This window comes from Eutrema salsugineum, unplaced genomic scaffold (assembly GCF_000478725.1).
Source record: "Eutrema salsugineum unplaced genomic scaffold, Eutsalg1_0 scaffold_18, whole genome shotgun sequence".
NCBI classification, from domain to species: Eukaryota; Viridiplantae; Streptophyta; class Magnoliopsida; order Brassicales; family Brassicaceae; genus Eutrema; species Eutrema salsugineum.
The window spans coordinates 667,822-732,658 of NW_006256846.1; the positions used below are offsets into that span (position 1 = coordinate 667,822).

At 41.6% G+C, this 64,837-nt stretch overlaps 3 protein-coding genes, 1 long non-coding RNA gene, 1 other non-coding gene and 1 pseudogene across 5 annotated transcripts; 3 read left to right on the forward strand and 3 right to left on the reverse strand.

The window, feature by feature from the left end:
* Nucleotides 1-4,985: 4,985 nt before the first annotated feature.
* Nucleotides 4,986-6,848, reverse strand: LOC112087284. Its single transcript, XR_002899998.1, has 2 exons — nucleotides 6,641-6,848; nucleotides 4,986-6,552 (listed from the first exon to the last, which is right to left on the reverse strand). It is a non-coding gene; the product is annotated as an uncharacterized LOC112087284 (long non-coding RNA).
* A 1,285-nt stretch (nucleotides 6,849-8,133) lies between these two features.
* Nucleotides 8,134-10,888, forward strand: LOC112087310 (uncharacterized protein At3g60930, chloroplastic-like). Its single transcript, XM_024157332.1, has 7 exons — nucleotides 8,134-8,241; nucleotides 8,385-9,276; nucleotides 9,364-9,478; nucleotides 9,529-9,760; nucleotides 9,829-10,080; nucleotides 10,160-10,214; nucleotides 10,302-10,888. Exons 1-7 carry the CDS (start codon nucleotides 8,134-8,136, stop codon nucleotides 10,886-10,888), a joined length of 2,241 nt encoding a protein of 746 aa, XP_024013100.1.
* Nucleotides 10,889-12,994: 2,106 nt separating this feature from the next.
* Nucleotides 12,995-13,723, reverse strand: LOC112087312. Its single transcript, XM_024157333.1, has 2 exons — nucleotides 13,451-13,723; nucleotides 12,995-13,387 (listed from the first exon to the last, which is right to left on the reverse strand). Exons 1-2 carry the CDS (start codon nucleotides 13,721-13,723, stop codon nucleotides 12,995-12,997), a joined length of 666 nt encoding a protein of 221 aa, XP_024013101.1.
* A 6,290-nt stretch (nucleotides 13,724-20,013) lies between these two features.
* LOC112087313 lies at nucleotides 20,014-20,847 on the forward strand (annotated as a pseudogene).
* A 7,094-nt stretch (nucleotides 20,848-27,941) lies between these two features.
* LOC112087340 lies at nucleotides 27,942-28,048 on the forward strand. The gene has a single exon (XR_002900026.1). It is a non-coding gene; the product is annotated as a small nucleolar RNA R71 (small nucleolar RNA).
* Nucleotides 28,049-62,440: 34,392 nt separating this feature from the next.
* Nucleotides 62,441-63,787, reverse strand: LOC18020379. The gene is made up of 5 exons (XM_024157334.1): nucleotides 63,651-63,787; nucleotides 63,431-63,557; nucleotides 63,051-63,350; nucleotides 62,759-62,983; nucleotides 62,441-62,683 (listed from the first exon to the last, which is right to left on the reverse strand). Exons 1-5 carry the CDS (start codon nucleotides 63,785-63,787, stop codon nucleotides 62,441-62,443), a joined length of 1,032 nt encoding a protein of 343 aa, XP_024013102.1.
* Between the last annotated feature and the right edge of the window lie 1,050 nt (nucleotides 63,788-64,837).

Genomic DNA, 64,837 nt, shown 5'->3' on the forward strand with positions numbered 1-64,837 from the left:
AGCTAGTTGACTGTGTTAGGCAGCTTAAGAAGAAGGTTTAAAAAGCTCACAGCTCCAGCACCTCACCCAAACGAGATACAAGAGAAGAGGTGGGAGAAAGCTCAGCTGCTCACGACCTTGTGCTACCACCAGGGAAAGAAGACTGGGTGAACCCGGCCACAGCGTTCCAACCAGACTCACCTGAGAGCAGTCCACCTAGATACTCAACTCCATCATGTTCCACCTCCAACCCATCCCACTACTTGGGATCAGACCTCAGCGATTGAGGTAAACACTCAAAACCTTGTAAATAGCATGTAGACTTTCTTTTTCTTTCGCATTTTCCTTGTTTACTTTGTTTTAACTCCTTTCTCATGCTTTTATAACACAAGGGACTGTGTTATTTAAGTGTGGGGGAGGAGTTTCATCCTTTACTAATCATGTTTTCTCTTTTCTTATTTTACACTTTGAGTCTTGAGTCACATTCTAGTTGCATATTCATTTAGTCTCATCTAAGTGCATATAAAAACCAAAAAAATGGAAAAATCTAAAAAAAATTTACACAAAAAAAAAAATGATCATGTAGTTGCATTCTCATTTTTAGGATTGAGTCTAGATTGCATATGCATGTAGGTTGCATCTTGCAGGGAGTAATGATAGGTTTTCTAGAGAGTACATCACTTTGAGAACTTGAATTGAATATGCTTGTGAATCTTTTTCTGTGCTTGCAAAGTCTGAAATGATCTGAATCTGAGAAACAAGTTTGAATTGAACTCAACTCTAATTAAGAGAAAACCCTGAACTTGACTTGAAATTATCATTTGGTGCATTGTTTGAACAAGCTTGTGGATACCAATATACACATTTGAGCTAGAATCCTGTTTTTACCATCCTCTTCCTTAGCTCAAATAGCTGAATCTGCATAATAGATCAGTTTTCCTCACCCTGAACCCATCCTTCTTTCAAGCCAATTGTTTGTGTGTGATTGAGAGGCCACCTTGGACCAAACTTAGCAGAAAGTGTTAGGTTTAGGGCGACAAGGGCAAGTCTCATTGAGTGCTAAGTTCCATCATCAAGGAGCTGAGAGATTTGGCAAGAACTAAGTGTGGGGGAATACATGTTGGTGAGTGGAAAAAGGAGAGATGAGTGGAAATGAAAGGAGAATGGTGAGAACTAGGGGAATGGAAAAGAAAAGAAATCAGTCTTGGAGTTTTGAGTCAAAGAAAGTGAGCTCTAGTGTTTTGAAAAGAAAGAGTCTAGCCTCTAAGTGAAAAGAAAAGAAGCCAAAGAGCTCAAATGTTTTAAAAAAAGAAAGAAAAAAAAGAAGAGGTTAGAGGTTACAAAAGAAAGTGAAAAAGAACTATGTAAAGTTTGAACTCCAAGACTTGTGTATGAAAAAGAAAAGAGAGTCCCCTAGTGAGAGAAGAATGAGTGTGAAAAGTGAGCAAGTGAGGAAACTTTGAGTAGAGTGTGGGGTGGGATGAGTCTTTGCCCTTGTATGCATAGGTTGCCTTTTACCTTTAGCATTCTGCCAAAGTTTGGTCATTCATTGAGAGATCCTTTTGCTGCATTGAACCCACTCAAGCATTGATGAGATCATTTTAGTCTCATAACCTCACTCTAGCCAAACTATGTTTGTTTAAACAATGCACCATTTGATCCACTTGTTAAAAAGCTTAATGAATGTTAAAGAGTTGAGAGAGAGAAGAACTTGTGGAGATTCCTTGTTGAGTTGATATATATCTGAGTATGGCTTTGCATTGCATAATTGAGCATGAACTTGAATTCTCATTGTGATCACTTCTCTCAAAAAGGAAATGTGAACTCCCAATGCATCCAACCTCTTTCTCTCATTTGTTCTTGTTTGCTTGAGGACAAGCAAAGGACAAGTGTGGGGGAGTTGATATGTTCATAATTTGCATCATTTAGGTTGCATAATTCATTCTAAATCATGTTTTATTCCATGCATTTTAGGTCCTTAGGGTTTGTTTTAGAACTTAGGAGATGCATTAGGTCCCAATGAGTCTTTGCATGTTTTGAGTGTGCATCAGGTGCATTTGGAGCTGAAAAGATGAATCCAGGAGGTGGAATGGTGATCAAAGCTTGAAAAGTGGCAAAAATTGGGTCTATGGAGGTTATCGGCCATTCTCGCTGGCCAGGAAGGTTTTGTCGACCATTTTCACGTACCGCGGGTGGACTTTGTCGACCAAAACACGTACCGCGAGTGAAGTGTATCGGCCAAAATCTCCGGGTGCAAACATGTCTCAGAAATCGCCTGTCCGGGGAACCTTCCGATCCGATTTAGATGGCGGGTGCTTCATAGAGGTTGGAGAGCATTGGATCACGGTCTCATAGCAAGTGGAATCATGGAATTCGGACGCGTGAGCAGAGAGTTAAGCTCGTCAGAAGGAACCCCTATCTCGCAGGTATTCCGGACCGAGCAGATCAGTTCTGAAGGATGCGAAGGATGGTGCACTTCCAGGCCGATTCAGTTTCCGGGTCCTTCATGAGAATCAAGGACGCCTCTCTCTGGTCGTGTACATGCACTGCAAAGATGTGCCCTCCAGGAAGCCTTACACTTCCCAAGCACCGAAGCTTCCTTCACCAAAGTTGGGATAAATGAGTCCTCTGTCTTCTGCAACCGAAATCATTCAATTCGGACAAGTCTCCAGGAAGTTACACTCTCCGGAATGCGAGATGGTCCAGACATCCCGGAATGACTAAGTTAAACATGTCGCGATGGAATGCCACGGTCCACACTTGCCCGTGGCAACTTTTGTGCACCCTCGGCCAATGACACGATCTTCATGCCACGGTCTACACTTGACCGTGGCAAACATACACTTGGCTGAGAAGAACTTTGCAACCATTCGGCGATTGACACGGCCTAGATGCCACAGTCTGAGGCTTGACCGTGGCAACTCCTGCAAACCTTCGGCGATTGGCACGAGCTGAATGCCACGGTCTGGGACTTGACCGTGGCAAATGAACAATTGGCTGAAGACAACTTTTACACAGCTTCGGGTTTTGGCACGGTTTCAATGCCACGGTCTGAGACTTGACCGTGGCAAACAAATACTTGGCTGGGATGGATTTCACATACATGCGGGTTTTGACACGATCTGAATGCCACGGTCTAGGAGCTTGACCGTGGCAGCCTTTACACATCTTCGGCGTTTGACACGGTGACTTGCCACGGGTTCCAGACGAAGCTTGATCAGACCGTGGCATCAAAAGGAACCAAGAACACAAGTGAAGACTTTGACACGGTCAGGATTGCCACGGTCACACCAAGAACACACCAGACCGTGGCAAACCCATCTTTGCCCACCAAGGCCGGGTCAGTACCCGGTTTGTTCCGGGTTGACCCGGTTCGCCCAAGCCTCCTTTATAAGGTTTTTAGACCTAATTTGTAGAGAACCTTGAATCTACTTTTAGTCTTCTTTCCCCTTTTGTGAAAACCTAATTAATACACTTGTTTTAGAGAGCTTAATATCGATTTTGAAGTTTCTTTTTGTCCTGTTCCGTCATTTCTTATCATCAAATCAAACTTCTAATCATGATTAACAACACATCTTGCAAAGGATCTAGTGTGTTGATCATGATTAGTGAGTAGTCACCTTAATGAGGTTCTAGATGTGTAGGTTAGGGTGCTAAAGTGTTAGATTAGGAGTGCTTAGGGCTAGATTCATTGATTCATTTCTCTAAACAACTGTTCTCTATGCTAGATCCTTGATAATCACTTGAGATCTAGATTCTGGGAATTTCATGCACCAAAAGTGTTTGATGAAATTCCTGAAAGAGTTGTATTAGAGGTTTAAGCATTTTTCTGCATGATGATGTATTGTTATTTGCTTGAATGATCATTGAGAACTGTTTATTAATGCATATTGATTCATATTTCACAAATGGGAATTTGGTTTGAAAATGGATTAGTATAGGGGTTAATACCTTCATGAGAGGATTAACCTAGATTAGAGTTCTTAATCATTTGAATCATGTCTCATCATTGTCATTAGCATTTCTAGTTTAGCACCAAGCACTCTAACCAACTATCATGTCTAGAATCTCATGCCTTCATCATAGTATATTCACATCATTTGTCATTGCTTAGTTCTTGTTTTGTCATTGTCATTAGTCTTTAATCCAGTTTATGTTTGTAGTTGTCTCTAGATTAATCAAAACCCACTCTTGTTTGCTTGAATTAAGAACTTGATCACATAGTTTAGTGTCTAACACCACATCTGGATTGATTAACCTCTTTGTGCTACATTGACAAGGGGATTGATAGTCCTGAGACCCTAAAAAGTCTTGTTTATCAAAACGATCCATAAAAGTGGTCAAAATACGGTGTTATCAGACGGTGCGGTGGTGGTGGTGAACGGTGAGCTCCTCTCTCCCTTCCTCTTTTCCATTTTCCTTCTCTTCTCTCTATTTTCTTCTCTTTTTCTTCTTCTCTGGCTTTTCTCTTTAGGTGCTCTCTTTTCTATTAGTTTCTTTTTTGTTTCACTAGGGTTTGGTTTAGAAATTTTGGTTTAAAGACAAATTAAAATATGAATTTGAGCTTAATTAGGTGTTAAGAAGGAAATTGGGTTAAAGTTTACGAGTCCAACTAGTGACCATAATTGAAGAAATGAATGATAGGGAATATGGTATTCTTCTCCATTCCTAATTTTTTTACCATTTGATGGAATATTTGATACACATAATTCCTTTCTATTCCTTCTTATGCTGTATGAGGATTTATAGAACAAATATATACCTCATCAAATTCGATAGGGAATAGAAAGAAAATAATAAACATCGGTAAAAATACATTGTTTTGTAAATATTTTAAAGTAAATTTATAGAAAATTGATATTTGACGTGAATCTTCTTTCCACACCTTGTCTTCTTCTATATATGTGAGAGATATTTTTTTTCTTTCTCTAACCTAATATATCGATAAAGAAAGAAGAAAAGGTACATACAGAATCTTAAAATAAACTTAGAGCAAAGAGCATATGTGTGTTTAATGATGCTTTTTTTCCACTGAATTTTTTCTTATATAATACCAAGATGGAATACAAAGGTGAGATACAATTTTCGTACATAAAGCCGGCGGAAAATAGGAATTCCCCGGAAACTAAGCCCGATACACGAGAGACATATTATGGGATACTAAAGTCAAAAGTAAAATTCTCGAAACAAGGAGAAGTCGGAAGAGCACAATAGACACGAAACTACAGAACTCAAAAGGTCACTGACGAGGGGATCTACAACCACAAACAGAAGAGAACCAAGGATAGAGGAAACCGCGAAGAAATAAACCAACTAAACGATTAATCCGAACATAAAAAAGCAAAGGACGAGAATCTAAATCCTACACACCTAATCTTCTGCCGAAAGAGTCTAAATCTAGGACTTTGCATCCCCACAAGCCAATTGGATAGACAAGAGGTTAGCCTTACAAGAACAGATTATCGAAAAGACCACGGGAGAAAACTTTTTATTCTTCTAAACTAAAGGCGGTTGAAGGACATTAACTTTGGAGATTCAACGACCAAATAGAGAGGATAATCGCAATCTATCCTAAACCAGACAACAGGACCAAACCGTCAATTCTACGAGATTAAAGAACGAAACCAAGACCTTAAAACTCCCACAGACAAAAGCAACTAATCAGAAGATAATGGCACCAAGCAAATGAACAAAGCCAAAATCAACTATTAAACCCCATAAACAACAACTAAGACCTACAATAAGCACAACCGATTGAGAAACCAAACCAAAGGAGCAGAATAACAGACAAAAGAAGCAAAATCGAATCGGCCTGCACAACTTGCAATAGCCGAAACCTTTGGCGAGAACAGAGTCGAGAAACAAAATCCGCAACCTCAAAGATCTGAAATCCAGACCAAAGCCACCGAACCCTGCAAGATCAGCAAACGGAAACGCCTAACCCTCCAGAAATTTGCCGCTGCATCTCAGCAAAGACCCACGCCGTGAACCTCGCCGCTGCTCCAAAGATCTACTTCTACATCAACCGAGCCATCGAAGCAGGCGGAAGAAATATAAACAGAAGAAGAAATACAACTCTACATGACCTCTCACAACTCCGGCAAGGAACGCCGGAAGCCGGAGAGGCCAAACGGAAGACTCTTTCTTTTTTCCTGAGGAGGCTAAACCTAATCATCCACTCTCGCACAGAGGGTTTTTTGAAAAAAAGAAGATACCTTTGTGTGTTTAATGATGCTTGAAAGCGTTTTTTCTTCTCAGTTATTAAATATTGAATATTATTATTTTAAGATATTTATTCTTATTTTTGGTTACCATTTATTGTGATAATTTGTTTCATCCCTACTATGTATTGATTCTTTTTTTTCCATATAATTTCTTTTATATTTTTTCTTTCTCATTCATCTTATTTTTGATATTGTCACCAGTTAGACCCTACACTTAAAAAGAATTAAAAAAAATTTTGAATGAAAATCTAATGTTTGGGATGTCACATACTATCTATAAAAAATTTGTAGGAATAAACACATAAAACAAGGTAAAGCTCTTTGTAAACTTGGACATATGGATCTGGTTCTGGATCAAGAGAAGAAAGAAAAAAAAATGGATCAAGAGATGATTAAAAAAGAAGAAGACATGTGTGATAATAAAAACAAATACGTACAATATAGTCACAAACCCTAAGTGGTAGCCACAGATCGCTGGATCTTGGAGTCAAGCCGCTCTTGCATATCTCCACGGTCCTGGTTTGATGATGACTAGATCGTTGTCGGTTTTTTAGGTGAATTCGCTCATAAACCCAATGTTGAGTGAAGAAAAATTTAAAAAGTTGAAAAGAAGAAGAAGAAGATAAGAGAGAGAAATCGACGTCCAATGAAACTAAAAGAAATTTTATTCTAACATGTACCAAATTTAGAACATAAATAAAACTAAAAGATATTATTTATTGTTTGCAATAAAACTTATATGAGTAATCTATCATCGGACTCTTGTGTTTTTCTTGGTGATTTCTCCAATCTAGAAGTGTTTGTGCGGTGGTTTCAATCTCAGACTGTCTACTCAGGCAAGGTCAACCTTTTCAAGTTCCTTGGATTATTGTCGATGAAGAATGCCTCATGAGAAATTTTTCTGTGTCTGAGTAATAACATAGTCGAAGGGGAGTTGGTTTACCAGGTTCTTCTCTCTCGTCAGCAAATTGGTACTGCAATAATTATTTTCTTGTATGTTTGTTGTGTGAGCCAAAACTCGCACAACCAAAAATTTGTTAAAGAAAACTTAAGGGATCCGAAATTTTTAGGGTTTATCGCAAGAACAGTAATATCAAAAAAAGGTTTTTGCTGAAAAGTGTTTTAGTCTTATTGCTCTCGAGTTGTCAAAAGTTACATAATTCTCCAAACCGCCTAGCCGAGAATCTCGGGAGAGATTTTCGGAATATTTCCTTATCGCTTCATGCGGCCACCGCCTTTGTATTTCTCCTAGGTTTTTTCTGTGGGCTTCGTCCTCCTTGACCTTGATTCGGCCCATAGCGAATTAATCGGCTCGGCCCAATGCAAAGGAGATTGGCTTGGCCCAACACGGAGGGACGCAGCTCGGCCGCTTATTCTGTTCTATAGCTCGGCCCACTTGCCTTTCCTCTCGCAGCTCGGCCCAAACATCGCACAAGGCGGATCGGCCCATATTCTCCTTTCTTCTATGGATCCGGCTCACTTTCATATTCCTTTGCTATGGCTTACTTTCCTTTCCGTTATGAAGATGGTTTTATCCATTTGGGATGAAACTGACCCCAACAGTTAGCGCCCCAACTCGTCAGTTTCGGAGACAGGAGTGACGAGGTTCATCATTCCTGGCCATGGGGTAAACCATCGGGTCAAGCCACCGTGATTCCAGATGAGGCGTTTTGGGAACAAAGTGCCGAGCCGTTCTTTGACGAGCCGTAATAGCGAGCCGTTTTTTGGCAAGGCTTTTGAAGAAAAACGCTGAACCATTCAAAGAGTGAGACTATTTTGACAAAGATAGTGCCGAGCTGTTATTCAACGAGGCGTAATAGCGAGCTGTTTCTTTTTGGCGAGGGTGTTTGAGGGGAAATGCCGAGCTGACGCGTCATTTTCAAAGGATGCCAAGCCGTGTTGACGTTGATGACGAGGTATTTTTGAAAGGATGCCGAACCAAGTTGTCGTTAACGACATGGCAATTTATAACGCTGAGCTGTGCTTCGATGCGACAACGACACGATTTTGCTTGATAACGCCGAGCCCTGTATTAAAGGTATCGACAAGGCGATTTTGCTTGATAATGCCGAGCCCTGTTTGACGAGGCAATCTAGTTTAGTGATGCCGAGCCATGTTTCAAGATAATGGCGAGGCGACTTTTCATTTTATTTTTTTGTGACTTTGCCAAGCCGTGTTTAGGCGGATACCTTCGTTGATCGAGATGAAGAAACTGCCGAGCACGGTGACAGTGGTGCCGAGACGAGCACCTCTGTTGATCAAAGCGACGAGGTCACCGAGGTGGAGAGTCGAGACAAATCTGTCGAGGCCGAGGCGAGGTCTTGTGCGGCACATATTTTTACGAGATCTCATGATGGTGGGGCAGATATTTTGACGGACTCTTCCCATGGTTCGGCTCCTAAACGTGGTGATACCATCAATCTTTCCAAGGTGAAGGCCGAGGAAGAGATTTTTCCGTTCGATCCGGTCGAGGCGAAGCGAGAAATTGAACGCCTAATGTCGAGCCGAGCCGCCTCATCTTCCAGCCGAACTAGGGTTCGAAAGAAGAGGCTTCGACCAGATCCTCCCGGCTCGTCCTTATCTTCAGTCGAATCCCTAGAAGCCCTTCGGAATCGTTTCAGGATTTCTGAGGAGGTTGAGTTTGTTGTACCGAGGCCCAGCGATCGTGCTCATCTTTCGCCTCCTGATCACTTCACCATCTATGAAAGCTTCTTCGATCTCTGCTTTCTTTGGTTCCCTATTTCCGAAGTGATTCTTCGATACCTCTGGAAACACGGGATATCCATTGGTCAGATTATGCCGAGAGGATTATGGCATATGACTGGGATTTTGGTGCGGAGTTACGAATATCGCATAGACATCGAGCTCGACCATCTGTTGAATTTGTTGAAAATCCGTAAGGCTCCTGGGGGGAAGAAATTTTATATCTCGAGCAAGGCGCGCCGAAAGATTATCAGCGGTTTCCCGAGCAAGGACAGTTTTTGGGATGATTGTTTCTTCTTCGTCCGGGTCAATGGGGCATTAGTTGGTGACAGCTTCATCCGCAAGACCAAGACTGATTGGAGACCGCTTGGTATCCGATCGATGTCTTCCTTTGGCTCGGAAGACTTCGGATTTTGTATCTCGATTCTAATGTTTTCGTTGTTTCGTTGTTTTGCAGTTCGCGACTTTCTTCCCCTGTGCCCTGACAATCTGTTCGAAGTTCGGGATACGCTAGCTGCTAACCGAACCCACTGGAAACGCCATTTCTCGCTGGAAAGAGTCGAACGAGCCCGGTATATTGCTGCAGGTGTTTCAGTTAGCTCCGAACTATCCAACTCATCAGGCGATACTCGCGACAAGATGGTGATGGAGACTTTCCGGGAGAGGAAGAAGAGAGAAGCCGAGCCACAGAGGCTGCTAAAAGAGACGAGAACGAGCTGAAGGATGCACAGCAGGCTGGGAATGAGGCACCTGTGTTCGGCTCGGGGGACAAAGGTGACCAGAGCACTGGCTTGGGGGACAAAGGTGACCCGAGGCGACCTCTAATGTTCCCGACGAGCAGAGGTCGTCCGCTGGTGCGACCAAGTCGGCCATTCTCGCTCTCCCGCATTCTCCGAGGCCTCCGAACTCCAAATTCGTGAAGCACGAGGCGGCGAATCGCAAGCGCTCTGCTGCGAAGAAGGGCAAAGGCATTGTTCCCGACGAAGGCGAGCCGCTTAAGAAGAGACAGAAAGCGGCTGCTGGCGAGCTGAACCTGAAAAAGCTTGTCGTGGACGATGTTACTGCTTCTGCCCAATTGTTCTTCAGGGTTAATAACAACAAGGTTTCTTTGCCGCGCCCCGAAAAGCTTAAGCACCCGATGTCTTACGCCGCAATGGCTCAGCGTAGTACTAAGGTTGGTTCCCTCTCATTTTAACCTTTCTTATTCGAATTCGTCTGGTTCTAATTTTTTCTCCCTTCTTCTTTACCTTCAGTTTATCGCCGCGGTGAACGAGCTGTTGGCGGACTACGAATCCGATGCGCTCAAAGGCGAGCGTCGTTTTGTCGAGACGAAGCAGGAGGTCGCGCAGTCGAAGGCTGACTTGGACAAGGCGTTGGCTTGAATCACCGCGCTAGAGGAGGAGAAAGGGGCTATCAGAGCCGAGCTCGAGAAGACGACGACTCGATTCGAGGAATCTCATTGTCGGAAAAACAACGAGATTGCTTCTCTGAAGAGGCAAATCGCAGCGAAGGACGCATTGCTCGAGTCTCGAGTCAAAATTGCCCAGAAAGAAGCCAGACGCACTGCCACGGCTAAGTTTCAGGAAAGGCTTGCTGAGATTGAAGGGAGAATGGGTAATCTGGAGAGAGCCAAGAGGGACGAGAACAACCTTGGTCAAATTCGGAGTAACCTCGTGCTAATTGGCGATCTCCAAAAGCCAGATGCCAGTCTCGATGCCGAAGAGGAGAAGCTGAGGAATTGGGAGGCCGAGCTACTGGGAGCCGAGGAGACGTTCGAGCGTGCTGCAACAGACTTACGGGAGAAGCTGGTTGTTTCTTCGGTATCTCCAGATTCTGTTGATTCTCGCTTGGGGACCAAACTGCTAGAGGTCACTGCGGCTTTAGTTGGGGTTACGAATCCCACCGGTTCGAACATCGACACTCCGAGGGCTACTGATCTTGCCGCCGAGGGCGTTCCTGAGCTGCGTGCAGGAGATCAGTAGTACTTTCTCTTTTCGTATTAAGTTGTACTGTGTCGTGTGTGGATGGCTTTATCCATATCTTTTGACTTATTTGTTTTTTGTAAACATTGTGCCTGGATGGCTTTATCCGTATCGTTTGACTATTGATCTCCTTGTTGGATTTATTTGGTAGCAATCTTATCTATCTTTTCCCTTAGTCATTTTTTGGGAATTATTGCTTTCGCCTTTAGTAGGAGACTACCGTCAGACCGAGCCGTCACTAATTGGTTTGTCGAGCCGGACCAAGAGTGCTTTTGTTTTCTTTCCTGGCCGAGCTGTTCTAAACATTGATGGATTGTCTCGAATAAGCTGTTTTGATACTCTAAATATCAAATGGATCTTATAAAGTGTCAAATGAGTAGCGTTCCCAAACCGGGAGGTATGTCCTTTTTTTTAGACAATTTTTGCGAAAGGAATTGACATTCCTTTATGTTTCTGGATGTCAGTCCCAAGGTGTGAAGTTAGAAGATAGAAAACATATAACGAGGTAATTTAACTCGGATCTAATTTTATCCTTCTGAGGCGTTAAGTTTGAACTTCTCGTTGTCGAGGTTCATGTCTAAGTAGACGATATTTAGAATTTTGTCGTAGACCGGTGTTCCCGAGAGGGTGAATGTGTTGCCGGGTTTTAAGAGTTCGGCTCGGTTTTAGAGAAAGCGATGTAGTCTCGACTTATAATCTCGTGTGCGATGGCGAACTGTGGCGACCGATACGTTTTTGGTCTGAAATTTGTATAGCGCGCTTTATTTTAATCCGTAGAGGATGTAACTTGCACCCTCATCCTAGGAAAGGTGGTAAAAGTCCATTTGGAGAACTTTGTGATTGTTGTCTCGGTGTGGCCAGCAGCGAGACGAAGTGTTTGAAACGAGAAAATTTTGGCCGAAGCAAGTGCAAGGATATGTAAAGGTCTAGGCGAAGTGAAAAAAAAAATGGATAAGTGATTGAAAACGAGTTTCTCAAGAATTTCTAAAGTGATAGCGAGTGATAGTAAAAACCTTGCCGAGGTCAAAAATTAGTGAAAGAAAATCTAGAAAGAGTGAATGAAAAACTAGCCGAAGTGATGATAATCTTTGAGACAGTAGACTTGACGAGCTAAAAATCTTAAAATAGTGTAAGTGTAAGTGTATACGTACGCACTCCCCCGCCCCCCTTTTTTAGGAGGGGGGACAGCTGAACCCGTCCGAGGACGGGCTGCCTACGTACCCTTTGCAGGGATCAAGCCGTCCCGTAGTTCATGTTGACCGTGTTGTAGCCTTAGTGCTAATACTTCTTTAGATGCATTGCGTTCCACGATCTTGGATTTGCTTCGTCAGCTACCGTCGTAAGTTCATAGATTCCTGGCGAACTACTTTTGTAATCTTGTAAGGGCCTTCCCAATTTGCTCCGAGCTTTCCTGCATTCCTCTCGGCAGTGTTTTGGAACACTTTTCGAAGAACGAGCTCTCCTTATTTAAATCTTCGGCTTCTGACATTTTTGTTGTAGTATCTCGCCGTTGCTTGTTGGTAGTTATGGATTCGGATTAGAGCCTGGTCTCGCCTTTTGTTGACCAAGTCGAGTTCGTCCAGCATCTTTAAGTGATTCAAGCCTTCCTGTCCTGGCAGAAGCCTTCGTCGAACCCCTGGGAAATCCACCTCGGGGGGAGTTACACACTCCGTTCCATAGACGAGAGCGAATGGGGTTTCTCCAATGGCTCGGCGCGGGGCTGTCCAATGCGACCAAAGGACTCCTTCGAGTTCGCCTGCCCATCTTCCTTTCTTGACATCGAGCCTATTTTTTAGGCCGTTAGGATCGTCTTGCTGGCTGCTTCGGCTTGTCCATTCCCCTGGGATATCTCGGCGTAGACTTGCTCAGACGAATTTTCCATTTCTCGCAGAAGGCTTCGAAGCAGTATATCCTGCGATCGGTTATGAACGCCGTTTTTCCTCTGTCAACGGGATGCATTAGGATTTAGTTATAACCTGAAAACGCGTCCATGAACGTTAACAACCTATTTCCCGCAGTGGCTTCGACGAGCCGGTCGATGTGCGGTAGGGGGAAGCTGTCTTTTGGGCATGCCTTGTTGAGATCAGTGAAATCTACACAGACTCGCTATTTGCCGTTATTCTTCTTCGTGAGCCAGTCCGGGTATTTTGCCTCGGCGATTGATCCTACTTTGAGCAATCTTTCCACTTCGTCGTTAACTGCTTTAGCTCGTTCGGGTCGGAGCTTCCTCCTTTTTTGCTTGATTGGTTTGAAGATTGGATACACGTTCAGCTCGTGACAGGTCACGTCGATGCTTATGCCTGGCATGTCCTCCGCTCTCCAGGCAAAGGTGTTGATATTCTCCTTGATGAAGGAAAGGAGTTTGCTTTTCAGAGGTTCTTCCAGCTTAACTCCAATCTCGACGCGTCTCTCCGGATGCGCTTTGTCTATGCACACCGAGTCTACCGCATCACATTCCGGCTCGGTGTGCGTTTCGCAGCTCTCTGCGATCTTTAATTGCTATAAGAGTTTTGAGAGCTCGTTCGCGGGCTCTCGATCTGTCTTCAGCTTCTTGCGATCTACGTCTGCTCGCGCGTCGGTGACGGGATTCTTCAACTTGTGATCTGTCAAGAAACACATTCGCGACTCCTTCTGATTTCCCCAAATCGTTTTGATGCCTGATGGAGTTGGGAATTTGAGGCAGAGGTGATAGTTGGAAGGGACCGCCCTCATCGCGTTGATCCATGGAGTCCCCATAATCACATTGTAGATTGCTGGGTGGTTGGTGACAGAGAATTCGACGATCTTAGTGACTCCGCCGGCTACCACAGGGAGTCTAATTGTGCCCATAGTCATTGTTGTTTCTCCTGAAAATCCGGTTAGAGGTTTTGGGATTGCCGTCACCTCAGAGAGATTGATTCCCATCCTTCTGAGTGTCTCCCTGAAAATGACATCCACCGAGCTCCCAGTATCGATGAGTACTCTTGCTACATTGTGGTCTCTGATCGTTGTGTGGTCTATCTATCCCTGACGTTTCCTCTTCGGCGAAGGAGATCACCGTGTTCGGGATATCGGTCGGTTCTGTCCAATTCTCCTTTGCTTCGGCTCGGCGCTGATAGGCTTTGATGGAAGACACCGTGTCTTGGTAATATTGGGTTCCACCCATGATCATGTTTATTCTTTGTCTCGGCTCGGGTCGCTCTTCAGGTTCACCTCTTTTGTCGCACTTGGTGTTATCGCCTCGTCGGGGAGGATTTGCGAGTTCTGTCACGCCATTCGGCTCGGTTCCTTCTTTTGGGTCATTAGGGACGAGGTCTTTAAGATTCACCGCGCTCTGGAACTCTCCCACTGCCATTTTAGCCGCGAGTTTGGTTCCTAGAGTTCGGCATTGCGCCGTCGAGTGCCCGTAAGTTTGCTGATACTCGCAGAACGCCTTTTCATCGTAGTTAGTGGGTCTTCTTACCCAAGTGTTGCTACGCGGCTCTCCTCTTCCGCGTCCAGCGCCTACTTGGTAGTTGTGGGCGCCTCCGCTTCTTGGTTCGTCCGAGCTCTGCGTTGTTGCGTTGTTTGATGAGTTACCTTTCTTCGAGGGGCTCATCAAGATTGAGTTCTGGATCGCTGCTTTCGTCACTTCGTACTGTTCAGATTTTTTATCTCTTCCTCATTGACGACAAAATCTGACGACCGATGTAAGGCGTCTTGAATCGTTTGTGGCGTGTTAAGAGCCATTTCCCGTCGGAATTTTAGATTTGTACCACAAGGACCGCTTCAGAGCCTCGAGTTCTGCCTTGTCGCTTATTCCTTCTACTTTAGACACGACCGCCTTGAACCTTGCCATGTAGTCCCGAAGCGGTTCGCTCGGTCCTTGGGATAGCGTCAATAGGTCGGCATCGGAGGTTCCTCGATCCATGAACATCAAATACTGTTTGAGGAACAAAGCGGAGAGTTGTTGGAAACTGCTGATTGAATTGCGCTCTTATCTTGAAAACCATTCCAGCGCGGCTCCCTTGAGATGCTCTACGAAGAGCAGGCAATATCCGGCATCTACCTCTCGTTCGGTCAGTTAGGCAGTGTTCCTTGTGAAGGCTCGACCCATCGCTATCCGAAACGATGTGATGTGAGCCTTTGGGTCAGTTGTGCCTTCGTAAAAAGGGATTCTCACTTTCCCGGGCTCGGGAATCCTAGCCTCTGTGATTCTTGCCGTGAACGGTGTTCTCTGGGTCTCTTCGAGCATTCGATCGATCTCAGGTGCGGCACTTGTCGCGTTATGCACTTGAGATTTCATGGCGCGTATTTCGGCCACTGTCCGAGCCATTGAGGCTCGCAGCTCTTCGATTTCGAGGGTTTGTGCGCGAGTCATTCGCTTCGGTTGGCGAAGTCGCTCATGATCTTCTCTCCTCGGCTCGTCTTCGCGTTCTGCCTGCTCGACCCATTGGCGGTTTTCTTCTTCTTCAGTTGGGTTATCGTCGAGAGCCGGGTCGGTGACTTCATCACTCCGAATGCCGTCTAGTGCCGAGGCGAGCTCTTCTTGGCTTATTCGCCAAGCCGAGCCGTTTTATCGTGAATTCGTGGTTCCATCGTTTTATTGGGCGTCCACATCGATCGCATCGTTCTCCTCGTCGTCGGCTCGTCGCCTTAAGTTCTGACGGAGTGGAGGCGGCTCGGTCATGTTGATACGGGTTGCTGCAGGAGTCTGTTCGCCGAGGGGACAAAATATTGGTGGAGCCAAGGGGTTTCTTGCGCTGCTACCCGATGCTCCTTTTGTCCTGCTCGTCGATCTTCTTCATAAATGTAGCCATCATGTTTCGCATCTCCTCTTGGGTTTCAGTTGTCGCCGTCGTTATGCCCGATGGTGGAGCGTCCTTCTCTGCGCCGTTGTCATTGTTGTTGTTGTTATTATCGTCGAGGGTGTTGCTCGCCATGTTCTTCAGATCTTAAAGTCTTGTCGATTTAGAGTAAGAAATTTTCTCTTCCCCACAGACCGCGCCAAATTGTGTGAGCCAAAACTCGCACAACTAAAAATTTGTTAAGGAAAACTTAAGGGATCCGAAATTTCTAGGGTTTATCGCAAGAACAGTAAGATCAAAAGAAGGTTTTTGCTGAAAAGTGTTTTAGTCTTATTGCTCTCGAGTTGTCAAAAGTTACATAATAAATCGCATACATCATCTATTTATACTAATTCTCCAAACCACCTAGCCGAGAATCTCGGGAGAGATTTTTGGAGTATTTCCTTATCGCTTCGTGCCGCCACCGCCTTTGTATTTCGCCTAGGGTTTTTCTGTGGGACGCAGCTCAGCAGCTTATTCTGTTCCATAGCTCGGCCCACTTGCCTTTCCTCTCGCGGCTCGGCCCAAAAATCGCACGAGGCGGCTCGGCCCATATTCTCTTTTCTTCTATGGATCCGGCTCACTTTCATATTCCTTTGCTATGGCTCGGCTTTCCTGTACACTTAGACGTTATGAAGATGGTTTTATCAATTTCGGATGAAACTGACCCCACAATTTGTGTCCTGCTAGTTCCTCGGTGGCTCGACCTTTTGTGGTTGAGCAATATAAAGAGGTTTGGGATTCAAGCACTCGTTGTTTGTTTTTGGTGGTGAAACGGACACAACTCCTCGTTAAAGATTTGGTCTCATGTTAGGGTTTTGAGTAATTGTTAATCGTGTTGTGCTAATTTTGTAACAACCCGATCTTTGGTTCTCCAAATGTTGGTTTGTTTCCGAACCTTAATTCCGGTCTGATATAAGATCGAGGTGGTGGTTAGGATGGATCCAAGTGATTGGCCGAGAGGCTCTCTTCACTTAGAGAAGATATAGTCAAGTATGGAAAAGGGGAACCTAAGCAACTGGCTGAGGGGCTCTCTTTGCTTAGATTAATGTATAAACGGTGAACTAGAAACCAAGGGGGATCGATGTGACTCCACACAGCTGATGAGAGATGCTGTGATAAGTCAATGAACTCAAGAACAAAGGTGAATCCACTAAGTGTTCAAGAACTCGAAGAAGAGGCGGCTGCTCTTAAGAAAATACATTCTTTTATTGATTAGGGTAAAATTTGTTTAGTACACTGCCTTATAAACAGTCCTTCGGTCTTGACCTTCTAGGGTTGACTCTAGACTCGAAAAGGGAAAGAAACTTGCGAGAGACTCTTGTAAAAAGTAAATAAAACAAAATGGAAACAATACTAAAGTTCTCGGCTAAATTAAAAGGAAATATAACTAAAAGGACCTTAAGAAAAATTCTGCAAAACAAAGAGAGGGAAACTCGTTAGTTTAAAAATATAATTAAGCCAAACACTCACCTTGGTGTCTTTTTGACACTTAGTTGTTTGTAGCCTCACTGGTGAAGATCATGCGAGCTCCTTGAGTCCTTAGTAGTGGCCACTCCATTGTTGGTGTGGGCTTGATGCTTGTGTTGTCCTGATCTTCATGCCTCCGTCCTTCCTCGAGCTGATCCTCTTCTTGAATAAATATGATATATTCATAAATTGCATCATTTAGTGTACAAATTCAAATCATGTCTCATTTGCACACATTTTAGGTCTTTAGACATTGTTTTAGGAGTTAGGAGATTGCATTAGGTCCAAGAGGGTTTTGCATGGTTTGGAGTGTTAAACAGGTGTATTTGGAGTGGAGAATGTAAACCAGATGAAGAAATGGAGTTGAAATGATCAAAAATGGTGAAAAAGGGCATTACATAGCTTCTCGGCAAAAAGGCTATACTGCTGGTCGGAGATTCTTGGCTAAAATCCATACCGTGGGTAAGATTCTCGGCCAAAACACGTACTGGTCGCTTAAGCTTCTCGGCCAAAACTTTTGGGTGCAGATATATCTAAGAAATCCCATTATCGGAAGCTCTTTCCGGCCGATTTAGCTTCCGCGGTCTTCAGCAAAGATCAAGCTAATTGAGTCTACATTCCAGAAAAGTTGGAATCAAGGCATTTGGAGAACTGATCTGAAAGATATGGTCACCGGAAGACAGACCTGTCTCGCATCCATTCCGGAGCAATCCGATACGTCTGAAAGATTTCCTGTCCAGTTAGCCTTAACGTCCGATAAAGCTTACAGAGTCTTCATAAAAGTTAGATAAAATTGAGCTGTGGTTCCAGAACAGTCGAAATTAGAGGATTTGGAGTCATGAGCTGAGAGTTAAGCTCACCGGAAGACACACTTGTCTTGCTACAGTTTCAAGACCGATCCGATGACTCACAAAGATTGCATGAGATGATGCCTTTACAGTAAGATTCAGTTTCCGGGGGCTGCATCAATATTCAAGGTCTTTGCGTGATATTTTCAGAACATCTGAGATCATCCAGTTTGGAGCTATGTGGTGAAAGATACCGTCTCCGGAGTAAACACTGGCCTCTTCTTGATCGTTTCAATGCACTTCAGAGATGAGTCATCCTGGGAACCTTCCACTTCCCAAGCGCTAAATGTTTCTTCACCAATATTTGAGATATTTGAGTGCTCTTTCCACGGCAGTTGGAATCAAGCAATTTGGACCAGTATTCCAGGAGTTATGATGCATCAAACGCGGAGTGGTCCGAGAATATGAGAAATTATGCGACTTGGGTGTGCGACTTGATTAACTCCCACCCATGAATGTTCATGCTCTGGAAACAAGTTACGACTTTAGAGATGAGTGTAAGGAGACTCTGAGCAAGGTAGAGACTTCCAGAATCAAATTAGACTAAGTCAACAATGCTGTGCGAGATAGGCCTGCGAGTTGGACATGAAGTGGAACCATGTAGCACATGTGTTCGCAAATTACACCGACTTGGGCGTGCGACTTGGCCAAGGAAGTGACCATCCCGCACATATACATTCTGGAGTGTGCAACCTGGGCTTGCGAGTGTGGAAAGAGCTGAACTGAGACGCAAAATAACATGCAAGATGAAGTGCTAGATGGATGTGCAGCTGAGAAAGGAGTTGACCATCTAGGAGTCTTGAGCTCCTTTTGGTGCGTGATGGGTGTGCGGGTCAGCCATGGACGTGACCATCTCGCACACCAGCCACCAGACCCAACTGAGCCGGGTCAGTACCCAGTTTGTCCTGGGCTGACCCGGTCCAAGCCCCTTAGTATAAATAGTTTGTTTGGGAGAAAACCTCTAGATCTTATCTTTTATCTTTCATTCTCTCTTTGTTTTCTTTTGCGCTTTAGTCAAAAACGAGTTTGTTAAGAGATATCTAGAGGATTAAATCAATCTAAGGCTGCTTTTTATCATCTCATCTTCTTATCTTTGCTCCTAAGCGAGATAGAATCCATGTAAGCCCAGCCGCATCACTCTCTCAGTGTAAAACGCGAATATTCGTGCAGCTCAGTTCCCTTTGCTCCTTAACTCGCACGACCTTGTAGCAGGGGCTTTCAGAAATATGTTCGGGGTGGTCTTCGTCACTCCCAAGTCGCATGCTTAAGTCGGTGTAAATTGCGAGTCTTCATGCGGCTCAGTTTCAAGCTTGGCCAACTCGCATGCTCAAGTCGCACGCTTGTGGACTTAGTATTTTTCTTGCTCGGGAACCTTAGACCTTACCCAGTGTTACCTTACTCGCACATCTCAACACGCAGCTCAACCCCCAGACATCAATCTCCAGGCATTGCGTTTTAGCCAAGTCGCAAGACTATTTCGCAGGCTTCAGGTCTCCTCAGACCACTTCATATTCGTGGGAGAGTAACTCCCAGGATACTGGTCCAAATGGCGCGATTCCAACTTCAGTGGAAAGAACACTCAGATATAATCAACTTTGGTGAAGGAACCTTCGGCGCTTGGGAAGTGGAAGGTTCCCTGGAGGGCTTATCTTCGCAGTGCATTGACACGGTCAGAAAGAGGCTTCTAGACATGCGTCCATTCCAGAAACGTTATCTTCTTATTTCGCATCTGGTAGAAACGTTTCTTAGATGCCATGTGTCAGGTCATGATTGGATGATGAAATCGCGACCCAAATTTTTTTTTTTCCTTTCCCATTTCTCTTTCTTCCTCGACAAAATCTGTTTCGTCTCTTCCTTCTCTGAATCGCCTCACCGCCTTCACCGATTCTCGCTGTTTCCAATCAAAAAGACGTCTGCCAGAGCTATATTGGGGGTAAGCGATTTCATCTTTGACTCCTCTCTCGTCGATTTCTTCTGTTATCTCCATCTCCGAGAAATTTCGATGGTTGTGGGTGAGAGCGCTTCAAAGCTTAGGGATGAGTACATTCTTAAAGGAATTCAATCCGACAAGGCTTTACGAGTAGATGGTCATGGGAAAAAGGATTGGTTGAAAAAGGTGGTCCCAAATCGAGTCTTTATGCGTGGCTTGCTCGTGCTGATGATTACAACGGAAGTAACGTCATCGGAGACAACCTAAGGAAGATGAGTGACTTGAAAACTATAGAACAGGTTATGGAAGAGGAAGCGAGCAAACAACAGAAGCTTGGGCAGAACCTGATACAGCTTGTAGAAGTGAAAAAGAAAGACATGAAGCAGTTTGAGGAACTTTGTTTACTGAAGTCAAAGGAACTTAATGAGTCCAAAGAGTTCAGGAGGCTAGCGATTGTGGGGAAATACGGAGTTGGGAAAACGACATTTTGTCAATCTGTGTTCAACGACAAAAATGTAAAAGGAGCTTGTCTCCCGAGGATATGGGTGTCTATGTACAGCAAAGAAACAAAAGAAGATGAAGATCCAAATATAGCTGTGGTGAAGAAAATCCTGAGATCACTTTGAGTTGAAGATGAGATGTTTGAACACATCAAAACAGAAGTAGAAGAAGAGAAGAGAGGCAAAGATGAAGCTGGGGAGAAAGCGGAAGAGCTGGTTAAAGAGAAGGAGCTCTCTGGATTATTGCATGCTCTGAACTCGAATCTGATGTGGAAGAAGTATCTGATCTTGTTGGACGATGTTTTGTGAGGATAACGAGTGGAATCAGAGGCTCGATGGTGGGGAAACTGAACAGAAAAAATCGCATCTTTCTTGTGGGTTTCCGAAAGGGTTGGTGGGAGAGTGATTTTGTGGAGCTGAATGCTATACAAGAGAGAACATTGGACCACGTTAACTGCTGGAGTTGGAGAAGTAGAAACTTGAAATCAAAGGCAATGATTTGGCCAAGCGGGAAGCACATAATGCAACCAAGAGAAAGAAATTGGCTGAAGAACTTGCCATTATCAAGCTTATTTAAAAGTCTTTCTTTTTCCTTTCTTTTTTTCTTTCAGAATGCATCTAAGAATAGTGCTCTTGAACTAGCAACTATGGAACAACAAAAGGCAGACGAAGAAGTGAGAAAAACTAGCCGAGTCTCAGAGGGTTAGTGTCTTAGTCTTGAAAAGATTGGCTTTGTCTTATTCCTTTGTAAAAACTTGTGATATTGAGCTAGAGATGGAGCAGTTGAGAGGAGAGCTAAATGTGAAGTAGCACATGGGTGAAGACGCTAAAATGTTGGAAGCAGTGGCAAATATTTATAAATCCTTAGCTCAGAAGGAAGAAGAACTCGATGACCTCCAAAATTTTTGCCAAACTCTTCTCAATAGAAACCTCAATGCAACGATGAGGTTTTCAAATTAAAATTTTTTTTATATAAGTTTCTTTTTTAAAGAAACCCATTACGTTTCTATATTGTACCAACAAAAAAAAATAGGATTTCTTAATAAATCTTTTAACTTAACAATATTAGTTTAATAATCTCTAAGAAACCAACATGTGTTTCTCTAATAAACATGGTCTAAGAAAGGTTATCCAAGGATAACTGGATATGAGTCATTTTTTGGTCTTCACTATGTATAGATCGACAGGTGCTATGCAATCTCCAATCCTTAGAGGAATATCTCGGACTATCCCTCTTGGTGTTGCACTTGAATCATCTGCTAAGCTAATCTTTGTCCTGGTACTTGAAATATGCTTAATGTCAAGTCTCAAAGCAGTAGCTTTGGACATCATGTTAATGCAAGCTATAGAATCACAAAGAATATTGAGGAATCTTTCACCTCTAATGTCACAAGAGATAAGAAATTGTCATTTGTCTTTAACTTTGTGTGGCATGTGTGAACAAGTCTTTCAGCTCTTGGATAGATTATTTGCTGTCACAGAAGAAGTGGCCGATCATGTGGTCTCTAAATGCTTTGGCAAATGAAATTCCTTTAGGCAGAGTCTGAACTACTTGATCTAACTCTTCAAGTGATTCTTTGCTGATCCTGTTTGTGTAGTCAATGGCTTCTTAGGGATCTTTGAGATGGATACTGTAAACAACTGCATCAGGTGATGATCTAGGAAAAGATAGATACCTGGCTCTTCTGAAATAAGTGTAGATGTTATCCTTAGTCTCCTTGCTGTATCTGAAGAAAAATTGAAGGCAGCCTTGTTTCCAGATGTCATCGAAACCGAGATAGAGAGGATGGACTTCACAAACTGTTGAATTCGATTAGTCTCTCTCTAGATATGCTCTTGGTTATTGGTTATATGTAGTAATCAGATGATTCGTCCCCAGGGTGTGGATCTTTTACAAACAAACCATACTCTTCATCTTCTGAAAATTCCTCTTGAAGCTCATTGTCACAAGTGTAAACCATGTTGCAACATGCATAAGTGTTGGATTCCTCCTTTTCCTTTGATGCTTGTGCAGTGATTGAGAAGACAGCTTGATCAAACAACCTAGATCTGGTCACATGAGGTCGGTCTTCAGTTAAACAGGTTTCAGAAAGTGGTTGGAAGTTCTCCCAATCTGAGAAATCATGCTCCACCACGGGTGAGGATCTCGGAGCCGCGGTGGAAATGACTCTGGCCGCGGGTGAACTGCTCGCAGCCGCGGTCAGCTTCCTCCGGCTCTCCATCCTTGCTTCCTCTTCTTCTCCATTGTTGTTCTCTTGCTTCCAGTGGTTGTCAGACACGTCTTGGGTATCCAAATCATTGATTCCAGAGTTCAGATCATACTCCTTATGATCTTTAGAAAGTTTTTCAACTTTCTTTTCTACTTCATCTAAAGCATAGACAACTTTGTCTAAAGTAGCATCTAGCTCTTCTGTATTGTTTTCAACCTTAGCTACGTCTTGCCACAGCTCCAATGTGTAGTCGTAGGTCTGGTTTTTGCTCTCATTCAGCTCCTTATCCAAGTCATCGATCTTGAAGGTCAAGGTTTGCAGCTCCCTTTCATTTTGTCGAATGTTGAACTTCTTTTTGTCCTGCTCTTCCCTGACAGACTCCATTCTCTGATCCAACACGTCATTATCTTTGGTTCTCGTATCCTCCAGTGTCTTCACATGCTCTGAGAGGTCATCAAACCTTTTGTTAAAGTTGATGGTTATGTCGTCTATCCTTGTTCGCAGGGCAGCATCGATGAGGGCTTGGGAGGCAAGGAACTGATTCAGCTTGGCTTCCAATCGATTAATCAGGATGTTAGGTCGATTGTTCTCATAGTTCTGGTGCAGAATCTGATGAGATGATCAAAGATTCACCAAGTGTGGCGAATAGGGCTCATCTCGATGATGTGGAGTTCGCGAGTCTCCATGGTGGTGGTTCAGATTAGGGTTCCGAAGAAGATGATCAAAATCACGCCGGGATGGTGATTCATATGCGCAGGGAGCTTCACACAGGTCACAAGACCTTCGCTCGGGATTAGGGTTTCTTTCTTGGATTATCCATGCTTCAAAGGTTTCTGAAACTACGGCAAACAGAAGAATGAATAAGCAGAAAAAGAAAAAGTTAGGGTGTTTATGAATTTGGTTTACTTCCTATGTTGCTTTGGCAGAAACTCGACATATATATAGTCTTCTGCGGCTTCAACCTCCCAGGTTTAGACCTCCAGAGACTAAAATCCTCCCTGGCAACAGCGCCAAAAACTTTGATGGGCTTGCAGAACTAGGGTTGTTTTTTAACAAGCCCGTTGGTCCTCCTAAAGTTTTAAGTTTATAAAACCCTAGTGTCTGCAAGTGCACAGATGTACGTTGTAGGACTTAGGGTGTCGATCCACAGGAAGGATCTCTAATCTGCGAGAAACAACAAACTGGGATCTTAACTCATGGGGTTTTGGGGTTTTTGGTTAAGAGTCCTAAACTAAACCTAATCTATTCTTCACAAGAAACAACATGCAATGCAGGATGAATTGTTAAAAGAATATCTCAAGCATATCGACTCAAACTAAAGACTCTTAAACTCATAGGTGGCGACTTAGACTTCTCCGGTTTACTCTAATCGATGTATGATGGCATTTCCGATAACTTCCAGGCGATTTATCTTCATCTGTTTATGGGATCTGTATGTATGATTAACCAACTCTCGTCATCTTAATCAACTAATCACTTAGATCTAACAATTAACTCTCGTTCTCATGTCAGAAATAAGATCATGCATTAGACATTGAATTCATCTGCTCACATCTTCTCTATAGGTAGCTCTCGACTATAGCGACTATGTTCTTTTGAAGCTAGGTATGGATGATCTGATACAACAATCTGTTGTGGCTCTGATCGATCCTAGGCTCAGAGAATAGGTCATGAATCTACTCTCATGCAATATGAACAACTGAGAAGAGCTGAGATCCAGAATATGGTTTAGAACTATAGAGATACTTATCGATATATATGCTTGTCCATGACTCTTAAAACAACTTGACTCTCTGAGATATAAGACTCGGGTGAGACTTATAAGATTGCGGAATCGATGGCTTGGTGGGATCAACACGCTGGCTTTCACACTCTCTCGTGTGGATCTGTGGGTGAGAATGGTAAAACAAGGCTTGCTTTCACAAGGCTTGAATTCAAGGTGGGATCTGTCAAGCTGGCTTTAACGCTCTCTCTTGAGGGATCGGTTGATGGTTGTGAAGTGGAACAAAGGCACCACAGAGATGATGGAGGATCTCTGATACTGCGGCTTGTCTCTTGGTGAATCTCACACGCAAGAACACAAACAAGGTCTCTCAAGCACAAGCTAAGAGGAAAACGACGTTATTTTATTGATATCGGGTAAAATGTTAAAGTACAAGAGCTGCATGTGGGACTTTATAAACAGTCCGTCAGCTTTGAACCTTCTAGGGTTCGACTCAAGAAATAAAACGACAATAAGGACTCAAAACAACAGGACTTGTAAAAAGAAATAAAGCAAAATGGCAAAGCATCTCATTTGGACACAAAAATGGAAAGTTCACTTAAAAATAAAAAGGAAATGAAACTAAACGTGTGCAACCTTTTCTGGACTTGTTCCGTGCACCTCTGATGATCTCTAGTGTGATAGACACCACTAGGGTACTCCCATGTTACCTGCACAGATCGTATAAATGGAAAATACCTGGTTACGGCCGGTTGTGGGCTTGCTTATTACGTCGTTGATTAGCTCGTTAGCCTTGAGGTTTTCTTCGTTAGTCTTGATGTTTTCTTCGTCTAGGGTCCTGCCAACGTCGTGTCCTGCGAGTTCTTCAAGTATCTTCACGCGTCCCACTTCATGTTCCTCTTCTTGTCTCATTTGCTCGCTATCGGCTCCGAGTCTTGAAACGGTTAAATCTTGAGGGTCCAATGCGGTCTTGTCGAGATTCTTGGTGTTCCGTGCTCCATTTCCTGTCAAATAAACATGCATACCTGGTTCTAGTTGAGGCTGGTTCTCTTTGAGGCTCAAACGCTCGAAACCCTCCATTATGCCTAAATCGGGTCCTTTGGGGCTGTCTCGCGAGTGTTGCTCTTGAGTCATGGTTTTGAATGCATCTCCAAGTTCCATAGTACTTAGTAATGATTCCACGGCCAAGTTGAACCCTTCTTTAAGCCTCCTTGCTTTGGAACGGGTCATTGGTGCCTCTTTGAGCTCGGGAACGATCTTTGGGTCTGGTGATGGTTCGATGGCCTCATCATTCCCTCCCTTTTCAAGAGGTTTTGTCCTCAAAACTGTTTCACCTGTATCATAAGGAGACAAATCAGCAACATTAAAACTATGTGACATGTTTAGCTCACCTGGAAGTTCTAGTCGGTAGGCGTTATCATTGATCTTCTCCAGCACTTTGAAGGGTCCATCTCCGCGAGGGGCAAGCTTGGAACTCCTTTGCTGTGGGAACCTTTCTGGTCTCATATGTAGCCAGACCCACTCTCCTGGTTTGAATACAAGTTTCTTGTGTCCTTTATCAGCTCGCCTTTTGTATTCCTCCGTTTTCTTCACTATGTTATCTCGGGCCTTTTCATGTATCTTTTTCACAAACTCTCCTTTCACAAACTCTCCTTTCTCGAGCAGCTAAAGACCTACCTTTTTCTTCTTGGTTTTTCTAATTTTCTGATTTTTTTTTGTGTTTTTGTTTTATAAAATACCTAAAACTTAATAAGAAAAAGAAAGCATAAATTCTAAAAAGGAAAAGAAAACTAAAAGAAAGAGTACCTAAATGGGTTGCCTCCCATTAAGCGCTTTTGTTTGAAGTCGTTTAGTTCGACGTAAGCATGAGGAATCAGGCTGATTTGAATGGCACTCCACTTGATGTGCCTTTATCACTTCCGGTTGGTGGAGGTTTTACTTCTTCTCCTTGAAGAGAAGTCTTCTTACATTTAATCTTCTTTCGGACTATAATGTTGTTCAGAACCCTTTTTGTGTTTTCGATCAGCTCCTGGATTTGGTCCTCACTAGTTTCTGTTGCGTCCGGTGGAATGATGATCTTGATCTTTATAAAAGCTTTCGGCTTCTCCTTTTCTTTCTCTTTTGGCCTGTTTCCTTTGTTTGGAAATTCATCTAAGATGGTAGGATAGTACCTTTTTCTGTCCACATTGAGGAAAACAGCATGCCGGTTTGCGTGATCGATTATTGCTCCTACTGTAGCTAGGAATGGTCTCCCAAAAATGAGTGGCCTCTCCTTGTCTTTATCCATTTCCAGGACTTGGAAATCTGTTGGAACGATCTTATCTCCCACTAGAACTTGTAGATCATGAATCGCCCCTTCAGTATCTTTTTGAGATGAATCTCCAAAGATAACCTCAACCGTCGATGTCCTTAAGGTTTTTATGCCCAATTTTTTGGCAAATGTCTTAGACATGATGTTGACATTGGCTCCGGAATCGCACAAGCAGTCTGTAAACTTGATTCCTGAAATGAAACACTAGAAAACAAAACGTCCCGGATCATCGGCTTTGGTAAGCCTTTGAAACGGTGATCGTTCAGGTACCTTAAACGGTGGCTGCTTGGGATCGATATCCTTGTACAGTGGTACAAAGATTGGGGTTTCTTCTTTCTTTCCATCGGTTCTGGCCTCTTCTTTGGGCAGTGTGGTTATGGCGTTGCAAAACCTCTTAGGGTTATCTTCAACTCTTCCTGGAAGAACTCCACTTTGCCTCTTCATAGAGTTGGCTGTTTGGGCAACTTGCACGTCTAGCTTTTTGACATGCGAAGATAAAGCTTCAAATTTCCCGTTCAGGTCATTGTACATGCAGTCAACCTTTACGTTCACGTCTTTAGATGCTTTTTTCGTTCGTCATGACGAGCTGTTGGATTGACTGTTCAAGTCTACCGATTTGTGAAGCTAGCTGGTTCGTCGTGACTCCTTGCTGTTGTACAAATTGATTGTTAAAACCCGTACCTTGGTAGTTATATGGCTGCCGCGGTTGATATGGTACTATTCCTCCAAAGTTTCCACCTTGAAACTTGTTTTGGAAGGATTTTTGCTGAGGTGGGTAGTACTGATCTTGAGGATTCTCCACATTTGGATTGCGGTAAGAGAGATTGTTGTAATTTGCACTCCGGAAGTTGTTGTTGAAGTTGTTGTTGGAGCGATTTTGGTATGGCACCAGTGCTCCTACGTAGTTCACATCTTTTTCTTGAAATGCTTGATTAATGTGATCGATATCACTAGGTCCTTCCTCTTCTGCGCCATTGTTGGTTTCACAGGCATGGATCGGGCGATTGTTGCTCTTCAGAAGTTGGCTCACCATGTTCTTCAACTCGGTTATCTCCTTGTTGTCTGTTCCGGCTTGCTTCATCGATCGATCATATTCAGGACAATCATTGCTATTGGCTTGAGCCAAATTTTCGATGAGGGCTCTTCCTTCAGTTATCGTCTTTTGCCCAAAATCTCCATTGCTAGCTGTATCAAGTGAAAGTTTGTATTTTGGTTGCAAACCTCGATAAAATGTGCTCAGCAGGCTTGATCCATGAAATCCATGATGAGGGAAATCACGTTCATACTCCTTAAAACGTTCCCAAGCTTCATAGAAAGATTCAGTTGGCCCATGTTGAAAGGTTGAGATCTTCGTTCTCAAATTGTTCGACCTTGACTTAGTGTAGAAGTGGTTCAGGAAAGCAGTTCTACATTCTTCCCAATTAGTAATCGATCCTGCAGGCAAAGCCTTCACCCAACGGTGAGCTTTATCTGCTAATGAAAAAGGGAATAACTTACACTTTAAATAGTCAGGTGGAACTTGGTTTGTTCTCATCATGCTGCAAATTTCTTCAAAAATCTCGATATGGTCCATTGGGTGCTCAGAAGGAACTCCATGGAACTGGTTTTGCTTCACCAATGAGATGATTTGAGGCTTGACTTCAAACTCATTCCGGTTTGGAAATGGTACTTACATCGCAGATCGATTCTGAAAATTTTGAGTAGGTGCATCAAAATCAGCTATGCGATGGTTCCTGGCTTGTCTTCGGTGTTGATTTGCTGGCGGAATGGGGCGGTGAACGCGTTCATTCGGCTGCATTGCTGGGTGGTCACCATCGGCTACATTGATTGGTGGATCAAGGTCTTCACGTTCTTCTCTCTCTCGGTTCTGGTGGTTTCTCGGAAGAACCTCATCCTCCTCTCCATCTTGTCGAGCATGATCACCTTCTATGTGATCATTCTCTTCGTTTTCTCCATGTTCGGACCCTTCTTGTTCCATATTTAAATTTTAAGAAAGATAGTTTAGAAAAACTTTAAGAAAGAACTAGAGATCAGGTGTCTAGAACAGAAGTTAAAACAAGAAAAATAGCAAAAGGCAGCGAAACAAATCCCCGGCAACGGCGCCAAAAATTTGATGCGTGCTCGCTACGTGAAGGAACAAGTTTTACCCTTAACAAAACAAAAGAAAGCCGCAAGTGCACAGCTAATCAGTTGTAGTATTTAGGGATCGAATCCACAGAGATTTGTGTGCCTGGTATTCTTCTACGGTTTTTAACTTTATGTCTAGACTAAATTGGTTTTAAAGGTTGGTTGTTTTTCTCGAATTAAACTAAAGCAAAAGAAAGCAAATAAATCTATCCTAAAAAGCAAGTAACAAAAATCGAATGAAATGCAAATGGAATAAGTAAAATATCGAACTAAACAAAAATAAGGCAAGTAAAATCTCGCATGAAGGGTAAATAAAGCAAGTAAATAACGAACTAAGGAAATTGAAATGCTGGTCTAAGCAAGCAAGTAAAAATCGATGGAATTGTAAACTATGGCTAAAAACGCTGAGCTTTTGGGAACCCTAAGGGATCATAATCGGTTTTGACATTAAGGTAGATAGATTGGGATTGACGGATAACAATATATGGGTTCTAGAGCTAGAGTACGGCGGTATGACTACGTCACTGTCGTGATCATAACCAACTGTTTCTCGCAACCCTGACCAGTAGGTTTCCACTCTGGCCCTGGAAGGGAGAGAACGCAAGAGCTGCACAAGACTCGTCAATACTCACGATCTCGCCGCAGGTAGGTTTCCACTCCTACGACAAAAATCGCCTGTTTCATTCTAGGGCTGATACTTAATGAAAACTTTCGCAACACTAACTATCTAGATCAGATACTAGGTGATCAATCAAGCATACATGCAATAAGAACAAGAATAAACAGAGAACAGGTCGAAATCCCAGATCTATAAACCTAGATGTCTTAATCGATTATGAGAGCCCCTTTCGGGAACCCTAAGCCCAACTCGGGATCTACTCAGACATGGCTGAGTTCGACATCATCATTGGTTTTAATAAAAGTAATGAAAAACAGTAAAGAAAATAGATAAAGAAAGCTTCTCTATTGAAGAACTCGGACTTGAACAATCTTCTACAAAAATCTCATAAAAACGGCTAAAGGAAAAGGGTTTATGTAAAGTATGAATGGCTCTCCCTAAAAACGACCTAAATGACATGTATTTATAGTCTCCAATACTCCATGGTCTCTATGGTTCCGGAATTGAGGCTGGGAATGACTTGGGGCTTCAGATAAGTGGGCTTTAAGTCGGAGCTTGAATGCCGCGGTCGGGAGTGTTATGACCGCGGCAATTGGCTTGTTGGCCGCGGTCGGGAAGCTTCTGACCGCGGCAAATAGCTTGTTGGCCGCGGTCGCGTGAGTTGCTGGCCGACTCCACGTGGCTCCGGGGCTAATGCAATATCTTGAGATCCAACCATTGGAATGTCTCCAAACCAAGTGAATTTGAAAGCTGGCTGATTCTTCTATAAGTTGTTCAATTTTGAGGGTGATCAGACGGTGAGAAGGTCTTCGTCTCTCCATGAGAGTTCTGACGGTCTGCATTTATCCAAAAGAGTCTTTTTGTTCCATTTTGTGTCTCTTTCTCCCAAATTACCTGAAAAGTCTTTTAAAATCCGGAAACATATAAATCCTTTGAAAACCTTTGAAAATGGAGTAAAAACACCTGTAAAAGATATTAAAATGATCTAGAAAAATGGTCAAAATCCGGTGTTATCATCAGCCCGAAACAAACCGGGTACTGAACGCTCTTCTTAGGTCGTCGGGTGAGCACCTCGGTGTGTGAGAGTGTGAAGACAAGGTCTTGATGCCGAGGGATGCATGTGAGCAAAGATTAAGATGAAGATCTCATGAAGAACACGTCAAGAACATGCATAAACCCTAGTCTTCAATCCATCTTCACGTGCATTCTCCGAGTCAACTTGTTCTTGAATCTGGGTTCATGAAAAGGGACCTCGGCATGCAATACCGAGGGGCTTGGAAGTCGAGGGGTTCAGGAGGATGAAGTCCGGCATGCCATGTCGCGGTCTTTAAGCCGAGGTTCACGTTCAACACTTAGTCGTTTTCAGCTTCGCTTCTCCAGAATGCACGCCTCGATCTTGACATACCGAGGAGTTAGTACGAGGTCTAGTCCAAAAAGCTTCAGGGGACGAGTCTCGGCCTAAGCAATGTTGAAGTAATGATGCTGAGGTCTGTAGAAACACTTAGCGCGTATCGCAACTCTTTAGGTTCGTACTGATCAACTCGTCTTCCGGTTGGAATAACTGTCAGCACACAAATCCAAATGCCTTGAAACCAGTCCCATAACCAAGATAACTCATTCAGCTCATACTTTGGTGAAGAAACCATCGGAGCTTGGGAAGTGGAAGGCTCTCCGGATTGCTCATCTTGCACCGCATCCGAATGACCGGAAAAACAGCGTTTAGACTGATGTCTCTTCTGGAGACAGTATCTTCCAAACCACCGCTACAAATTGGACGACCTCAGGTGTTCCGGAAGGAGCGCTCACAGATCTCGAATATTGATGAAGGCATCATCCCACGTAATCTTCGAAACCCATCAGATTGGCTTTTGAATGCATGCAAGAGAGGTGTGTCTTCCGGTGGCGATATCTATCTACTCACTGCTCCGAATTCTGTGATTCCAACTGTTCTGGGATCTTGACTTGATTATCTCCAACTTTGATGAAGACCCCGTCAACTGATTCGGGCCAGAAGATTCCCCGGATTTGCGATCTTTGATGCGCGCAGGTGAAAATGGATTTTGGCCGAGAAATGCTTCTTGCGATAAAGAAAATGTCCGAGAACCGTGTACCACGGTAAGCTTTTTAGCCGATAAAAACTTCTCGCCTCGGCATAAAATTTCACCCGATGGAATTTTCACCCGGTAATGATTTTTAGCCGGTAAAGACCACCCGATAGCGATTTTAGCCGATATTCTGATCTAGCCGGTACGAGTTTTCGCCGAGAAATTCCTCCAAGCGGTTTTCACCATTCTTGAACCTCTTCTTCACCGTTTCCACTCCTGATCTTCCTCTTGAGCTCCAAATAGCCTCCAAAGCACCTGATAAAGACTCCAAACCATGTAAAACTCTTTGGGACCTAATGCAAATCCTAAAGCCTATTTTGATGCCTAAAGACCTAAAATGAATGAGAAAACACATGATTTGGACTCTAAGGTGCAGTTTAAATGATGCAAAATATAGACATATCAACTCCCCCACACTTGTCATTTGCTTGTCCTCAAGCAAAAAGAACAGATGAGAGAGACAGGTTGGATGCAACGGGAGTTCATATTTCCTTTTAGAGAAAAGTGATCACAACGAGAACTCAAGTTCATGCTCAAATATGCAATGCAAAGCCATACTCAGATATATATCAACTTAGCAAGGAATCTCCACAAGTTCTCCTCTTTCTCAACTCTTTCACATTCATTAAGCTTTTATCAAGTGAATCGAATGATGCAATGCTCAAACAAGCTGGCTTGGCTAGGGAGAGGCTATGAGATTAAAATGATCTCATCAGTGTTCAAGCGGGTTCAATGCAGCAAAGGGATCTCTCTATGAATGATCAAAATTTGGCAGAATGCTAAAGGTAAAAAGCAACCAATGCATACAAGAGCAGAGACTCAACCCACCCCACACTCTACTCAAAGTTTCCTCACTTGCTCACATTCTCAAGAACCTCTCTTTTCACTCTCATCATCGCTTAGCTAAGGGACTCATTCTCTTTTCTCATGCTCAGGTCTCAGAGTTTACACTTTCATCAGCTCGTTTTCACTTTCTTTCGCAATTCCTAGCCTCTTTCTCTTTCTTTACAAAACGTTTGAGCTCTTTGGCTTCTTTTCACTTTTCTCTTCATTTAGAGGCTAGGTTTTCTTTTTCACAACACAAGAGCTCGATTTTTTAACTCAAAAACTCCAAGACAGAATTCTTTTCTTTCATTCCCCTAGCTATTTCCACTTTCTCTTTTTTTTCACTCATCTCACCTTTTTCCACTCGCCAACAAGTCTTTTCCTCACACTTATTCCTCGCCAATACTCTTGGTTCCTTGATGGTCGAACACAACACTCAATAAGACCTGCCCTTGTTGCCCTAAACCTAACACTTTCTGCTAAGTTTGATCCAAGGTGACCTTTCAATTCACACACAAAAATTGGCTTGAAAGAAGGTTAGGTTCAAGGTGAGGGAACTGATCCATGATGCGGATTCAGCTACTTGAGCTAAGGAAAGAGAGCGGTAAAGCAATGGTTCTAGCTCAAGTATGTATGTCGGTATCCACAAGCTTATTTAAACAATGCACCACAAGATAGAAGGAGACGTTCGGAAGCTTACTAGAAGCAGCCTGTTCTTTTTTGGTGCATTTGCGCAACGGTGGATCGAAGAGTGGGTTGTAAAGCTGATCCTTGAGCTCGTAGAAGGAGACGTTGCGTTGCTCGTGTAACATGGTGAGGGCTCTGTTAGGCAAAAGGACTTGCGTGCCATCCCTGTGTAGGAAAGTGAAGTTGTAAACCCACTTGTTCCCTGCCTTGCCTCCGAAGAAACCGCTCTTGCTTAGGTATTGTTCATCAATGAGGCTCGGTTTGGTCTTGGTATCAGGGAATACAAACCCTTTGGCTCTCAGGATCTTTGTCACCACCCAACCGTTCTGGAGCCTCCTTGTGCCCTTCTTCTTTTGTTCACACCACACATTGTGACAGTAAGTGAGCATTGGAATCGCAAAGAACGCACCTAGAGAGGGTACATGTATCGGCCCTTCACATTCCTTTTTGTTCTTCATGTGAGTGATGAGTGGCTTCAAGCCAAGGCCTAGCATTTCAAGCTCGGTCAAGTGAATAACTCCAAGGTTGTAGGTCGAGAAGAACATGCAGGCCAAGACTCGGTTAACGTATCTGATCGTAGGGTTTCTGATGCAGCTTGTCTTGCTCTTGCCTCCCATATACGTTCCAAAGGCAATGGTCTCCCATAGAGCAGCTAACTCTTCTTTCGGGTACACGAATTTCTCCAAAGAGCTTTCATTCCTTACAAAGCCAAATATCTCATCTAGCTCCTTGAAACTGACTTTGTAGCTGACCCCGTCCATTTTAAACTCTATGTGACCAAATCCTCTCCCATGTAAGCGCTTGGGATCTCTTTTGGGGTATATGAATACCTCTATAGTGGCTAGAAACTGTTGTGTAATCCCTTCATAGGCAACATCACTCATCTCGAAGAACGAAGCGAGGCCCATGTTTTGAAAGATGAGGGTAACATCGTCGAGTATCTCAAGCTCCCACAACAACTCCATGTCAGGGAACCAACTGATAACACCGTATTTTGACCACTTTTATGGATCGTTTTGAAATACTTTTTCTATGTTTTTAATTGCTTGTAAGTACTTTTATTACGTTTTTCTAGTATTTGTAGTTCCAAGACTCTTTTCAGGTAACTTAGGGAAAAGCTTAACAAAATGGATAGAAAACCAGATTTCAGCTCAGAGTCAAACCGTCAGAAGTTCACCCCTGATTGAAGGCCTTCTCACCGTCTGATCCAGCTCAAATTTGGAGATCTTAAAGATAGAAGTATCAGCTTTCCAGCACACTTTACAGCTTGGATATCCAACGGTTCAATCAAAAGATACGCGAAGAGCAAGATGTCCCGTAAACCAGCCGGCAAGCGTTTCCACCCGCGGCCAACAGGTCATTCCCCGCGGTCAAAAGCACCGCGACCGCGGCCAGCAACCCATTCCCCGCGGTCACACTCATCCCGACCGCGGCCAGCTAACTCCGAGCCCGAAGGCCCAATTGGAGACTATAAATACATGTCATTTAGGTCGTTTTTTTAATAGGAAAGAAGAGAGACGAAATACTTTACAGAAATTTTACTTTAAGCTTTGTTTTTAGGTTTTAGGGAGAGATCGATCTGTCTCTTGAACCCTTGTTCTTTCTTTTTCAATTTCGGTTTCTATTCTACTTTTTAATACTATGTTTTTGATTTCGTTCATCATGTCTGAGTAGTTTTATTGTTGGGATTAAGGGATTTTCGATGGGGATATATATGTTCGGTGAGGATTCCATGAGCTTTTGAGCCGAATCTTAGAACTTTTTCTTCTGAATTCGTTTTTACTGCATGAGAGTAGCGTCATGAACTACAATCAGATCCAGATGCTTGGTGACACGAAAGTGTTCATCCGGTGTCAGACCTAGTTTGGGAGAGCAAAACAAACATAGGAGTGGAAACCTACCTATGGGCGATTTGTGAATGCTGACGAGTCTTAAACATAATGCATCTCTTCTTTTCCAGGGCCAGAGTGGAAACCTACTGGTTAGGGTTGAGAGAGATAGTTGTCTATGATCACGACAGTGGCGTATTCATACGTCCGTGACTCCAGTTCGAAAAGTTTAAGCTAAGATCTTATCAAATTTACTCTCTAGCAATGTTTTGAATCGTTTGTACCCCTGAGAAAACTTCCCTGAAGCCCATCGCTTTCTTTCTTATAGATTCACACCGTTTTATTTCAAGCTTTAGTTCAATATTTTCATTCCTTTTCAATCGATTTTCATTTAAGCAATTAGGTTAGCCGTTTTTCCCGTTTTTACCCATTTTCGTTAAGTTTAGTTATTAGGTCATTTTAATTCCCGTATTTTCTCTTTAAGATTCATTTTTACATTTTAAACACACCACCAAAACCCCCACAAAACCGTTTGGTTCTAGACTTCCTTACTTTATATTTCTTTCGAAGGCTTTTGCAAGAAAGATCCTCCTTCCCTGTGGATTCAATCCCTAAGTACTACTATCGATCAGCTGTGCACTTGTGGCTATTGATTTCAGTTAGGGTAAAACTTGACAACCTTCAATACAGGACACAGCACACATCAAGTTTTTGGCGCCGTTGCCGGGGAAGGCACGCGTTTTTTTTCCCGCAAAACCCTAAGAAAGGTTGGTAAATCGACTCTAGAACCCATTTTTCTGCATATTTCCATTTTTCGGTTATTTTGTTTCCATTTCAGAAGATATGGATCCTATAAATCGAAATACACACTATGAGGAAGGTTTCTATAACACTCCTCAAGCCACCAGACGCAGAGAGAAGCAGTACTTACACGATCTCTACGAAGAAATTCGAACCGAAGACTACAGAACGTTCCCGAACGAGCCCTACGTACCTCCAATGGCTAACCCTAGATATCCTATGCATTGCCTACCTCACCAGGTTCTCCACCGAGATGAGAACGTCCAGCTCAGCAACAGATTGAGTCAGCTCGAGGGCTTGATCAGGCAGTTCATAGAAGCTCAAGCAACCGAAAGGATTGACGGGATATCAAAACTTTTCAATGAGAAGATCGATAATCTAGCCTCACAAGTCAATTCAATAGAAGAACGAGCAACCAAGGACGCAGCTATGATCGCTAACAAGTTCAACAGCATGGAGGAAGAGCAAGCAAAGCACACCTATGAGCTTTGCAACACCAAAAACAAAGTCATGGACCTGGATTTCAAACTTGATGATGTGGACAAAGCCCTAAACGAAGCTAAGAACGAGTCTTATGACTTTACAGTCGAAGTTTCAGAGAAGGTTTACAAAGTCATTAACAAAACCGAAGAGCTTGACTCAACCATGGACAAAGTAGTCTATGCTCTTGATGAAGTTGAAGAAAAGGTTGAGGAGATCATGCAACGACTTGGAGAGCAGATTCCAGCAACCAAAACTAAAGACTCAAGTCCAGAGAGGAAGTACATCAAGTCAGAAGACCCAGGAGACCATCAAGGAAGCAAAGGAGCAAGCAACAGCAGCATATCAACTCAGAGACAATTCCCCGCAGTCGCGTCGCCTCCGACCGCGGCCAGGAAGCCCATTCCCGCGGTCGTGTTAGGCCTACCCGCGGCCCATGGTCGTTTTCCCCCGGTCGCATCACCTGCAGTCAAGGCCCGGAAAAACGTTCCAAAACAGTCCCATTCGGCTCGTACAAGCAGCTGTGCGTCTGGTACACCTCCTAGGATGACTAAAACACTCCATCAACAACTGGTTTGCTCCATAAGCACCCAAAGATCTGAAGAAGAGGACAAGTCATGGCCCTGCAACATGGCTTTGTCTTGTGAAGATGAGTATGAAGAGCAATACTCTGAAGATGAAGAGTATGGGTTGTTTGTAGAAGATCCAAACGCAGGATATTCCTCAGAGGACAGTTCAGGAGAAATTCAATGGATAACAAACAACATCAGTAGAGAGAAGCTAATGGAGTTCAACAACGTATTCAGGTCATTCCTTGCTCACATAAGTTTTGATGAAATCTGGAAGCTTGGTCGTTTGCAAGTCTTTTTCAGGTACTGCAAGGAGTCTAAAGAGGATATCCATAGATACTTTATGCGAGCTCGATACATGACAACACCAGAAGCAGCTGTCTATGCGATTCACCTCAAAAAGCCGGAAGACTACAGCCACTACACCAGCAAAATCAGCAAAGAAAAGCTTGACGAATTCAATGATGTGGTTTGAAATTTGCCTGAAGGAATCACCTTTGCCAGAGCTTGCAAGGACTTCATGATAGGCCACTACTTCTGTGAGAGCAAAGAATCAATCCCTGAGATAGAAGACTTGTTCAATCATGCCAGAAGAGGTAAACCTGTTCGAACACTTCACAAAATCGAAGGTGTAGGTCAGTTTCTTATCTCTTGTTCTATTAGAGGAGAAATGTTTAAAAACGTGCTTTGTGATTCTGGAGCTTGTCTTAACATGATGTCCAAGGCAATTGCTTTGAGACTTGGTATTAAACACCTGTGCAGGACTAGAGCAAAGATTAGTCTAGCTGATGATTCAAATGCAACACCTCAAGGAATAGCTCATGAAATTCCTTTGAGAATAGGAAACTGCATAGTGCCTGTCGACTTCTACATTGTGGAGGCGAGAGACGCAACATATCCAGTGATTCTCGGATGGTCTTTTCTAGCAACTTCCGGAGCTATAATGGACTGGCCAAACCGGAGGATTTCATTTGCTAATATCGACAAAGATGTCTTCACAGTCCCATACAACAGCAAAGCAGGAAAACGTTCTGCAACAGAAGAGTTTGACGAAGAACTTTGGAGTGACGAAGAACCTGCTAGGCAAAGCAAGGAGATGTCGAAAAAGACTTGTCTCAGGACAAGGTCTTCTTCATTGGACTAAGCAACGTCCAACACCAAAATTCAAGCTAAACGACTTAAAACAGAAGCGCTTAAAGGGAGGCAACCCATTTAGGTATTGTTTTCTTTAGGATTTTTCTTTCTTTTTCTATTGATTTTTTTCTTTTTCTTAGTTTTAGGTGTTTCTTATAAAATAAAAAAGCCAAAAAAAATCAAAAAAAAAAAACCCGAAAAAACCTAAAAGAAGGATGGTCCCTAACTGCTCGGCCCAGCAGGAACCAAGAAGAAGCAGGAAGAGGCCGCGAAATAGGCTCCCGCGGTTGCAGACGTTCTGACCGCGGGAAACGCCTCTTCGACCGCGGTCGCATCTTCCTGACCGCGGCCAAGCACAGGTTTGCCGCGGTCGCGTGGCTCCTGACCGCGGCAAATGGTCGTTGAGATCAAACCCGACCCCAAACCACCCACTTCACCTCATTCCACCTCACCAATCCCCACTCCACCTCATTCATCACCCTCCACCACCTTCATCACCACCTATAACCTTCCCAAAACCTCTTCGAATGAATCCGGTTCACCTCCACCAGCATCCCGGATCCAGGTAAGTTCTCTTTGGCCTTACCAATTTGATTATCTATGCATTTTTCTCATCCAATCTCGACTTGTTTCACACTGAGGACAGTGTGATTTAAGTCTGGGGGAGGATTTCATCCCTTTCTAACCACTTTTCTTTCATGAGTCTTGCATTATCTACACTTTTTGCATTTGCCTTAAAGTTTTTCAAAATCGGTTTTCAAAACAAAATACGTTTTTAAAAGGGAATGGTGAACATAAATCAATGATAGTTGACTGTGTGCTTTTAGACTGTTCCTAGTGACATGCTCATTCATTATTTAGGACTAGACTAGGCGGTAGCTAAGCACATTTGAAACGAAGTACCCCAGAGGAATTTGAATGATTTCGATTTAGATGAAGAAATACACTAGCTCTGTTTTATTTGGACTTAATTTGGACTTAACTTTCTCATTGAAGCATTAGACCAGGGAAACGAATCATACATTCAGGACTCCTTTATCCTTTTACCACTCTCAGTTGATCCTGAATGGCTAGTTCATCTTTAGCTAGTACCCCACCTTAACCAATCCTCTTTCAAACCACATGCAGTCTTGTTTTCTATTGTCTTATATGAAGATAAGTGCAAAAACATTGGAGAGAAAGAGGAACAATGCAGTTTTCAGTCACCAAAAATCACTTTTGAGAAGCAAGAAATAAGATAAGATAAAAGATGATTAGGTTTCTGGTCCTAAAATCTATTTATAGTGAAGGGTAAGTGTTGCAGGTCAACCCGGAACAAACCGGATACTGAACGCTTTTCTTGGGTCGCTGGGTGAGCACCTCGGTGTGTGAGAGTGTGAAGCCGAGGTCTTGATGCTGAGGGGTGCACGTGAGCAAAGATTAAGATGAAGATCTAATGAAGAACACGTCAAGAACATGAATAAACCCTAGTCTTCAATCCATCTTCACTTGCATTCTCCGAGTCAACTTGTTCTTGAATCAGGGTTCAGGAGGATGAAGTCCGGCATGCAATGCCACGGTCTTTAAGTCGAGGTTCACGTTCAACACTTAGTCGTTTTCAGCTTCGCTTCTCCAGCATGCACGCCTCGATCTTGACATACCGAGGAGTTAGTACGAGGTCTAATCCAAAGAGCTTCAGGGGACAAGCCTCGGCTTAAGCAATATCGAGGTAATGATGCCGAGGTCTGTAGAAACACTTAGCGTGTATCGCAGCTCTTTAGGTTCGTACTGATCATTTCGTCTTCCGGTTGCAATAACTTTCAGCACACGACTCCAAATGTCTTGAAACCAGTCCCATAACCAAGATAACTCATTCAACTCAAACTTTGGTGGAGCTTGGGAAGTGGAAGGCTCCCTGGATTGCTTATCTTTGCACCGCATTGGAATGACCGGAAAAACAGCTTTTAGACTGATGTCTCTTCCGGAGACAGTATCTTCCAAACACCGCTCCAAATTGGGCAACCTCAGGTGTTCCGGAAAGAACGCTCACAGATTTCGGATATTGATGAAGGCCCTGTAAACTGATTCGAGCTATAAAGGCATCGTCCCATGTAATCTTCGAAACCCATCGGATCGGCTTTTAAATGCATGCAAGACAGGTGTGTCTTCCGGTGGTGATATCTCTCTACTCACTGCTCCGAATTCCGTGATTCTAACTGTTCTGGGATCTTTACTTGATTATCTCCAACTTTGATAAAGACCCCGTCAACTGATTCGGACAAGAAGATTCCCCAGATTTGCGATCTTTGATGCCCACGGGTGAAAATGGATTTTGGCTGAGAAATGCTTCCTGCGGTAAAGAAAATGTTAGAGAAACGTGTACTGCGGTAAGCTTTTAGCCGATAAAAACTTCTCGCCTCGGCATAAAATTTCACCCGATGGAGTTTTCACCCGGTAATGATTTTTAGCCGGTAAAGACCACCCGATAGCAATTTTAGCCGATATTCTGATCCAGCCGGTACGAGTTTTCGCCGACAAATTTCTCCAAACGGTTTTCACCATTTTTGAACCTCTTCTTCACCGTTTCCACTCCTGATCTTCCTCTTGAGCTCCAAATAGCCTCCAAAGCACCTGATAAAGACTCCAACCCATGCAAAACTCTTTGGGACCTAATGCAAATCCTAAAGCCTATTTTGATGCCTAAAGACCTAAAATGAATGAGAAAACACATGATTTGGACTCTAAGGTGCAGTTTAAATGATGCAAAATATAGACATATCAGTGAAAATGGGTCAAAATCAGGTGTTATCACTTGCATCGGCACAACATCACATATAACCCGATCATTGTACTTGCCCACATTAAAAGGAATGGCGACTTACTCGGAGATTCTCAGCTCGGTGTCATCATAGAGCGATCTTAGTCGGTATGGCTTTGGGTGCTTTGTCGTCTTGAGACCTATCTTGTCAACCGTGAACTTACTAGCAACGTTAGTACAATGATCATTAACATGTTTAAGGAACTTACTAGTAGAGCCCCCATCTATAATGAAACCACATACCTTGCCATTCACGGTACATCTTGTATGAAAATTTTCTCTTTGAACCGTCTCTGGGTCTACTAGAGCACTCAAGGTTCTTCTGATGACTAGCATCTCTCCTGTATCCGGGTATTCTTTCTCGGATTCTTGATCAGTGATGGGCTTGCGGGCCTAGGGTTGTTTTTTTACAAGCCCGTTGGTCCTCCTTAAGTTTTAAATTTATAAATCCTAGTGTCTGCAAGTGCACAGATGTACGTTGTAGGACTTAGGGTGTCGATCCACAGGGAGGATGTCTAATTTGCAAGAAACAACAAACTGGAGTAAGCAAACTCATAAACCAATAAAAGATTTGGGGTTTTTGGTTAAGATCCTAAACTAAACCTAATCTAGTATTCACAAGAGATGCAATGCAGGATAATTGTTAAAATAACATCTAAAGCATATCGACTCAAACTAAAGACTCTTAAACTCATAGGTGGCGATTTAGACTTCTTCGGTTTACTCTAATCGATGTATGATGGCATTTCCGATTAGCTTCCGGGCAATTTATCTTCATCTGTTTCTGGAAATCTGCATTCAACTAGAATAGACACATGTATGAATAACCAACTGTCGTCACCTTAATCAACTAATCTCTTAGATCTAGCAATTAACTCTCGCTCTCATGCTAAACTTAAGATCATGCATTGGACACTGAATTTGTCTGCTCACATCTTCTCTATTGGTAGCTTTCGACTCCTATAGCGACTATGTTCTTCTGAAGCTAGGTACAGATGATCTGATACAGCACTCTCGTGGCTCTGATCGATCCTAGGCTCAGAGAATAGGTCATGAATCTACTCTCATGCTTTACGAATTACTTAGAAGAGATGAGATCCAGAATATGGCTAAGAACAATAAAAATCCTAATCGATATATATGCTTGTCGATATCTTCAAACAACTTGACTCTCTGGGACTAATCTACATGATGCAATTAATGATGAAAGACATAAAAGAATGCAAAAGAATGAAACAGAAAAATTAATAAGATAATAAGGAGAAAGAACTATGGATCTGGGGAAGAATCCCCATCTCCATCGCCTAACCCTAGAAAAACAAAGTTTGGTGGCTCAAAATCTCATTACAGGAGCACACACCCGTTTAGGGCTGCTAAACAATGTATTTATAGGTCCTAAGGTCTTCCAGGTCTCATTTAAGGCTTCTCTGAAGAGAAATGGCGAATTGGGCTTTGATGTTGGGCCTTGTGGCTCGTCCTAAGGTCCACTGGGGGTGAGAGTCTTCCAGGGCAGGTAAAACATGCTTTTGCCGCGGGTGAAAGTCTTCCGGGACTGGTGAACTGGATCAACTTATTCTCCATGTATCTTTTCATTGCACCGTAGGATCTTTGTGATGTAAAGTGCTATGGAAAGCTGGTTGTCTCCTCTTGATTGTCTCCAAATTTGAGCTAGATCGGACGGTGAGAAAGTCTTCATTTGAGGCTGAACTTTGGACGGTCTGATTTTGAGCTAAAAATGTGGATTTTTTCCATTTTGCCATCATATTCCCTAAGTTTCCTGAAAAGAGCTTTGAAACTACAATACATGGAAATCATAATAAAAGTTCCTAAAACTAAGTAAAACCTTTGAAAAAGCATTTGAAATCAATGGTGAAAAAGTGGTCAAAATCAGGTGTTATCAATCAGCTGGCTCCCCATCATCGGGCTCATCTTGAGTCTCGTAGTCTCCGATTGGTGTTAAGATCATAACCCTTTGATTTGGGCACTCTTTCGCCATGTGTCCTCGCCCCTGACATTTAAAACAAATGACATCTCTGGCTCGTGAAGGGCTAGGGAACTTACCCTTCTAGCCGAGACACATTAGAGTTATCTTTGAAGTTATCAGGTGCTGTTTACTTGAATCGTGAGTCACTCTCCACGGTTTTTCCCTTGTCGAACACTTTTGGTGGCTGTGGAGCCCAAGTGTTTTTTAAGCGATATGATGCAGAACTAACTAGATGCAGAATAAAAAATTTATGACTTTTTTGGTTGATATAACTGAACAAACTAATGTAAACTTAAAATGAGATGAATTTTTTTTATAGATTTAGACAAAGTAACAATGAAGGAACAAAACACTAAGCAAAACGAATTGAAAAGGATAGATATCACCTGATGTTAGAACATTTCGGCTCTGATACCAAATTGATATAAGATCGAGGTGGTGGTGAGGATGGATCCAAGTGATTGGCCGAGAGGCTCTCTTCACTTAGAGAAGATATGGTCGAGTGTGGAAAGTGGGAACCTAAGCAACTGCCTAAGCGGCTCTCTTTGCTTAGATTAGTGTATGAACGGTGAACTAGGAACCAAGGAGAATCGATGTGACGCCACACAGCTGATGGTGAGGCTGTGATAAGTGGATGAACTCAAGAACAAAGGGGAATCCACTCAGTGTTCAAGAACTCAAAGAAGAGGCTGCTGCTCTTAAGAAAATACGTTCTTTTATTGATTAGGGTAAAAGTTGTTTAGTACAATGCCGCATATGGGACTTTATAAACAGTCCTTTGGCCTTGACCGTCTAGGGTCGACTCTAGACTCAAAAAAGGAAAGAAACTTGCGATAGACTCTTGTAAAAAGTAAATAAAACAAAATGGAAACAATACTAAAGTTCTCGGCTAAATTAAAAGGAAATATAACTAAAAGGACCTTAAGACAAATTCTGCAAAACAACGAGAGGGAAACTCGTTAATTTAAAAATATAATTAAGCCAAACACTCACCTTGGTGTCGTTTTGACACTTAGTCGTGTGTAGACTCAATGGTGAAGATTATGCGAGCTCCTTGAGTCCTTAGTAGTGGTCACTCCTAAGGAAGCGCTTGGCTAAAGGTAAATTCAAAGAGGAAGAATTCATGGATGTCTTCAATTCATACATGTCTCATGGAGAAGATGCTGGCTTGAACAAGAGACAGAAACATGGCGTTGACATCACGTTGCAGAATCTTACTCACTGTGACGATGTAAGTGATCGTTTGGTCCTGAATCCGACCACTGAGGAGGCTAAGTCTGAGTCTGTGGGCTCATGTCCTACACCAACACCAATTGGCGGAGGTGCGGGGGGCCCGGTACCCCCACTGTCAATATGAAGATCATCTCTTGGAACTGTCAGGGCCTCTTAGCGCCGCTGACTGATGAACGGCTGAAGGAACTATGTAAAAAAGTTTCTCCAGATCTCTTGTTTTTAGTAGAAACTCTTAATAAATGTGACATCGTTAGAGATGTCTGTGTGTCTTTAGGATTTGACTTTGTAATCTCTATACCTCCTTGTGGCAGAAGCGGAGGTTTAGCTCTATGTTGGAAAAAGCATGTGTGTATAAATAAGCTTTTCCAATCTGTAAGGATGATTGATGTGTTTGTTGAATGTAATGGTATGGATTTCTATTTGTCCTGTGTTTATGGAGATCCAAATCAAGCAAATAGACATGAGTTATGGGAAAGAATTGAAAGAATGCATCGCTCACGTCAAGGGCCTTGGCTTCTCATTGGGGATTTTAATGAAATTCTATCAAATGATGAAAAAGAGGGTGGACCTTTGAGAGATGAACAAAGTTTTCTGGATTTCAGGAACATGTATAGCTCATGTGATTTAAAAGACCTTCGTTCAAAAGGAAACAGATTTTCTTGGGTAGGCCAAAGAGGGAAACACCTTGTCAAATGTTGTCTTGATCGTGTAATAACAAATTCTGAATGGTTGGCACGTTTTCCAGCATCTGAAGCGGAATTCTTACGTCTATATGGATCCGATCATCGTCCGATTGTTACGACGGTGGCTTTTGTTAGCGAGAATCCGAGAAAACAATTTCGTTTTGATAAGCGTTTATTGCAAATAAAAGAATTCAAAAACTTTGTCTATCGAGGATGGAATTCACCTTCACTTCAGAAAAATCCATCAATTCTGGAGAGGATTAGAGAATGTCGGAAAACAATGGCGCAATGTCGGAATCTATCAAAGTTAAACTCTGCTAAGCGGATTGATGATCTTCAAATCGAATTAGAATTGGCGTCCCTTTCATCATCAGGCAGTTTACGTCAATCAATACCTCGATTACGTAATGAACTATCACAAGCTTACCGAGATGAGGAAACGTACTGGAAACAAAAAAGTAGAGTATCTTGGCTGACAGAAGGAGATCGTAATACAAGATTCTATCATGCTTTTACCAAAGCGAGATATTCTAGGAATAGAATTCATTGTATCAAAGATTCCTTGGGGCAATTACATCGTGGTGATATTGCAATTGGGCAACATGCTCAAGACTTTTTCAAAAACATATACAAAAGTGATAACAACCCAATTTTGCCTTCCATCTTCTCGGATTTCAAACCCACTGTCACTGACAACATCAATACAACCATTACAAGAGAATTCTCTTCTGAGGAGATATATGAAGCTGTGTATAGCATCGGAGCAGACAAAGCCCCGGGACCAGATGGTTTAACGGCCAGATTCTATCAACAATGTTGGGACATCGTGGGAGATGATGTAATTCGTGAGGTCAGTTATTTTTTCCGAACGTCAACTTTACGGCCTGGTGTGAATCATACTAATATTTGTATGATTCCAAAAATTACAAAACCAGAGACATTATCAGATTACAGGCCAATAGCTTTGTGTAATATATTATACAAGATCATTTCAAAACTTCTAGTCAGACGGCTTAAGTCATCTTTAAATCAGATTGTCTCTGAATCACAAGCAGCGTTTATACCAGGTCGTTTGATTTCAGACAATGTCTTAGTTGCTCATGAATTAATGCATTTGTTGAAATCAAGGAAAAGGGTTTCAAAGACATATATGGCGATTAAAACTGATGTGAATAAGGCGTATGATCGTGTTGAATGGAGCTTCCTAGAAAAAACGATGCAAGCTTTCGGCTTTTCTGCTTTATGGATTGGTTGGGTAATGACTATGGTACGATCAGTGACCTATTCTGTTCTAATAAATGGAAATCCTCAAGGGCATATCATTCCGGAACGAGGTCTACGACAAGGAGATCCTCTGTCTCCTTATCTTTTTATTTTATGTGCGGATGTGATGAGCCATATGCTAGACGTTAAAGTAAGACAGAAACAGATCAATGGCATCAAGGTTGGAAATGGTGTTCCTGCAGTAACACACCTTTTATTCGCCGATGATTCTCTTTTCTTCTGCATTGCTAATCAGAAAAATTGCAAAGCAATTAAAGATGTTTTCCGCGTATACGAACAGTTTTCAGGACAGAAAATAAATCCTGAAAAATCAATGATAACTTTCGGTTCACGTATACCAGGTGATAAACAAGAGAGGCTCAAGCTTCTCCTTGGTATCCCTAATCATGGCGGTGGGGGCAAATATTTGGGTCTACCTGAACAGTTTGGACGGAAGAAATCGGATATGTTCAACAACGTCATAAATCGAGTCAAAGAAAGAACATCTTCCTGGAAAGCACGATTCTTGTCACCAGCAGGGAAAGAGGTCCTTCTTAAGTGGGTAGCTATCTCAATGCCTGTCTACTCAATGTCCTGCTTTAAATTACCTCAAAATGTAATTGGATAAATTGAGAGTACTTTAATCTGGTTTTGGTGGGAAAAAAGCTCGGAACAACGTGGGATACCATGGATAGCCTGGAAGCGCTTACAATATTCCAAAAACGAAGGAGGATTAGGATTTCGAGATTTGAGAAAATTTAATGACGCTTTGCTTGCAAAACAAGCATGGCGTTGACTAATCCAAATTGTCTGTTTTCACATCTTTATAAAGCCAGGTACTTCAGAGATGATCATTTGTTTGAGGCTAAATCACGACCGTATCAATCCTATGGGTGGACATCACTTTTGGAAGGCATTGCACTTATCAAAAAGGGAGCTCGTTTTATTATTGGAGATGGATGTACAACCCGTATTTTTCAAGATAACTGGCTCCCCACTAATCCACCAAGGCCGGCTGTTCAAATAAATGCCCATTCGGAACAATTTGTATCTGATCTCAATGCTAAATGCAGAAGATCAAGACCTCATACGTAGCTTGTATTTGAGCCATCAAAAATCTGAAGACAAAATCAAGTGGAACTATGATAAATCTGGGAGGTACACAGTAAAAACAGGATACTGGTTTGCAAAACATAATCATAATCTTGACCACGATATTCCACCAATTCCAAAGGGAGATCCGGTATTAAAAACACAAATTTGGAAGCTTCAAATAATGCCAAAATTGAAACACTTTTTATGGAGATCTCTCTCGGGAGCTCTAGGAACTGCTTCAAGATTATGTTCTCGTGGAATTCCTATTGATGAAACCTGTCAAAGATGTTGTTCCCAGCCTGAAATGATCAATCATATGTTGTTTACCTGTCCACTATCTATTGCAACATGGCGGTTATCCAACTTACCTTTACCTTTTTTATTCTCTCCATCAAACGAATTGGAAGATAATTTCCGATTTATCTTGGATACCCAACATGATCGGGGTCTAACTGAGCATCAAAAATTATTACCCTTTTGGTTGATATGGCGTATATGGAAAGCCAGGAATAATCTGATATTTAACAAACAGAGGATTAAACCACGTAGAGACGTTGCATATGCTGTCGCCGATGTAAATGAGTGGATTAAAAATCTACACACAGATACCAATTTCCCTCCTATAGCAACTTTCTCTAATCGTAGTTTGAACTCAACTTGGCGTAGACCAGATACAGGATGGGTAAAATGTAATTATGATGCTTCTTTTGATCCAAATACAAGACGTGTCAAAGGAGGATGGATTGTTCGAGATCATCTTGGTTTTGCAAAATATTGGGGTTCGGCTTATCTACGGTCTGCAAATTCAAGCCTTGAAGCCCAAGGAAAAGCTTTGTTACATGCATTACAACAGACATTACAACTTGGATTTGATTACATATGTTTTGAAGGAGATAGCAAAGTCTTGGTGGATATTTTACATGGTCACAAGGAAGATTTTTCGATATTAAATTTAGTAGACGACATCAATCTCTGGCGATCAAAGTTCAAATATCATTCTATCGTACATGTTCCAAGAAATTCAAATGAGGCAGCCCATTTGTTGGCAAAGGAAAGTCCTCCAAATTGTATTCTTTATTTGGATTGTGTTTATCCACCATATTGGTTGACAAATACGTTGTATTCTGACTATATGATTTCCAATTAATAAAGTATATTTTGCCGTAAAAAAAAAACTATATAATTGTGTCTATATGTACACAGTCATATGGATACATCCATATATATCATATCTATGTGGATTTCCAAAGTATATCCATATATTTGTGTCAAAGTGTACATAATCATATAGATACATATGTAAATATATATATATATATAATTACATCTATCTATGCTATATGCACATGAATACACATGTTTTTATATAACTCTGTCTATATCTTCTATTATTATTTGAGAAAGATAATTTAAAAATGACATTTATATCATGTGTGATTTACAAGAATGCCATGCTGTGTCATTATAAGAGAGTTTCTCAACACATATATAAAAAATATTTACTTTACTAGAATAATTACATCATTTTTCATTAACATTAATTTTGTTAGAAATTAATTTATATCAATTATATACTTAATACTTAATATTTAATTTGTAAAGATATTCTTTCTCTTTTTATTTCTTAACAACAGATTTATAAAAATTTAATACATAATATTACTTAGGTTATTAAATACTATATTTCTTTATATCATATTTCTTTGATCTTAATTTTGTTTTAAAAAAAAATCACATTATCCACGTAATAAAAAAATCTAATTTTTCATGCATATTATAATTATTATTTTTTATTAAAATTTACATATATAGTCTGATGTTGAACCGGTTAAATAGAATGTATTAATCCAATCTACTATATTCAAATGTGCAATTTTATTCATATAAAAGATACTATTAAAGTTAATTATAAAAGCAACAATAATCTAGCATTTATGTAATTATAACTATTATTTGTAATTGTATAACCAGTACATAAATTTACAATTATTAATATCAGTTAACATTTTTTAATTATATTTATATATATTATATTTGCATATTAGAACAAAAAAATTGTGATTAACAGTTATATTGTGATTAATAGTCTAGTATATACAATTATATGGAAACACATCTAAATATGTATGTGTATTTATAATGATATACAGGTATTCATATATTTGACTCCACATATATGTAAATATGTGTATTTATGTTAATGCATAGATATCTATATTTTTACAATATATATATTTGTGTAAAAAGTGTCTTAAATAAAACTAGGTGTTTAGTCTGCACCTTACGCGGGTCGAGAGATTTTAAAAACATAATCCAAAATTTTATGTTTCTATAACAAAGAGAATTTAAAAAATTATTTGAGACGTATGACATCAAAATAAAACTTAACCAAAATATAAACACCATCCAATATCAAACACCCAAAAAAATAACTAAATAATGTATATAATCAATAACCAACTAAATAAACTATGACAAACGCGAATTTTTAAAAATGTTCTGAAACACATCTTTGTTAACAACGTTCATTGTTTTACCGTGGTCTCCCTTGTGGATCACTAATTAAAATCTTCAATTCTTGCAAACAAAGAGGTTTCAGCAAATAATCTATATTAGTTAAATGGTTAAGTTTGTTACTGATATTAAATCGAACACAAATATAACAATAATGTATATGATTAACTAAAAAAAATTAAACAAATAATAGCCAATTGTTGTGAAAACTTAGAAACTTTATTAATCACTGGAATGTATATATAGAGTACATAGGGAATCTAGATTAAGTACAATGCCCTGATGGGCCTAATGGGCCGGTATAAGAGTCCATATATGATATGTGTTATAACATTCCCCCTTGGACGAGTGAACCGGGTCAGCTACTCAATCGGGATCTCGATAATGCGCTGGGGAATGTTGCCTCATTAAAACCTTACCAGGAAAAACCCAGTGGGACAAAACCATGGTGAAAGAAAAAGAGTACAACACGCATTACTCCCCCTGATTGTAGCATCACTGCAGATCTCTAAGTCTATACATTCCTATCTGTTTGACGAGCTTCCGGTGTGTTGAAGTAGGCAATGATTTGGTGAAGAGGTCAGCTGAATTCTCACTGGATCGGACCCGCTGAACGCTGAGAGTGCCGTCCTTCTGCCAGTCTGAGGTTGAGAAGAACTTCGGTAGAATGTGCTTCGTCCGATCTCCTTTGATATATCCTTCCTTGAGCTGAGCTATGCATGCCGCGTTGTCTTCATACATCACCGTGGGCTGTGTGTCTTCGTCCATACCACAATCTCTGCGGATGTGCTGAGTCATGGAGCGCAGCCAGACGCATTCCTTACTAGCCTCATGAATGGCTAGGATTTCAGCATGGTTTGATGAAGTGGCAGTGAGTGTCTGCTTCATTGATCTCCAAGAGATGGCTGTTCCTCCATGCGTAAAAACGTAGCCAGTTTGAGACTTGGCAGTGTGCGGATCTGATAGATATCCTGCATCGGCGAAGCCGACTAACCCATCTTTATTTTGGTTAGTATAGAAGAGTCCTAAGTCTTGAGTACCTCGAAGGTATCTTAGGAGATGTTTTATACCGTTCCAGTGCCTCTGAGTTGGAGATGAACTATATCGAGCGAGGAGGTTCACGGCGAAACATATGTCTGGTCTAGTGTGACTAGCCAGGTACATTAACGCTCCTACAGCACTGAGGTATGGCTTTTCAGGACCAAGGATTTCTTCATCATCCTTTTTGGGACCAAGAGGGTCATCACTAAAGCTTCTAACTACCATTGGGCTGGTCAATGGGTGAGCTTGGTCCATATTAAATCGCTTGAGTACCTTTTCGATATAAGCCGATTGATGCACAAGGATTCCTCCTTTGATGTACTCAAGTTGTAATCCCAAACAGTACTTTGTTTTGCCTAGGTCTTTCATTTCGAATTCTGCTTTTAAGCAGTCGACTGTTTGGGAGATCTCACCAGATGTTCCGAGGATGTTTAGATCATCCACGTATACTGCTATGATTACAAATCTTTTGTTTGAGTACTTCTTGATGAAGATGCATGGACTGATGGGGTCATTTTTGTAGCCTTCTTTGATGAGATAATCGCTGAGGCGGTTGTACCACATACGCCCACTTTGTTTCAGTCCATACAAGGATTTGTTCAGCCTGATGCAGTATTGATCTCGAGATGCATTTTTTTCTTTTAGTTCAATGCCATCTGGGAGTCTCATATATATTTTGTTGTCCAGGGGCCCATAGAGATATGCGGTTAAAACATCCATTAACCGCAGATCAAGATTTTCTCTTATGGCCAGACTTATGAGGAATCGGAATGTTGTTGCATCCACCACTGGAGAATAAGTCTCCTCATAATCGATTCCGGGTCTCTGTGAGAATCCTTGTGCTACAAGCCGTGCTTTGTATCGAACGACTTCACCGAGTTCGTTCCTTTTGCGCACAAAGACCCATTTGTGGCCCACTGTCTTGATGTGTGATGGGGTCCGGATGATCGGACCGAACACGTTTCTGAGTTTGAGACTCTTTAACTCCACGTTTATGGCTTCTTTCCATTTTAGCCAATCTGTTCGATGTGTACACTGTGTTATTGACGTGGGTTCTAGATCCTCTTGCGTGAGCGCAACATCAAGTGCTACTTTGTATGCAAAGAGTGCATTTAAGTCGACTTCTTTTCGATTCCATTGTATTCCGGACATATTGTAATTGATGGAGATCTCATTGTTATCTTCTGAACCTGGAGATTCGGCGTCCCGAACTTCCATTGAGGGTTCATTAGATTGAGTCTCAGCCGCGGCTATGTCTGATATTGCAGGAATCCCGGTTTCGGTTATTGCACCTTTCTTTGATTTCTGGGGATTCTTATCTTTGGAAACGAGAGGTCTGCCCCGTTTGAGACGTGGTGCAGACTCTGTAGCAACTTGAGTCTGTCCCGTTGGGACAGCTATTCGTACTGGTGCATTACAAGCTGGGATGTACGATTTGGTTACTTTGGTCGGGTCAGCAAAGGAATCTGGCAATTGATTAGCTAGCTTTTGATAATGAATAATCTTTTGGATCTCTGAATCACATTCTAGAGTCCGAGGATCTTGCCAATTTAATGATGTTTGATTCCATGAAAGATCTTTGACCAGCTTGTTTGTCTCACCACCTAAAGAGGGATATACCGATTCATCGAATTGGCAATCCGCATATCTGGCCTTGAAGAGATCTCCAGTGGTTGGCTCGAGATATCTTATGATGGTGGGAGAGTCAAAACCAACATATATTCCTATCCTTCTTTGAGGTCCCATTTTGGTTCGATGTGGTGGAGCAATGGGTACATATACTGAACACCCAAATGTTTTGAGATGGGAGATGTCTGGCTCATGACCCGAGAGTAGTTGGGATGGGGAATATTTGTGTTCACTAGATGGCCGGATGCGTATGAGTTCAGCAGCATGTAATACTGCATGTCCCCATGCTGAGGCCGGGAGCTTTGATCTCATGAGTAATGGTCGGGCTATCCATTGAATGCGTTTAATGAATGATTCAGCCAATCCATTTTGAGTATGGACATGTGCTACAGGATGTTCCACGGTTACCCCCATGGCCATACAGTAGTCATTAAAAGCTTGTGAGGTAAATTCACCAGCATTGTCAAGGCGGATAGTCTTTAGTGGGAAGTCAGGGAAATGGGCCCGCAATTTTATGATTTGGGCCAAGAACCTAGCGAAGGCTTGGTTCCGAGAGGACAAGAGACAAACATATGACCAACGGGTCGATGCGTCTATAAGGACCATGAAGTACCGGAATGGTCCGGAAGATGGATGTATAGGTCCACAGATATCGCCCTGGATTCTTTCTAGGAAATGAAGTGTTTGTTTAGAGATTTTAACTGGTGAAGGCCGAGTGATCAATTTGCCTTGAGAACAAGCTGTGCACATGAGGTGTTGAGGATAAGCTCGGTTTTCTTTGAGGGTATGCCCTTGAGAGTTTTGAATTAGTTTACGCATCATATTTTAACCGGGATGACCGAGCCGGTCGTGCCAAATAGTATAATCAGTAAACCGGGCTTTGAGAGTGGTATTAGCTTCAATCATACTGACTTTAGCATGGTAAAGTCCAGTAGAGAGCGCGGGTATGGTTTCGAGGATTTGTTTATGGCCGTCTACGGTTTTAGTGACTAGGAGGGATTCTTTGTTCCCTTGACCTTGGGTTTCTATGTGGAAACCATTCTGTCTTATATCCTTGAAGCTCAGAAGATTTCTCTTCGAACTAGGAGAATATAGAGCATCTGGTATTTCAAGTTGTGTGCCATTTGATAGCAACACATAGGCATGGCCATATCCTTCGATAAGGTTTGAGGGACCCGCGATGGTGCTAATATTTGCGGTTTGATAGGTTAGGTTTATGAAGTAACTTTTGTTTCTTAAGATAGTGTGGCTGGATCCACTATCTACGACTATGGTTTCCATTTGCTGGTGTGCTTTTCCACCTTTGGATTTCTGACAGGCTAATGAAACTGGGAGCTAATAGACCTCAGTTAGCCGCTACAAATTCCAAGGATTTATCACCAAAACTGGAGAAACTGCTGGTTGAAGAAGGAAAAACTCGGATCTGATTTTTTTTTTTTTCGGTTGATCGTCGTGTACTGTAAGTGTGCGTGAGGGCGCGTCCGACGTTGGATCGACAAACGGTTTTCACCAGTAGATTCGTCTCGTCGAGGGCTTCGATTTGATATGTAGATCGTCTTCTGGTTCCTCACGGTTTGGAAGATATGCGTCTTTTAAGTTTCGACTTGCTTTTAGGGTTTTGGTGGTGGCCGGATTTATTAGGGTTTTTCGCTCAGAGAGTCTTATCGTGCTGATAACGTGTTGTGAAAACTTAGAAACTTTATTAATCACTGGAATGTATATATAGAGTACATAGGGAATCTAGATTAAGTACAATGCCCTGATGGGCCTAATGGGCCGGTATAAGAGTCCATATATGATATGTGTTATAACACCAATAATATTTTTTGTAAAAACTATTAAGACTAATAACGAAGCCTCCCTATCCTCCATGTCGTTTTCCCAATTCTTGGTTGGTGTAGAAACTATAAACTCGGAATATTCAAGAATGATATCATCGCTGGGTTAACCCTCGCTAGCCTATTCATTTTCCAGGTGTATAGATATATTATGCAATACAAACTTAAGAAAAATCTTTTGAGCCGTTTGGAGATCTCAAGGTTTTCTTTTATTTTTGTGCAAACCATTGGTTACGCAACTATTGCAAAGTTTCATCCTTAATACGCCCTCTCTAAGTTTTCCTGCAAAAAGAAACATGATTGTACTTATTAAAATCATGTTTCTTTTTTTCAAATTTGAATAAAACCACAAACATTTATATATAGATGTTTCAATCAAATTATTTTATATGTATTGTAAACACCAACGTGAAAAAGATACGTTTGTATTCCGTGTTTCTTTCAATATTTTGCAAAACAAATAAAAACTAGTGATTAAAAATGTAACCATATTTTTTGTTTAAAATAATATGATAAGCAAACGTCCCAAAACTGTGTTTGATACAATCGGATTTCTACATATTTCATGCATTGTACTCATATATGGAGGGATATACTTCAAGTGTGGTACCACCATTGACATACGCACTGGGACATCAAGAGAGGTAGCAATCGTACCAGTGGGCAGTCGCTGAAGTATCTCTTCTTATATCCAGAAACAGATCCCTTGGGGTACAAGAAATTCGTCCTAGCCACAATTTTCTTTGCCGGAATCTTCCAAGCTTCCTTCGGGATATTCAAATTAGGGTTTCTGGTGGATTTTCTATCGTACGCAGCCATAGTAGGGTTCGTGGATGGTGCCGCCATTGTTATAAGACTCCAACAGCTCAAAGGTTTGCTTGGTGTCCCTAACTTCGCAACCAACACATTTTCTCTGTTCTTCAAGCTTTCTAGCAATCTAGTTGGTGTATATTTGCGTATTTGAATTTAAAAAACATTTTGACTCACTTGGAAGTAGGTACTGAAGCTGCATCCTTAAAAGTGGGTGTCACAAGCTGATACTGTAGAGAAGAAATCGAAAAGTTTAGAACATGAAAGCTTTAAACAACTAACAAAAGATATCGTGTATTAAAGAGAATCAATATCTACCATAGCTCTGAGAAAAGTAATCTCAGACTCTGAGAGAAGGACATTGACTTTTTCACTGAAGTACCAACTCAGGGAGGTCTTCCTGCAGATAACAACGACAAACAAGAAGGAGATGTTAGACTAAGAAAACAAAGTGATTCTAAATACGATTTCAAAATACGAGTCTTCTAAAATACGAGGCTTCATCTCTTGGAGCATTTTCATCGACATTTTCAGTTTTCTCGGTAGATAAGTCAAGAGGCTCGGGTCTGTTCTTGTCCATGGAATTCTCAACATCGACATTCTCTTCCTCTTTCTTGACATCCTCGACCAATTTCTCAGATACCATTCAGTGACGACTTGTGAATCCTCTCAAAGCAATTGTATATCCCAGATGATGAAAGAAAACTGATCCAAATCCCAGTTAAAGACGGATCTTTCTCTATTAAGGAGCCACCCATTCTTTCATCTGATCCTAAGAACTAAAGAGTAGAACATAGCAATGCAATTGTGATCAAAATCTAGGTTTAAGTAATCTCACGTCTCAAACTGGATTAAGTACTCTAGCATCGATATCAGCTCAAAATTGAAACGAGATGGATAAATTCATGAGATGTATTAAGCTTATTCTGTGGGAATCTCAAATCCAAAGCAAACCATAATTGCAAAAAAAAAAAAAAAAAAAACAGAAACGAAGTAGAGATCTGAGGAGCATATACGATTTGATATTCGGTCGATAAGTCATAGAAATCTTCGCTGACAATTAATCTTCCTCATTAACCATAATTCCATGAACACAACCCAAAGTCTCTATCGGTTGAAGAAAAAATTTTGATTGATCGGCGATTAGGGTTAAACTAAAAGAGTCTAGCGGTGACAAATCTTCTAAAACATGTCTTTTTTTTTAACGTGTAAGTGATTAGATTTTTAATGGTTATTAGTAAATAATTAAAAATTATTTTTTTTTTATTAAGAGACAAATGGTAATTAGCTAAAATTGAATGAGAGAGTTTTAAACATATTTTTAATTTGCTTATAATATTTATTATAAATGATTAAACATAAATAATATATAATATTGATAAACAACGTGTTTTTGAAGTATTTTTTTTCTACTTCTCAAGTATTATATAATTTTTTATTTTTCTTCTTATTTTTCTTATTTTTCTTATTTTTTTCTTCCATTTTTACCTGTTTTCTTCTTCCTTTTCCTAATTTAGATCTTCCTTTATTCTTTCTTGGAAACACCATCATGTTCTTTTTTTCATAAATAATAAAATACATAGTCAATACGTTTTATATCCTTCAACTTTTCTCTCTCTTCTATTAAGTTACCTTCAAACACCTTCATCACCTCTTCCTTCTTCTTCATTATATCAATTAAACATTTTTTTGTCGTCATAACATCTTTATTGTTTCAACCATTGTTTCTGTTTATATGTAGCTTTTGTGTTTCTCACCAAGCATTTTAAAAAAAGTTTAGAAATGGTTTATTTTTGCTGAATATTATATCTTTGACATTTCTTTGATCATTCAACGATTTTTTATGGATCATTGCCATTTCTTTCTGAAGAAATGCTTGTTTCTCTAAATATGTATGTCATTTCAAGTACTTTCCTTATTTCTCGATTTATGTTTATTCAGCTATTCTCAAATTTCAGTTCGACAAACATAGTTTAATTTCAATATTGTTCATATTTTCTATCAAACGATCAATCATTTATGCTTTCATCTTTATTTGGTTTCAAAAACTCTTCATCATTTGTAATACACCAATTCTCAATCTCAATACTTCCTTTTTACATTCATGTTTAATATTATATCATTCAAGATTTCAAGACCACTGTTATCTCACGGAAACTCTCTCAAGCGCCGCACTGTACGGATCTTTTTGAGGATGTCTTTCCTTTGGTTTTCCGACAGATCTGGCTCCTCTCCTCCCTTTGTTCCCCGTTCTCCCACCAAATCTCTTGAACTGTGACCATTCTGGCACAGTTTACCCTTGTTTTTTTCCCTTTCTTCTAGCCTTTCCATAAACTTTTCTCTAGTTATTCTCTTTCTCTGTCTTTTTGCAGCTCTCGCTTGCTTCCCCGTCTTGCCCAAGGAATCAGAACAATGAAGCTCCCATCCAACAACGACGCGCGCCGTCAAAACCGCTCCGATGACGAGGATGAACCAGTGATCATTCCCGCTTCCGATACTTCTGCTCTGATAGCAAGATTCCGTCTCACACTCATTGGAAGAGTCTTTCATACCAGCGGAAGAAGCACTGAGGCTCTCCTAGCTTTCATGCCTAGATCTGGGATCTGGGATGTCGCGGGGAGAGTGAGAGGTGTGGACCTCGGAAATGGACGCTTCCACTTTGATTTCGAGTCTGAAGATGATCTCTTGAAGGTCCTCAAGAAGCGACCATGTCACTTTAACAAGTGGACATTTGCCCTGGAAAGATGGGAACCAAATATCAGGGATGACTTCCCGAGCTGTGTAACTTTCTGGATTACCATTGGAGGTATACCTCTCCATCTATGGGTGGAAGATGTTCTGCGAAGAATCGGAAACGCTTTGGGGCTGGTGAAGGAAGTCGACGTCAATGAAGGAAGAGTCTCGGTGGTGATTGACGTTACCAGACAGTTGAAGTTCAAAAAGAAAGTTATGTTCAACGCGTCGGAGGAGATAACGGTTACCCTAGAATACGAGAGACTCTATCGTTTCTGCTCCATCTGCAACTTGATTTCTCATGAAGCCCATGCCTGTCCCTCGCTTCCAGTCTTGGAACGGAGAAGAAGCAGTGAAGCACGACATATCCCGAACTCCAAAGACCGCCGCCGAGGGAGAGCTCCTCAGGCCGAAGAGAACTTTGCTGTTACTAATCCCAGACGCGATGTCAGACCAAGCAGATCTGGCCGCGATGATCAGTCTCACTCCCACTCTCTCCCCGACAAGGAGGCTCCCATTCCCTCACGCACTCTCTCTCAACGACTGGTGCGGAGGAGTCTATACACTGGAGAGGAGAGCCTTCGACAAGATAAAGGCAGAGGCTCTGTCTGGAAAAGGATAAGCGGTGATCGAGTTTCACATCCCCCTCGTTCTCGAGTGCAGTTCTCTCAGTCATCCGCTGGCTCGAGAAAGCGCCGTCCTCATGAATCTACGACAAGTCATGAGTTGTGACGTGAAATCCCAAGTAATGATTCAAACCAGGAGACCTCGCAGCGCTAGAAGAAGACTATCACCGATCATCGCAACCGGTCTCCACCCAGGAATGACTTCAGCTTTGAGCAGTGGGGCAGCTCACGACCACCGAGACTCCAGCCGGGTATCCGTATCAGTGAACCATCTGCTCTTACACCACCAGCTGCTCGTGTGGTTGATCCGCTGGACAAGGGAAAAGGTAAAGCTGTTCATGAAGAGGAAGATGATGCCAACAGCGACGTAGGGGATCTGGAATCTTCTCCAAGACTTTTGGAAGTGGGGTCTGCTTCAGGAGCTGTTAACTCTCCACCTTTTGGTGAGATTATCCCAGCAATGGAGGACTAAATTCAGGAACCCATCAATGAGTGTGAAAAGCGAACTGATGAGGTGTAGAGTGTGTGTGGAACTGAATCTGTCCCCACTGATTCGGAGAACCGTGTAGATGGAGAAGAAGGTGAAATTGTGTTTACTGAGGAAGATTTGAGGATCCTCGATGAGTGTGAGAAGATGATGATGACTGATGAAGCTATGGAGGAGGACAACTTGCTTGGAGAGGATCTTACCGCTGGAGATATCACGGTGAGCTTGGAACACACGATCTCAGACATTGCGGTGCCGATTACATATCCACCTGCTGTGGCTCCGGCTTCGTCCCAATCTCCAACTAGCAAGAGGAATCGATCACCCGATCACCACCACACCAGGAAGATCCAGAAGCCTACTCCGCCGAGACAGAGTGACAAACAGGGGACCAAGAAGAAGATCCCGAAGAGCCCCAAGGCTCCTGCTGCTGCATCGAAGAAACTCAAGCCTTACCAGAACAAGAGTCCTCCGAAGAAGCGCTCAGGATCGACCCCAAGAGTCGCATCAGCAACAACGGCGCACATGGCAGCAGAGTCTCACGACGGGAAGCAGCCAAAATCACGAAGGGAAACAAGAAGTCTGAAGGTTTGGAGGGTTCCAGAACTCCTCCCAAACCGACCGAATGAGGATCCTTCCTTGGAACTGCCAAGGGGCAGGAGCCGAGCTTACTTCCCGCCGACTGGAGGATTTATGCCTTAGATACTCCCCAGGTTTTATGTTTTTATCTGAAACCAAGAACTCTCGTTATTTTATGCAGAATATGCAAGTTACTCTAGGATTTGATAACCTCCACACTGTCGACCCAATAGGGAACAGTGGAGGTCTTGCTCTTTTTTATTCTAAGGACTTTCCGGTTACGTTTTTATATTCGGATGATCGCTTGATTGATGTTGAAACTATTGTTGACAGAAATCGAGTTTTTATGTCTTTTGTTTATGGCGACCCTATTGTCAGAAACCGCAATTACGTTTGGGAACGTCTTTCCCGCATTGGTATTTCCCGAGATGGACCGTGGTTCATCATCGGAGATTTTAACGAGATTACAGGAAACCACGAGAAGAGTGATGGCAAGAAGCGCTCTGAGGCGACTTTCCTCCCCTTTAGAGCAATGATTCAAAATTGTGGTTTGATCGACTTTCCATTCCAAGGCAACCAATTTTCCTGGGTAGGAAGAAGAAAAAACGGTGTTATTAGATGTCGTTTGGATAGAGCCTTAGGGAATGAGGACTGGCATAACATCTTTTCCCACACCAATGTGGAATATTTAAATATGTGGGGCTCTGACCACAGACCCATGGTTGCTTATATCGGAAGTGTCCCAATGCGCCACTATAGGAGTTTTATGTTCGATAAACGGTGGATCGGCAAGCCCGGTATTGATGAGACAGTGAAACATGGGTGGGTAATCCCTTAGCTCATGGTCAGGATTCTTTTGTCCGTCGTATCCGCCGATGCAGACAAGCCATTTCGGTGTGGAAAAAGGGTCTAATCACAAACTCCCAGAAGCTCATTCAGCAACTTCTTAGGAGATTGACAAAGCCGTAGAGGACGACAATGTCTCCCCGGAAGATCTTCTATCGTTAAAAAGGCAGTTGTGCGACGCCTACCGAAAGGAAGAATTGTTCTGGCAACAGAAAAGCCGGGCTAATTGGTTAAAAGAAGGTGATAAAAACACCAAATTCTTCCACGCTACGACAAAACAGAGGAGAGCAAGGAATAAAATTCTTGGGCTCCTTAATTCCGTAGGGGAATGGGTAGACTCTGAAAAGGGCATAGAGTCGATAGCTGTGGGCTATTTCGAGTCTTTATTTTCTTCCTCGCTTCCGAGAGACACTTCCTCTGTGCTCCAAGATATTCCCGTCAAAATTACCACGGCGATGAATGCGAGTTTGACCCGAGATATATCTGAAGAGGAAGTGAAACGGGCTCTCTTTTCTCTGAATCTGGGGAAAGCCCCAAGCCCCGATGGTTTCACTACACTCTGTTTCCAGAAATTCTGGGGTATGGTTAAAGGAGACCTGATCCAGATGATAAATAATTTCCAGCAATCGGGTACTTTTGAAGAACAACTTAACGAGACTAATATCTGTCTCATCCCCAAAGGCGATCGTCCTCAAGAGATATCTGGATTCCGACCCATAAGCTTATGCAATGTGGGTTACAAGATTATCTCTAAAGTCTTGAGTTTACGCTTAAAGAAACTTCTTCCAGAAATAATATCCGAGACTCAATCGGCCTTCGTGGCTGGGCGTCTGATCACGGATAATATCCTTATTGCTCAAGAAAACTTTCACGCTCTCCGTTCCAACTCTGCGTGTTGGAAAAAATACATGGCTATCAAAACCGATATGAGTAAGGCTTATGATAGGGTGGAATGGCCTTTCCTCGAAGCGCTTATGACTAGGATGGGATTTGACCCTCGGTGGATACAGTGGATCATGTTCTGCATTACATCGGTGAAGTATAGAGTTCTTATAAATGGACGACCAAGGGGCAATATCAAACCCTCTCGGGGAATTAGGCAAGGAGACCCTATCTCACCGTATTTGTTCATCATGTGCACTGAGGTGCTGATCTATCAACTCCCAATCGCAGAAGCGGAGGAGAGGATTCAAGGTATAAAGATTGCACGGGAGAGCCCAGCTACATCTCACCTTCTCTTCGCTGATGACAGCCTATTTTTCTGTAAGGCTGATATCGATCAGAGTAGAGAAGTTATTGACATAATCCGCTCCTATGGCAAGGCTTCAGGACAGCAAATTAATTTTGCTAAATCCTCCATTATGTTCGGAGCTGACATTTCTACGGACACGAGACAAGGGATCAAGTCTACCCTCGGGATTCTCCGGGAAGGTGGAATGGGAACGTACTTAGGTCTCCCGGAACAAATCCAAGGCTCTAAAGCTCAGGTGTTTGCATTTGCTCGAGACAGGCTGCAAAACCGAGTTAATTCTTGGTCCTCTAAACTTCTTTCCAGAGGCGGAAAATAAATTCTTATCAAATCTCAGGCTCAAGCGATTCCAACCTATGTTATGTCGTGCTTCCTCCTCCCAAAACCTTTATGCTCCAAGCTTAGAAGCGTAATAGCAAACTTTTGGTGGAGCTCTAGGAGAGATAGCCGAGGCATTCACTGGCACTACAAGAAAACAGCTCATTTCTGACGACTACATCCATAGGAAATCCGTCAGAAATGACCGTTTCCGACGGATTTGCCACAAAATAAATTCCGTCGGTTGAGCTGGTCGGAAATATGCATCCGTCGGAAAGTCGTGGGAATATTCCGACGGATTGTAGTCGTTGGAATCTTGTCGGATATTTCTGACGCTAAACCGATGAATTCTTTTCCGACAACCTACTGACGTTTTCCCGTGGCGAAAGTTTACCGACGAAAAACCGATGACTGTTCCACGATACCTTGAGGTAGGTTATTTCCTACGAATTTCCGACAAAATACATTCCTATGAATTTCCGACGAATTGCATTCCTACGAATTTCCGACGAAATGCATTCCTACGGATTTCCGACGAAATGCATTCCTACGGATTTCCGACGAAATATATTCTTACGGATTTCTGATAGAGTTTTTCTTACAAATTTTCGACGAAACGTTTCTTATGGATTTGTGACCAAACTTTTTCCAACGGATTTGTGACCATTATAAATATTGTTTTGAAAATACAGATATATACATAATTCGCAATTAATTATTTAAAATTATTATTTATTATTTTTAAACAATTAATAAACATTTAAAAATATTAATTAAACTAAAAATTCTAAAAACATGAAATTTGATTTAAAAAAATACAAACTAGCAATAGTTTTGAAAATTTTAAAACATAACTATTTAAAGAAATTAGGTAATGCGGTTTTCAAAACGGCTTTCAGATCAGATAGTTCTTGTTGGGTTGACTGGTTAGCGGCCTTAAGCTCTGCAACCTCCTCATCACGCTCTCTAATCGTTAGAGATAGTTTATCTATGTCAGCTTTGTAGTTTGCAGATGGGGCATAATAACTTGAAGAAGAAGACTCTTGGCTCGGGAGTCCGCCTAACCCGACAAATCTGCCCTTCACTTTTTGAATTTCCTAAAAAAAATTATAAAATTGTTAGATAGATGATGAAATAGAGAAAGAAAATTAATGAAATTTTTTTTAACTTACACTGAGAACAACGTCGTTGATCTCTTCTCGGGGTATCTCGTTTGAAAAAATCGATCCATCGGGATTGAATTGCGAGAGTTCCACAATCTTGTCCTCCTTCCTCTTTTTGCAGATTTCAATCTTCTCACGAATCTCCGGATCTTGGATAACACCGGTCTTTTTGTTTGTGTGTCTTATTTCCAAAAGCTCAAGAAAATCCGGAGGAATTCCACCGGCTTTTTTTGCCTGCAAAAATTTGTTAAGTAATATAGCAATAGAAAATATATAAAATTCTAATAAAATATATACTTACCATTTCCATCGCTTCTCGTTCGATAGTCTTTGCACCTCCGTTGTGAATGTACATCCCTTTCCCATTCCGTTCACTCCTTCGATTCTTCGAGTTGGTTGTTGAAAGCTTCTTCGTTGCTGGTTTATCCCAATACTCGCAAAATCCTTTCCAAACATCGTCTTCAAGATCTTTTGGCTTATGTTTCTTCTGAAGCCACTTCTGCTTCCACTCGTACATGTGCTGCGAGTACTGGGTAGCGGCATACTTGTCGAAAGTGTTGAGAACATTCGTTGTATGGTGGCGGTCCCAAGTGAACTCTTGCTACAAAAAAAACACAAAATATATTAAGAGTTAAAAATATCAAATTTTTCTAAAATAAAAATAAAAAAACACCAACTTACCGCGAAAGTACGATGCCATAAATCCTTTTCGTGTCTCGGCATGTATGAGTATCTCTCATACGGTTTGTCCAACAAGTTATGGAGCATCCGCAATATCGCTTTAGTTATCGCATGCGACAACTTAAACCTGTAATATTAAAACAAAACAAAAACAAATTGTAAATTATAAATTATAAGCTAAATTAATTGAAATAAAAAAAAAAATCAAAATGTAACTTACCAAGTCCCGTCTTCGTACATAGGGTCAAGACGGATACAATGTCTTCGGTTTGGCTGATCGACTAAGTCCTCAATTTCCATGTGGCTGCGGGCCCTAGATTGCTCGGAATCCGGAATTGCAGTGCTTGAGGTGTGCATGCTTTGGAAAGTATCTCGAGACCGACTCCGTCTTTGTGAGTCCAAACAAATAGCATCCTCGTCTCTTTGAAACAAATTTAAACGTAAGTAAAACAATTTTTCATTTCATAAGTTTAGGAAGCTTTAAAAAAATCTTAGATTTCAAAAACTTTTGACTAAAGTTTTCAATATTTTCAAATATTTCATTATTTCAAAATCTTATAATATTTTGTTAATTTATTTAGAAAACGTTTTCCTATTCAAATTAATGATATATATGTTTACAAACATTTAAAAAATATTTTAATATTATTAAGAAAACGTTTTTTAGATATTGCAAATATTTTTTGTAGATATTGTTAATTTATTAAACTATTATACTATTAAAACGTTTTCTTATATATTAAAATAATTCTAGAAAAACGTTTTCTTAGATATTGCAAATATCTTTTTTAGATTTTGTTAAATTATTTAAACTATTCTACTATTAAAACGTTTTATTATATATTAAAAAAGGGTTTAGAGAAACGTTTTCTCAGATATTGCAAATAGTTTTTTTAGATATTGTTAATTTATTTAAATTATTCTACTATTAAAACGTTTATTATATATTACAAAAACGTTTTTTAAAGATTTACAATAATTGTATTTATATAAAGATTTTTTTTATATTATCAAAAAATTATGAATGAATACTTAGAAATCTAAAAATAAAATACTCAAAACCTGTTTTTGTAATTCTTTAAAATTGTAAATAATTATTATCTCATAAAACTAACAATCGCTATACTGTCATACCACACAAAGAAAAATTTAACACCCATAAACTAACCATAAGCTAATTCCAATCTTCATTTCTAATCATCTCTCATAATAAATTCCTTAAATCTATCAACCTAATACATAATATGGATCTGGGATTCCTTACTTGAAACTAATAATTAACAACAAGAATAAGGGGAAAAGAAGAACTTACATGGCATCCATTGGAAGATGGCGAGAGATTTTGAGAAAGATAAGAGATTGACTGGAAATTTAGAGAGAGAGAGAAACTTCAATTAGAGAGAGAGA

Bases quoted from the DNA above. Each gene is read 5' to 3' on its own strand.
- LOC112087310 (XM_024157332.1), top strand. From the start codon at position 8,134: ATGCCGAACCAAGTTGTCGTTAACGACATGGCAATTTATAACGCTGAG. The intron at 9,479-9,528 runs GTATATTGCTGC...CCAACTCATCAG, and splicing joins GAAAGAGTCGAACGAGCCCG to GCGATACTCGCGACAAGATG. The intron at 10,215-10,301 runs GCGAGCGTCGTT...TCACCGCGCTAG, and splicing joins CGAATCCGATGCGCTCAAAG to AGGAGGAGAAAGGGGCTATC.
- LOC112087312 (XM_024157333.1), bottom strand. From the start codon at position 13,723: ATGACTATGGGCACAATTAGACTCCCTGTGGTAGCCGGCGGAGTCACT. The intron at 13,388-13,450 runs GTAGATCGCAAG...AAACTCTTATAG, and splicing joins TCACCGACGCGCGAGCAGAC to CAATTAAAGATCGCAGAGAG.
- LOC18020379 (XM_024157334.1), bottom strand. From the start codon at position 63,787: ATGCACACCTCAAGCACTGCAATTCCGGATTCCGAGCAATCTAGGGCC. The intron at 63,558-63,650 runs GTAAGTTACATT...TTAATATTACAG, and splicing joins ATGTACGAAGACGGGACTTG to GTTTAAGTTGTCGCATGCGA. The intron at 63,351-63,430 runs GTAAGTTGGTGT...TTTTTTTTGTAG, and splicing joins TATGGCATCGTACTTTCGCG to CAAGAGTTCACTTGGGACCG.